Source organism: Theropithecus gelada, chromosome 19 (assembly GCF_003255815.1).
Source record: "Theropithecus gelada isolate Dixy chromosome 19, Tgel_1.0, whole genome shotgun sequence".
Classification (NCBI taxonomy): Eukaryota; Metazoa; Chordata; class Mammalia; order Primates; family Cercopithecidae; genus Theropithecus; species Theropithecus gelada.
The window spans coordinates 34,871,983-34,942,543 of NC_037687.1; the positions used below are offsets into that span (position 1 = coordinate 34,871,983).

At 49.4% G+C, this 70,561-nt stretch overlaps 4 protein-coding genes across 18 annotated transcripts in view; 1 reads left to right on the forward strand and 3 right to left on the reverse strand.

Moving 5' to 3' along the window:
• Nucleotides 1-903, reverse strand: part of ZNF606 (zinc finger protein 606) — a 68,220-nt gene extending 67,317 nt beyond the window's left edge. Inside the window, exon 1 of the mRNA XM_025366008.1 lies at nt 809-903. The gene's annotated coding sequence lies outside the window, so the exon portion shown is untranslated. The remainder of the gene's footprint in view (nt 1-808) is intronic.
• ZNF135 (zinc finger protein 135) overlaps nt 1-10,382 on the forward strand; it is a 10,644-nt gene extending 262 nt beyond the window's left edge. Inside the window, exons 2-5 of one of the 6 annotated variants that reach the window (XM_025366017.1) lie at nt 450-516; nt 1,960-2,086; nt 4,111-4,206; nt 7,716-10,382. In XM_025366017.1, coding sequence (XP_025221802.1) covers nt 484-516; nt 1,960-2,086; nt 4,111-4,206; nt 7,716-9,436 — 1,977 coding nt within the window. In that variant the 5' untranslated portion in view covers nt 450-483 and the 3' untranslated portion in view covers nt 9,437-10,382. Of the gene's footprint in view, nt 1-449; nt 517-1,959; nt 2,087-4,110; nt 4,207-7,679 lie in introns of all 6 variants that reach the window. The other 5 variants (XM_025366015.1, XM_025366013.1, XM_025366016.1 and 2 more) reach the window with 5 other exon arrangements.
• Nucleotides 10,383-21,887: 11,505 nt separating this feature from the next.
• On the reverse strand, nt 21,888-59,639 carry ZSCAN18 (zinc finger and SCAN domain containing 18). Of its 7 annotated transcripts, none has more exons than XM_025366022.1 (7): nt 59,568-59,639; nt 27,803-28,318; nt 26,951-27,100; nt 25,579-25,667; nt 25,165-25,267; nt 24,440-24,532; nt 21,888-23,649 (listed from the first exon to the last, which is right to left on the reverse strand). In XM_025366022.1, the coding sequence occupies exons 1-7, from the start codon at nt 59,614-59,616 to the stop codon at nt 22,733-22,735; spliced, it is 1,917 nt and encodes a 638-aa protein (XP_025221807.1). In that variant the 5' UTR covers nt 59,617-59,639; the 3' UTR covers nt 21,888-22,732. The 7 variants fall into 7 exon arrangements, with proteins under 7 accessions (XP_025221807.1, XP_025221808.1, XP_025221810.1 ...); XM_025366023.1 differs by lacking the exon at nt 59,568-59,639 and adding an exon at nt 37,430-37,612; XM_025366025.1 differs by lacking the exon at nt 59,568-59,639 and adding an exon at nt 37,371-37,541.
• A 10,104-nt stretch (nt 59,640-69,743) lies between these two features.
• The window catches only part of ZNF329 (zinc finger protein 329), a 30,301-nt gene continuing 29,483 nt past the window's right edge, over nt 69,744-70,561 (reverse strand). For all 4 annotated transcript variants that reach the window (XM_025367725.1, XM_025367722.1, XM_025367724.1 and 1 more), the window contains one exon: nt 69,744-70,561. This exon is cut by the window's right edge and continues 1,299 nt beyond it. In XM_025367725.1, the coding sequence (XP_025223510.1) occupies nt 70,227-70,561 (335 nt within the window). In that variant the 3' untranslated portion in view covers nt 69,744-70,226.

Sequence of the window (70,561 nt, forward strand, 5' to 3'; positions counted from 1 at the left end):
TGGTCTGAGAGGAGGGCGGGGCCCAACGCTCAGCCGTACTGGAGCTGCTCCGACAGCCCTGAGGGAACGCGCGCCTCGCCCCCGGCCCCACTTCTGCCCTACACCGGGCACTGGGCCGCCACCCTTGTTGATAGAAGAGGGAAAGTGAGGCACAATGCCCAGGGCCAGGGGACCGCAACCACCCGGTCCTTGTCACTGTAGCGTTAAGGCCCAGAGTCTGCGCAGCAGGCATGTGTCGGCACCCGCCAGGCCCTCAGCTTCCCTCAGACGGGCGGGAAAACCCTAGGCGCCCTTCCCCGCGCGGGGGCCGCCCCACACACAGCAGGCGCTTAAACGGGGACGCGGGGCCCTGGAGGGCTCTCCACGGAGCTAGGCTCTGGCGCAGTTCCGGGCTTGGGGACCTGAGCACCGCCTCGGCCTCCCAGCTGCTCACCTCCCCTTTCCCACAGAGCAGGGCCGGCCGTTCCTGCCAGAAGCCAGGGCATGACCCCTGGGCTGCGCGTCTCCACAGACCCGGTGAGAATCTCGGCCTCGCGCGTGCTCTCCACCTCGTGCCCGGCTTCCTTCTCGTGCGCGGCCTCCTCTTTGCACCCCGTCCCTACTCGCGCGTAGCCTCCTCCTTGCGCCGGGTCCCTACTTCGTGCCCGGCCTCTGCTCGTGCCCGGCCTCTGCCTGCACGCCCGGCCTCCTGAAGTCCGCGCCAGGCTCCCCAACCACAGCCTCTGCTCTGCCCACGCTGCGCTGGCGGTCAGCGGGCACGGGTCCCGGTCTGAGTGGGCTTTATGTTTGTGCGGCCGTCATTGCGTACCTGAGGCTGGGTGATGTCAGACAACTGTAGGTGCCCTGACTCTGCAGTCGGAAGTTGAAGGCCTTCGCGTGCTCTGCGCTCCAAGATGGCGCATCGAGTGCCGCTTCCTCAGACGGCTTGGAGGCCAAGGGGGCGGAACTCGCCTTTTTATGATGACATTAACCCCACCCATAAGCCCCCGAAAGACACCGGCCTCCTGTGGGAATGTCAGAAAACCCATACAAGGGGACTGGGGCGGTGGCTCGTAGCTGTATCTATAAGCCCAGCTACGGGGGAGGATTGCTTGAGCCCAGGAATTGGAGGCTGCAGTGAGCCATGATCGTGCCGCTGCACTCCAGCCTGGATGACAGCGAGACCCAGTCTCTAAAAAATTAAAAAACTCAGATTCAGGCCGGGCGCGGTGGCTCACGCCTGTAATCCCAGCACTTTGGGAGGCCAAGGCGGGCGCATCACGAAGTCAGGATATCAAGACCATCCTGGCTAACACGGTGAAACCCCGTCTCTACTAAAAATAGAAAAAATTAGCCGGGCGTGGTGGCGGGTGCCTGTAGTCCCAGCTACTCTGGAGGCTGAGGCAGGAGAATGGCGTGAACCCGGGAGGCGGAGCTTGCAGTGAGCCGAGATTGCGCCACTGCACTCCAGCCTGAGCAACAGAGCGAGACTCCGTCTCAGAAAAAAAATAAAAATAAAAAAACCCCTCAGATTCAGTCTTTAGACTTGCTGCTACTAGCTTTATAACCTTGTTTATCCCCTAGGCTGAAGTGCAGTGATGCAATCAAGGCTCACAATAGCTTCAAACTTGTGTGCTCAAGTGATACTCCCCACTCAGCCTGTTGAACAGCTGGGACCACGGGCATGTGACACCATGCCGGACTGGTCCACTCCTTTATTATTATTTACTCCTTTATTTATCCTCTGCACCATTTCTTATTTCAAGAGACAAATTATTGGAAATGGGAATGATGCCTTAGATTCTAAGATCCTCCACCTCATCAGCAGGGCACCCATCCAGGCCCCACAGAAAAACCTGACCCAAAACCCCAGACCAAAGAGAACTCCATCCGACCCAGCCTGGCTGGCATTCACCAGCTACCCCACCTACAGCCAGTGCCAGGGTTGGCTTGGCTGAGGACACATGTGTGATGTTTCAGGAGCAAGTGACCTTTGAGGACGTGGTGGTGGACTTCAGCCAGGAGGAGTGGGGGCAGCTGAAGCCTGCCCAGAGGACCCTGTACCGTGATGTGATGCTGGACACCTTCAGGCTTCTGGTCTCTGTGGGTAAGGCCATACCCATGCCCTATCTGATGGTCTGTCCCTGACATGAATTCTGATTCTACTAGGTTAAATATGGGTATAGGATGGAGCTTTAAAAGCAAATGCCTGGCCGGGCGCGGTGGCTCAAGCCTGTAATCCCAGCACTTTGGGAGGCCGAGATGGGCGGATCACGAGGTCAGGAGATCGAGACCATCCTGGCTGACACGGTGAAACCCCGTCTCTACTAAAAATACAAGAAAATTAGCCGGGCGAGGTGGCGGGCGCCTGTAGTCCCAGCTACTCGGGAGGCTGAGGCAGGAGAATGGCGTGAACCCGGGGGGGCGGAGCTTGCAGTGAGCCGAGATGGCGCCACTGCACTCCAGCCTGGGGCACAGAGCAAGACTCCGTCTCAAAAAAAAAAAAAAGCAAATGCCTGGGGCTGTATGTCTTGGGCTTTAGGAACCTGACTGTTTTAATGTAGGAAATATCAATTAGGACCAATATCAACAAGTCTCAGACTCAACCTGAAATCAACAGAAGCAGAGAAACATACTGGGTCTCAAGACTACAGAATCCCAGGGTAGAACAGGGTCTTCTGTAGAGCTGTCAGGAGCCCCTCCTTCTTTAACACCTCCCTCTGCACTTCTGTCTTAGTCTGTTAGGGCTGCTAGAATACCTTAGACTGGGTAATTTATAAACAATAGATATTTGTTCCTTATGGTTCCAGAGGCTGGGAAGCCTAAGATCAAAGTGTCAGCAAATTCAGTGTTTGGTAAGGGCCTGCTCCTCACTGATGGCACTTCCTTCCTGTATCCTGACATGCCATAAGGGGCAAGGGAGCTCTCTCAAGCTTTTTTTATAAGGGTCCTAATCCCATTCATGAGTGGAGCCCTCATGAATTAATCACTTCCCCAAGGCCCCACCTCAACACTATCACATTGGTTATTATGTTCCAACATTTGAACCTTTTTTATTTATTTATTTTTTATTTATTTTATTTTTTATTTTTGAGATGGAGTCTTGCTGTGTTGCCCAGGCTAGAGTGCAGTGGTGCGATCTCGGCTCACTGCAAGCTCCGCCTCCCAGGTTCACACCATTCTCCTGCCTCAGCCTCCCGAGTAGCTGGGACTACAGGCACCCGCCACCACGCCTGGCTAATTTTTTTTTTTTTTTGTATTTTTAGTAGAGATGGGGTTTCACCGTGTTAGCCGCGATGGTCTTGATGGTCCTGACCTCCTGATCTGCCTGCCTCAGCCTTCCAAAGTGCTGAGATTACAGGCGTGAGCCACCGTGCCCGGCCTGAACCTTTTTTATTTTTAAGAAACAAGGTCTTGTTCTCTTGCCCAGGGTGGAGTGCTGTGGCACAGTCATACTTACTGCACACTCAACCTCCTGGCTCACGTAAACCTCCCATATCAGTCTCCCAAGTAGCTGGGACTACAGGTGCATACCACCACACCCAGCTAATTTTTAAAATTTTGTAGAAACGGGGCCTTGCTGTGTTGCCCAGGCTGCCCTCAAGCTCCTAGGCTAAAGCTCCCACCTCAGCCTCCCAGAGTGCTGGAATTACAGGCATAAGCCACTATGCATAGCCTAAATTTTAGGGGGACACCGACATTCAGACCATAGCAATCTCTTTCTGGCTTCATTTCCAGAGAGGCTTCTCTGGAGGTGACAAGACAACTGCCAGGGTGCCTTTCTTGGGACCAAGACCAGCAGAAAAGACAGGGTCTGTGTCCCAGGGTTGTCCTGGTTTGGCTCCCAGGTCTTCTTCACAGTGATCATTGTTGCCAGCGGGCAGGGGAGGAACCAGAGTTCTGATTGTCCAGGCCTGGGTCACATGTCCACCCCAGAAGCAGGGGTAGGGTCGGGGACTGAGAGTAGGGGAATGAGTCCCTGGGGAACATCCAGGGCTGTGGGTATGACAGCTGAAGTCACTCAGGGCCCCCCAGCCATCTGGGACCTGGAAGACCAAAGGTGGAATGGGCTGAGGCTCAGGAAGGGTCCTGGGATACAAATGCTCACTCTGTGGGTCTCTCCCTGAGTAGGACATTGGTTACCAAAGCCGAATGTCATCTCCCTGCTGGAGCAAGAGGCAGAGCCACGGGCGGTGGACTCTGGAGTTCCCCCAGGCGTGTACCCAGGTGAGATGGGAGCCCTCTGGGGCTGAGAGAAGCCTGTCCATGCTTGCTTCCTGGTTTCTCGCTCTGCATCTGTTCTCTAATTCTTCACGGAAAATTTACTACTCAGCCTTAGTGAAGATTTAGCGAGCACCCATTTTGCTGTGAGTGATGACACCAAGTCCTCATCTCCACTGAATTTACATTCTTGGTGAGGGAGTCGGGGAGACAAACAATAAATCGGTAAAATAATAATAATAAAATGAGTTGGATGATTACAGATTGTGATGAATGCTGAGAAAATGAAAATGAGCAATAAGGTAGACTAGGATGGGGGTGAGGAGACTTTAGCAGAGAGATGAGGGATAGCCTCTCCAAGGGGGTGACATGTGACTTGAAGCCTGAGCCATGGGGCAGTCTGAGTGAATAGTAGTATTTCAGGCAGAGGAAACAGCAGGTACAAAGGCCCGAAGTCATGCATCAGTCAGCTCTTGCATAGGAAAAGCACTCCGACCTCAGTAGCTTAAACCAAATAATTGTTTATAACTCATGTGTCTGTGGGTCAGTGGATCCAGGCTGGGCCCTGCCATGTGCCTGTAGGGTGATTGGTAGGTAGCAGAAGTATCCCAGTCTAATGATAGTTAATTTCCCATTGGCATCAGATGGGAAGACTGGCCTGTCACCAGAGTCCAGGAAGGATGGCCAGTGTGGGAGAGGGTCACGGTAGGGTCCCTCCACATCAATAAGAGTCAGCCCTTACGCAATATATTAGCTTGCTATTGCTGCTCCTGCGACAAGTTACCATTGACCCTTAAACAACATGGGTTTGAACTGTGTGAGTCCATTTATACATGGATTTTCTTCTGCCTGAGCCACCCCTGAGACAGCAAGACCAACCCCTCCTCCTACTCCTCAGCCTACTCACTGTGAAGACAACGACAATGAAGATCTTTATGGTGGTCCACTTCCATTTAATGCATAGTAAATATATTTTCTCTTCCTTATGATTTTTTTAAATAGCATTTTCTTTAGCTTACTTTAAGAACACATTATATAACATATATACAAAATATGTGTTAACTAAGGGCTGGGAGCAGTGGCTCACACCTATAATCCCAGTACTTTGAGAGGCCGAGGCAGGCAGCATTTGAGGTTGGAAGTTCAAGACCAGCCTGGCCAACATGGTGAAACCCCATCTCTACAAAAAAAATACAACAACAACAAAAAAATTAGCTTGGCATGGTGGTGCACACCTGTAGTCCCAGCTACTCAGGAGGCTGAGGCAGGAGAACTGCTTGAACCCAGGAGGTGAAGGTTGCAGTGAGCCAAGATCACGCCACTGTTCTCCAGCTTGGGTGACAGAGCAAGACCACGTCTCAAAGAAAACAAAGTGTTAACTATTTATTTTATCAGTATGGTCAACAGTAAGCTATTAGTAGTTAAGTTTTTGGGGAGTCAAAAGCTATACGCAGATTTTCTATTGTACTGGGGTCAGTGCCCGTAGCCCCCTCATTGTTCAAGGGTCAACAATACTACAAACTTCGTAGCATAAAGCAAAGCAAATTATCTTAAAGTTCAGGAGATCAGAAGTCCAAAATGGGTCTCTCTGGGATATAATAAAGATGTCAGCAGGGCATCATTCTTTCTGGAAGCTCTAGGGAAGGGAAGAATCCATTTCTTTCTTTCTCTCCTTTTTGTTTTTTAAGAGATGGGATCTTGCTCTCTTGCCCAGGATGAAGTCCAGTGGTATGATCATGGCTTACAGCAACCTCGACCTTCTGGGCTCAGGTGATCCTCCTGCCTCAGCCTCCTCAGTAGCTGAAACTACAGGTGTGTGTCACCATGCCCAACTAATTTTTTTATTATTTTTTTGTAGAAACAAGGTCTCATCATTTTGCCCAGGCATGTCTTGAACTCCTGGGCTCAAGGAGTCCTCCCGCCTCAGTTGTCCAAAATGTTGAGATTACAGGCATGAAGCCTTGTGCCTGGCTAAGAATCCATTTATTTGCATTTTTCAGCTTCTAGAGGCACCCACATTCCTTGACTATGGCCTTGTCCATCTTCACAGTCAGCAAGCCCTGGTCAAGTCACACATCATATTCACTCTGACTCTGACCCTTCTGCCTCTTTTCCCCATTTAAGGACCCTTGTGATTACACGGGTCCACCTGGATAATCCAGTGTAATTTCTGTATCTTAATGTTAGTTGATTAGCAACCTTAATTCCTCCCTCCCATGTAATTGGAAACATACAGGTTCTAGGGTTAGGATGTGGGCATTTTGGGAAGCCACTATTCTGCCATTCACTCCTGGCTTAACTTTTTTTTTTTTTTTTTTTGAGGCGGAGTCTCGCTCTGTCACCCAGGCTAGAGTGCAGTGGCCGGATGTCGGCTCACTGCAAGCTCCGCCTCCCGGGTTTACGCCATTCTCCTGCCTCAGCCTCCCGAGTAGCTGGGACTACAGGAGCCCGCCACCTCGCCCGGCTAGTTTTTTGTATATTTTTTAGTAGAGACGGGGTTTCGCTGTGTTAGCCAGGATGGTCTCGATCTCCTGACCTCATGATCCGCCCGTCTCGGCCTCCCAAAGTGCTGGGATTACAGGCTTGAGCCACCGCGCCCGGCCAACTTTTTTTTTTTTTTTTTAACTGAACTTTTCACTGAAACATAACAATATGGGGAAGGTGCCCACATCACACCTCTCGGCCACTGTGGGGTCAGGGTAGGGGCAGCAGGCACCCAGGTCATTGCTGTGCAGACAGGGCTGGGTACCAGAGCAAAAAGAGAGTCCTGCCACGAAGGAGGAGGAGAGAGTGCATTTGTTCATTCATTAAGCATGTATATTGAGCTCTTGCTGTGGGCTATAGATACAGTGGTAAGCAAGGTGGACAGAAACCCCTACCCTCAAGGGGTTCCCAGTTAGTGAAATGGACGAAATCAAAGTACTCTAATACACCATGGGTCATTTATCTTCCTCTTAGTGATGCACGTTGCAGCTATTCCTGTTTGTGGGGAGCAGATAGGTTCCTTTACATCTAGAGTGAGGTGGTACAACGGCATATGCTGTCAGAAAGAAGCTGGGTGTCAGCCAACTTTCTCCATGCAGCACCGTTTTCTCTGTTGCCACCTGGCATCGTGGAGGCCACTATAGCTGGGGCCTGGGTGCCACACTTTTCCTTCCAAGTCCAGTCCCTCTGTAGTGCTCTCTCCTGGGCATCCCCTTTGCACCCACCTCTGTGCCCCCCTCACAGACTCCATTCATATTTCTTGTGCCAACTGTTTTTTTGCTCCCTCTCCTCTTCCTTTCCTTATTCTGTTCTTTCCACTTCCTTTCCTTATTCCTTATTTTCCTTTTCCTTATTCTGTGTTTCCCTCTCTTCTTTTCCTGATTTGCAAAACTATATTTTTAAATGGTCAAAGCCACTTGAACCTTGAACCTTTCAAAATCACTAGTTTTATCCTTCCTCTTCCCATCTCACCACAAACTTTTGCCCTGGAACAGAGATTAAGGGACATTTCCAGTTTTTGCTTCTTTCAGACTTGGAAACTAGACCCAAAGTCAAACTGTCAGTTCTAAAACAAGGCATCTCTGAAGAAATATCCAACAGTGTCATCTTGGTAGAAAGATTCCTGTGGGATAGTCCATGGTACTGCAGGGGTGAGGACACTGAGGGCCACTGGGAATGGAGTTGTGAAAGCCTGGAGAGCCTGGCAGTGCCGGCGGCCTTCACGCCTGTGAAGACGCCTGTTCAGGAGCAGTGGCAGAGGAATGGGTTTGGGGAAAATGTAAGTCTGAACCCTGATCTCCCACATCAACCAATGACTCCTGAAAAACAAGGCCCCCACATGTGGGGAACACGTGGAAAAAGGGAGAAGCCAGACCTAAATGTTTTACAGAAAACATGTGTAAAAGAGAAACCCTACAAATGTCAGGAATGCAGAAAGGCCTTTAGTCACAGCTCAGCACTTATCGAACACCACCGGACACACACAGGAGAGAGACCTTACGAATGTCACGAATGTGGAAAAGGCTTCCGGAACAGCTCGGCACTTACCAAACACCAGAGAATCCACACTGGGGAGAAACCCTATAAATGCACTCAGTGTGGGAGGACCTTCAACCAAATTGCCCCACTGATCCAGCACCAGAGAACTCACACAGGCGAGAAGCCCTATGAGTGCAGCGAATGTGGGAAATCCTTCAGTTTTAGGTCCTCCTTCAGCCAGCACGAGCGAACTCACACAGGCGAGAAGCCCTACGAGTGCAGCGAGTGCGGGAAAGCCTTCCGGCAAAGCATCCACCTCACCCAGCATCTGCGAATCCACACTGGGGAGAAACCCTATCAGTGTGGTGAGTGTGGCAAGGCCTTCAGCCACAGCTCGTCCTTGACCAAACACCAGCGAATCCACACAGGGGAGAAGCCCTACGAGTGCCATGAGTGTGGAAAAGCCTTCACCCAGATCACCCCACTGATTCAGCACCAGAGGACCCACACAGGAGAAAAGCCCTATGAGTGCAGTGAGTGTGGGAAAGCCTTCAGCCAGAGCACACTCCTGACCGAGCATCGGAGGATTCACACAGGAGAGAAGCCCTACGGATGCAACGAGTGTGGGAAAACCTTCAGCCACAGCTCCTCGCTCAGCCAGCATGAGCGGACGCACACAGGAGAGAAGCCCTATGAGTGCAGTCAGTGTGGGAAGGCCTTCCGGCAGAGCACACACCTCACTCAACACCAGCGAATCCACACGGGGGAGAAGCCCTATGAATGCAATGACTGTGGCAAGGCATTCAGCCACAGCTCATCCCTCACCAAACATCAGCGAATCCACACTGGGGAGAAGCCCTATGAATGCAACCAGTGTGGCAGAGCCTTCAGCCAGCTTGCTCCCCTCATTCAGCATCAGAGGATCCACACAGGAGAGAAACCCTATGAATGTAACCAGTGTGGCAGAGCCTTCAGCCAGAGCTCCCTTCTCATCGAACACCAGAGGATTCACACCAAGGAAAAGCCCTATGGGTGCAATGAGTGTGGGAAATCCTTCAGCCACAGCTCCTCGCTCAGCCAGCATGAAAGGACACACACTGGGGAAAAGCCCTATGAGTGTCACGATTGCGGAAAGTCCTTTAGGCAGAGCACCCACCTCACTCAGCACCGGAGGATCCACACAGGAGAGAAGCCGTATGCATGCAGGGACTGTGGAAAGGCCTTTATACACAGCTCCTCCCTTACCAAGCACCAGAGAACTCACACTGGATAAACCCATTCCACATGTGCTGGGGACATAAGAAGACCTTAAGCCATAGCTCATCCCTTTCCAGATTTGACCCAATCATACACATGAGAAATGTATATTCATACACAAGCCTTTTCACACAGCACTTCCCTCAGACACCCTCAGAGAGTTCACACTGATGGGAAATGACCATAGGACCACCAAGCTCTAGGTCGTCCATCCCTGCATCCAAATCGTAGGGAAATGTGGAGATAATCAGCACTCAGGACCTTCACCCTCGAATGCCCATTAGTGCTACGTTATAGAACCTACAAAAAAGAAATGGAACAAGTGTAGTGGATTCAGGGAAAGCTTTTGTCCAAGGATTCACCATATTCCAAACCAGAGATGTTCAGATTGGTGAGAAACCCAACAAATGCCTTTCATATGTACAAGAACCAAATGAAGTCAGAATTTGCCATTGTTGCACATCATGTTTTGTGGGGGGAAAGTGCTTATGAATGGTGCAGGTTGACTCTGATATTCCCAAATGACAATATGGCAGAGTGTTCCAGAAATGAGAGTGGCATCTTTATGGAATCACTATGGATACTGACTGTCTCAGTAAAAAGCTGTCTGGTTTGTGTGTATATTGTTTGATCAGGGTACATGCCAGCCAGTCACCGACTGGAATTCCATATGACAAAGTATCTGTACTATAGACAGGTTTTTAGTTATCCCTGCATTATTTTTGCAATTAATCTTTATATGCAATGAGATTGAAAAGCTTTGTATGGGAAAACTTAAAATGTAAAGTTGCTTCCATAGAGTCTCACTGATTCTGAGACGGCTTTTGCTACTCTGTTCTCCCTCTACATTTCTCTGCAGAACTCGCGTTAGAACACACAGGTATTTGTTTTACAAAAAGGAAGATTTTTCCTTTCTTAAACCATCATCTTATAAGCAATAGCAAATTCGTGTTAGAAACTTCTGTTTTGCGGCCGGGCGCGGTGGCTCAAGCCTGTAATCCCAGCACTTTGGGAGGCCGAGACGGGTGGATCATGAGTTCAGGAGATCGAGACCATCCTGGCTAACACGGTGAAACCCCGTCTCTACTAAAATACAAAAAAAATTAGCCGGGCGAGGTGGCGGGCGCCTGTACTCCCAGCTACTCGGGAGGCTGAGGCAGGAGAATGGCGTGAACCCGGGAGGCGGGGCTTGCAGTGAGCTGAGATCTGGCCACTGCACTCCAGCCTGGGCAACAGAGCCAGACTCCGTCTCAAAAAAAAAAAAAAAAAAAAAAAAGAAACTTCTGTTTTGCAAGATTCATCTTTTTTGGGAAATGTTCAAGTTAATCCTCTCAAACTGCTTTTTCATTGTTTTCATACAATTTAACATTTTGTTAAAGCCTAAGTCCACAAATAGCAGTCTTTCTGACAACTATAACCTTTAAATGGTGACTTGCTGCCCTCATTAGAAATTGCATTGGCTGGCCGGGCGCGGTGGCTCACGCCTGTAATCCCAGCACTTTGGGAGGCTGAGGCAGGACGATCACCTGAGGTCGGGAGTTCGAGACCAGCCTGACCAACATGGAGAAACCCCATCTCTACTAAAAATACAAAATTAGCCGGGCATGGTGGCATATGCCTGTAATCCCAGCTACTTGGAAGGCTGAGGCAGAAGAATCGCTTGAACCCGGGAGATGGAGGTTGCGTTGAGCTGAGATTGCACTCCAGTCTGGGCAACAAGGGTGAAACTCCATCTCAAAAAAAAAAAACAGAAAAGAAATTGCATTGGCTGCTTTTGGTTATCAGCTGTCAGTTGTGGTTACATCCATCAATTTGATTTTTCTAATCCCAATGCTGGGATATAAATTTCCAGTTACTTGAAATTTCTCTCTTGGGGAAACCATGTTGCAGACAGTCTTCCAATATTGCTTCACAGTATGATTGTGGAGTGCCTCTTGGGATAAATGCCTTTGTCATTTACAAGCCACTGGAGAGCTGGACGTGGCTGCACCTGCCTCTAGTCCCAGCTGCTTGGGAGGTTGAGGCAGGAGGATGACTGGAACCCAGGAGTTCTGGGCTGTAGTGTGCTCTGCTGATTGGGTGTCCACACTAAGTTCGGCGTCAATATGATGACCTCCAGGTTGCCTATGTAGGGGTGAACCAGAGCAGGTCAAAACTCCCATGCTGGTAGGGCTCACACTTGTAATCCTAGTACTTTGGGAGGCTAAGGCAGGCAGATCACCTGAGGTCAGGAGTTTGGGACCAGCCTGACCAACATGGTGAAACCCCATCTCTACTAAAAATACAAAATTAGCTGGGCACGGCAGTGCATGCTTGTAATTTCAGCTACTTGGGAGGCTGAAGCAGGAGAATCACTTGAACCTGGGAGGTGGAGGTTGCAGTGAGCCTAGATTGTGCCAATGTACTCCAGCCTAGGTGACAAGAGTGAAACTCAACCTCAAAAAAGAAAAAAAAACCTCCCATGCTGATCATTAGTGGGATCATGCCTGTGAATAGCCACTGTGCTCCAGCCTGGACAACACAGCGAGACACCATCTCTACAAAAAATTTAAAAGCTAACCAGGCGTGGTGGCACATGCCTGTAGTCCCAGCTACTCAGGAGGCTGAGGTGGGACAGATCGTTTGAGCCCATGAGGTTGAAGCTATAGCCTTGGTGACAGAGCAAAACCCTACCTCAAAAAAAAAAAAAAAAGACCGGGCACGGTGGCTCACGCCTGTAATCCCAGCACTTTGGGAGGCCAAGGCGGGAGGATCACGAGGTCAGGAGATCGAGACCATCCTGGCTAACACGGTGAAACCCTGTCTCTACTAAAAATACAAAAAAATTAGCTGGGCGCGGTGGCGGGTGCCTGTAGTCCCAGCTACTCCGGAGGCTGAGGCAGGAGAATGATGTGAACCCAGGAGGTGGGGCTTGCCGTGAGCCGAGATTGCACCACTGCACTGCACTCCAGCCTGGGTGACAGATCGAGACTCTGTCACAAAAAAAAAAAAAAAAAAAAAAAAAAGAAACACAACTGGAAAGCTGGGTGTGTTGGCTCACGCCTGTAATCGCAGTACTTTGGGAGGTCAAGGCAGATGGATCATTTGAGGTCAGCAATTTGAGACCAGCCTGGCCAACATGGTGAAATCCTGTCTCTACTAAAAATACAAAAAAAAAAAAAAATTAGCCGTGTGTGGTGGTGCGTGCCTTTACTGCCAGCTACTTGGGAGGCTGAGGCAGGAGAGTTGCTTGAACCCCAGAGGCAGAGGTTGCAGTAAAACAGGCTTGCGCCACTACACTCCAGCCTGGGTGACAGAGAGAGGCTCTGACTTAAAAAAGACACACACACACACACACACACACACACACAACCGGTAAATTACCTGCCTCTCAATGTGCACTGATGATTAAATGAGCTCCTGGAATCCCAAAGCATGTGGCAAAGTATAAAGTGTATGTAAAACATCCATTCATTTGCGTCACTTGTAAAACTGTCATGCCCATTCAATGCCCAAAAGAAGAGGCTGTTTCTGAAGACAGTCTCTTTGTTATAGTACACACATACTTTATATAGCAGCGCACAGACGTATATATTTAGATACTGTACACATTCATATAGAGAGGAGGTAGTCAAAGCTTTAGCTATCCTTAGGAGAAGCCAAGAGTGACACCATGAAACCACACGTCGCTGGCTCTAGCCCACATCCGAACTCAGTGATTTAGATTTCTGCTGGGAGACTTTCCTGCCTTCAAAGGCCACTCCATGCATTTCTTTTTCTTTCTTTTTTTTTTAAATCCTTAGGATCTTACTCTGTCACCCAGGCTGGAAGGCAGTGGTGTGATCATAGTTCACTGCAGCCTCAAACTCCTGGGCTTAAGCAATCCTGCCTTAGCCTCCTTAGTAGCTGAGACTACAGGCACTCACCACCATGCCCAGCTAATGTTTTATTTTTTGTAAAGACGGGCCCACTATGCTATCCAGGCTGGTCTTGAACTCCCAGACTCAAGCAGTCCTCCCACCTTGGCCTCCCAAAGCACTTGGATTATAGGCATGAGCCACCACTCCACCATGCTCCATGCATTTCTGCAACACACTCACCCCCAAAGTTATGTTTCTTTTAGGAGAGTGAGGGCTTTAAGGGAAGACCTCAGGGTTTACTGTCAAAGGAATTGATTAGTTTATTCTTCTCTTTGAGCCCAAAGTAAACAAGTGTAGACCACACAGAAAATGCCCCTTGCCCTATGCGGGTTGCAAGCTAGTGGGCAAGATAGGCAAAGCAGGTCATCAGAAGAAAAACAAGGTGAGTCATAGTGGAGAAAACACTATAAGACGGGCCAGACACGGTGGCTCATGCCGTAATTTCAACACTTTGGGAGGCTGAGGCGGGTGGATCACCTGAGGTCAGGAGTTCAAGACCAGCCTGGACAACATGGTGAAATCCCGTGTCTACTAAAAGATACAAAAATTAGCCAGGCATGGTGGCAGGCGCCTGTAATGCCAGCTACTTGGGAAGCTGAGGCAGGAGAATCACTTGAACTTGGGAGGCAGAGGTTGCAGTGAGCCGAGATCGCGCCACTGCACTCCAGCCTGGGTGACACAGCGAGACTCCGTCTCAAAAAAAAAAAAAAAAAAAAAAAAAAAGGGATAAGATGAATACTAGCCAGAGATGATAACAACTTGAGGATTATTGTGTTTGGTGAATGGGGTGAGAGACGTCACATTAAAACCATGGCATCAGGGCAAACCTCTATGAAAAGACAGGCATAGCCATAGCTGGAGAGACCTCTGCAGTCCCAGTGGCCTTGGTGAGGAGCTGGGGAGCTTAGATTTCCCATGTCCCAGAAGCCACCCTGTCACTGAGCGAATTTCCCTGGCAGTTGCCCCCATCGCATGTGACTGGTCCCTCAGGAGCCCATCTCTCAGGAGCTACCTGGTCAGCCGGAGGCTGGGCTTTGGAAAGCTGTTCATTTCATTGAGACATCTGGGAACCTTTCTACAAATTCAGGTTCTTTCGGGTTGAGGGAAGGCTGGCCTGCACTATGTTTTGAGGCTCTGGCTTTGTGGATTTGCCATGAAAGTAAGCTGAAACTCTAGTTCCCTCACTTTCAGGGATCCCTTCAAGACCAAGCACCTAATTTTATCTTTGTAATTTTGAATTATTCTTCTGAAGAGGGACCCTGCACATGTGTGAGCCTCAGGCCCAACAAATCTGGATTGACCCCTGGTTCCAGCAACCCTCGTCTTGGAGACTTCTGTATGGACACAGGGAAGACAGAACCCAGCACTGCCAAGGGTGGTGGATCTCCTGTTTTGATGTGAGTGAAAACCACCTGAAGGTGGAGGGTGTGAAACCTGGGAGCTTGCTTTGGTTGGTCCGAGGGGGGTTGGTAATCTGTACGCCAAGGCACTGGGTGATTCTGTGCCGTAATCACCCAAAGCCTGGAAGCCTCAAGTGAGAATTGTGCCCAAACTTCCTGAAGCGGTTCCTCTGCGAAGCCCATAGTTCCCAAGTGTGGCCCCATCCCAGGAGCCTCTTAGGTTGAAGGAACAGCTATTAATAAATCACTGACTTTTCACTGGGCTCAGGGTAGGCAGAATGGAGTATCTGCCTTTCTTTGCATCAAAAGCACATCACCCTGTCCTGTTCTGCATCTGCCTGAAGGAAGTCCACAGGGTATTCCCGAGGCCCATCAAACACCTCACTCATCTTTTCATGACACCCAAGAGACGTGCTTAGAATGTGCGCAGACTACATATATACCAAACACATTATACTCACATCTCATACCCTGAAAAATGACTGGGAGACATAAATACACTGAGATGTCAAAAGGAATAGTCTGTTGCCCAGGCTGGAGTGCAGTGGCATGATCTCGGCTCACTGCAATCTCTACCTCTGGGTTCAAGCGATTCTTGTGCCTCAGCCTCTTGAGTAGCTGGGACTATAGGCACGCACCACCATGCCTGGGTAATTTTTTTGTATACTAGAGTCAGGGTTTCACCATGTTGGCCAAGCTGGTCTTGAACTCCTGACCTCAGGTGATCCTCCCAGCTGGGCCTGTCAAAGTGCTGGGATTACAGGCGTGAGCTACAGCGCCCGGCTGAATCTGTGTGTTTTTAACTTTTACATAATTGGGATAATTCTTTTCAAAATGGTGAAAAATGAACTTTATTATAAAAGTCCATGGCCGGGCACACTGGCTCACACCTGTAATCCTAGCACTTTGGGAGGCCGAGGCAGGCAGATCACTTGAGGCCAGGGGTTTGAGACCAGTCTGGCTGACATAGTGAAACCCCATCTCTACTAAAAATACAAAAATTAGCTGGACACGGTGGCAGGCGCCTGTAATACCAGCTATTCAGGACACCACGGTGAAAGAATTGCTTGAACCTGGGAGGCAGAGGTTCCAGTAAGCTAAAATTGTGCCACTGCACTCCAGCCTGGGTGACAGAACGAGGCTCTGTCTAAAAGAAAAAAAAAAAAAAAGCCCTGTAAGTGCGTAACTTTCAAAGGAATTCCAAAAACTGAAATAAATGTCCTCATAATTTCATGACCCTAACACAACTGCTATTTGCATTTCTATACTTTCTTTGCTAGGATTTGACAGCTAATGCCCACTGTTTATACGGTTGCAACAGAATCAACAGTTGCATTCTACTTCTTGAACTACACTTAGAAATTACTCTTCTAGGGCCAGGTGCGGTGGCTCACACCTGTTATCCCAGCACTCTGGGAGGCTGAGGCGGGTGGATCATGAGGGCAGGAGTTTGAGACCAGACTAACCAATATGATGAAACCCCGTCTCTACTAAAAATACAAAAATTAGCTGGGTGTGGTGGTGCATGCCTGTAATCCCAGGTACTCAGGAGGCTGAGGCAGGAGAATTGCTTGGAGCTGGGAGACGGAGATTGCAGTGAACTGAGGTCACGCCATTGCACTCCAACCTGGGCAACAGAGAGAGAGTGAGACTCCGTCTCAAAAAAAAAAAAAAAAAAAAATTAATTAAAAATTCTTCCATTTTGCTAGTCTTAATGATCATTCATGCCTTTTTACTATTGCTTTGAATGGCTCTACCATTCATATTGAAGTCATAGTATCTAACTTCATGCAAATCAGCACCCTTGTGTATATATATTTTTTGGTCCTTTTTTTTTTTTTTCCTTTTTGTGGAGAATGGGGTCTCACTATGTTGCCCAGGCACATCTTGAACTCCTGGGCTCAAGGGATCCTCCCACCTGGGCCTCCCAAAGTGTTGGGATTATAGGTGTGAACCACTGTGCCTGGCCCCATATTGTTACTGAATACAGTTGGACTGTTAGCTTTCCAAAATGATTGCACTAGTTGGCGCTGATTCATAAAACTCTCCTCAAATCAAATAGTGATGGTAGACATGTATTCGCCTGCTTGGGCTGTGCTCACAAAATACCACAGGCTGGGAGGCTGAGTCAACCGGAATTTATTATTTTCTCCCTGTTCCGGAGGCTGGAAGTCAGAATGGGTTCCATGTGAAGCTTCTCTTCCAAGCTTGTAGATGGTTGCCATCCTGCTGTGTCTGCACCTGCACATGGCCTTTCTTCTGTGTGTGCACAGAGAGGGAGCAATCTCTGGTGTCTCTTGCTATCTCTCTTTTTTTTTTTTTCTTTGAGACAGAGTCTCACTCTGTCGCCCAGGCTGGAGTGCGGTGGTGTGATCTCAGTTCACTGCAACCTTCACCTCCCAGGTTCAAGTTAATTTCTTGCCTCAGCCTCCCAAGTAGCTGGAATTACAGATGCCTGCCACCACACTTGGCTAATTTTTTGTATTTTTATTTATTTTATTTTATTTTTTATTTTTTGAGACAGAGTCTCGCTTTGTTGCCCAGGCTGGAGCGCAGTGGTGCAATCTCGGCTCACTGCAAGCTCTGCCTCCTGGGTTCACACCATTCTCCTGGCTCAGCCTCCTGAGTAGCTGGGACTACAGGCCCAGCTAATTTTTTTTGTATATTTAGTAGAGACAGGGTTTCACCGTGTTAACTAGGATGGTCTCGATCTTCTGACCTTGTGATCCACCCGCCTTGGCCTCCCAAAGTGCTGAGATTACAGGCGTGAGCCACCGCACCCAGCCAATTTTTTGTATTTTTAGTAGAGACACGGTTTTGCCATATTGGCCAGAGTGGTCTCAAACTCCTGACCTCAGGTAATCCACCTGCCTGGATCTCCTAAAGTTCTGGTACAAGTGTGAGCCACTGTGCCTGGTCCTCCCTCTCTTTTTTTGAGAGTATCTTGCTCTGTCACCCAGGTTGGAGTGCATGGTGTATCATAGCTCACTGCAGCTTTGACTTCCAGGGCTCATGCCATCCTCCCACCTCAGCCCCCCACACAGCTGAGACTACAGGCACATACCACCACACCCAGCTAATTTTTGTTTTTGTTTTTGTTTTTTTTTTTGAGACGGAGTCTTGGTCTGTCGCCCAGGCTGGGGTGCAGTGGCACAATCGCGGCTTACTGCAACCTCCGCCTCCTGGGTTCACACCATTCTCCTGCCTCAGCCTCCCGAGTAGCTGGGACTATAGGCGCTCGCCACTACGCCTGGCTAATTTTTTGTATTCTTTAGTAGAGACGGGGTTTCACTGTGTTAGCCAGGATGGTCTCGATCTTCTGACCTCGTGATCCGCCCGCCTCGGCCTCCCAAAGTGCTGGGATTACAGGCGTGAGCCACCGCGCCCGGCCCCAGCTAATTTTTAAGTTTGTAGAGATGAGGTCTAGCTGTGTTGCCCAGGCTGGCTCCTGGGCTCAAGGGGTCCTCCCACCTCAGCCTCCTAAAGTGCTGGGGTTATAAGTGTGAGTCACCTCGCCCAGCCTCTTGCTTTTCTTATAAGGACACTAGTCCTGTTGGATGCAGGCCCCACTCGAACGACCTCATTTAGCCTATGTACCTCCCTAAAGGCCTTGTCCCCACATATCAGATTGTGGGCTAAGGCTTCGACATATGACATTTAGTGGGGGACACAATTCAGCTCGTACCAGAGGGTGTTTAAGCATTTTCCCATTGAAATGTATTCCCACCTTTCCAGGTTTCCATCTCTCATTTGCTTTTCCTACTTATTGAGAACACAGCTACCTTCCAATACCCTGTATAAACCCACCCTGAACTCTACCCCTCTTCACTGCCAGCCTGCCTGGGGCTTTCCCTTGCCCCCGAGAGTCTGTGTCCTTTTGCACACGTCCCATCCCTGCCAACTCCACTGGACAGACCTGAGCCACCCTCTCCTGCCTCACCCCACCTGTCTTTCTTGCTGGTCCATGTTGCTGCGCTTTTGTATGGGAGCTGAGACCCACTGCCCCAAATGCCTGAACCAGCCCAGTTGCCCCTGAGGTTAACAAGTGGAAATATCTAGCTTAATAAAACATACATTTGTGCTCCTTACATCCTGGGCAGGGTGGTAGTGGTAGGGGAACAGCAAACAAACCCCAAAATCTCAATCGATTCGCTTTTGGTAGTGGTTTGGGAAAAGAAATTCTGAAACTATATTAGAGTTATTTTAAGATTCATCGAATTAGTAAAATGCCGAATTTTGGGGTGTCAGGGTTCTCAATGTTAAAGAAAACACATACAAATATGGGCTGGAGGGAGTCACGGATTGAGTTGGAGGTCTTACTGGATACGTACGTGCATGTGCACAGACACACCTTTGTGTGGGACCTAGGTGCAGTCATATATTTCATAGCTCAGCAGGAGACACCTCAACTGGCTCCCTATCTTGGTCTCTAATGCCGTTACCCACTAAAAGGAACCAATTCTTCAAAGACATGGCCAATTTCAGGGCTGAGGAAGGGTAGAAAGGAGATGGGCTTAGAACATCTTACTACACCAAAAAGCAAATAAGCACTCAAAAAAAGGGGGGTGGGGAGGGGCATGTCACGAGGATACAGGAGTCAACTGAAGGGAGTCTCACTGGCCTCATCTAGGGCAACTTGAGCACCAAAATAAGATCAGCAGCTAGTTATAAACCACTGAATAAACAGAAATTCTCGAGTCCATTCCAATACTAAAGACAAATTCTTGGGGAGAAGAAGAGTGCTGGCTGGCAGTAGGATGCTGAGGGCCAGCTGGTCAGCATGGAGGGAGGGCTGGTGTTGGAAAATCACCACCCTGGTAATGATGGATTCAGGGAAGAATGAGAAATGAAAGCCAAATTTAGGGGGAAGTTTTGATGAGGAGCAGGATATTTGCATCATCTTTAATCTTTTTGTGACAACTGAAGATCATCAATATTTGCATGATCTTAAAAGTCTCTTCCCACCGATTCTTATTCGTTGAAAGGAGAAAAAGTTAACTATATTCTTTTTTTTGAGACAGGGTCTTGCTCTGTCACCCAGGCTGGAGTGCAGTGGCTCGATCTCAGTTCACTGCAACCTCGACCTCCTAGGTTCAAGCCATCCTCCCACCTCAGCCTCCCAAGCAGCTGGGACTGCAGGTGTGCACAACTACGCCCAGCTTCAGCCTTGCAGGTGCTGAGATTACAGGTGTAAGCCTCTGCATCTGGCCCCAGTTAGCTATACAGTGGGAAAACTGCACTCTAACCAGGTGAGCAAAGAGAACATCACTGACAGGAGGAATGTGGACACCGTGCACCCTGGATGGGGTGGTGGAAGGTGCACACAAGCAGGCCATAGGTAAGCAGGGTCGAATGTTAATAGGTGGGTCTGGGTGAGGGTGTGTGAATGATCTGTGCACTATTTTAATTATTGTGCCTTTTAAAAATATGTAATTATTTCCAAATAAAAAACTTAAAAAAAAAAAGGCATAGACATCTGGCTGTGCACTAAATGAGACAGGAGATGGGAAACTGAAGATGGAGGGTGAGGCCCTATAATAACAAATGACAATCACCCACAGCCTGAGAGCTCAGTGGGACACATCTCAGGGGATGCTCCCTGTGACAGTGCAAGAAGGTTAGCTCACAGGTTCAGCTGAGAAATGAGAGGCTACATTTTAGCCTTTTTCTTTTTTTTTTTTTTTTTTTTTTTTTTTTTGAGACGGAGTCTCGCTCTGTCGCCCAGGCTGGAGTACAGTGGCCGGATCTCAGCTCACTGCAAGCTCCGCCTCCCGGGTTTACGCCATTCTCCTGCCTCAGCCTCCCGAGTATCTGGGACTACAGGCGCCCGCCACCTCGCCCGGCTAGTTTTTTGTATTTTTTAGTAGAGACGGGGTTTCACCGTGTTTAGCCAGGATGGTCTCGATCTCCTGACCTCGTGATCCGCCCGTCTCGGCCTCCCAAAGTGCTGGGATTACAGGCTTGAGCCACCGCGCCCGGCCTTTTTTTTTTTTTTTAAATGAGATGGATTCTCGCTCTGTCCCCTAGGCAGGAGTGCAGTGGTGCGATCTTAGCTCACTGCAACCTCCGCCTCCCTGGTTCAAGTGATTCTCCTGCCTCAGCCTCCTGAGTAGCTGGGATTACAGGTGCCTGCCACCATGCCCAGCTCATTTTTTGTATTTTTAGTAGAGACGGAGTTTCACCATGTTGGCCAGGCTGCTTTTGAACTCCTGACCTCAGGTGATCCACCCGCCTCCGCCTCTCAAAGTGCTGGGATTAGAGGTGTTAGCCACCATGCCCGGCCCATTTTAGCCTTTTTCTTACCAGAGCCACACTCAGCTTGGAGTTTAGTTAGGATGGATAGGCTAAGAGGAAACTAAACTTAGTAACTGTTGCAGAGACAGGCACTCCAGGTGACAGTTCCCAGGCCCTTCCAAGTGACTGGGGCCATTTCTGTCTGGCCATTTCTCTGGAATCATTTCTCTCCAAGGTTATGTGAGTAGAAGTGATGTGTGTCATCTCCCAGGTGAACAGGTGTGGGCTTCCCCACATGCTCCAAGAGTACAGTGAAGAGTGGAGCTACAACAGGGATGGGGCCTGGATCCTTCAATCACTGTATGGAGCAGAGTGCAAACCAATACATAAGCAAAGCAACACCAACACAGGACAATCAACTGTGAGTAAATTTTTTTTTTTTTTTTTCTGAGAGTGTCTCACACTGTCACCTAGGCTAGAGTGCAGTGGCACGATCTCAGCTTACTGCAACCTCTGCCTCCCAGGTTCAAGCGATTCTCCTGCCTCAGCCTCCCGAGCAGCTGGGATTACAGGCATGCACCACCATGCCTGGCTAATTTTTTGTATTTTTCGTAGAGACGGGGTTTCACCATGTTGGCCAGGCTGGTCTCAAACTCCTGACCTCATGATCCACCTGCCTCGGCCTCCCAAAGTGCTGGGATTACAGGTGTGAGCCACCACGCTCAGCCCATGAATAAATATTATGTTAAGCCTCTGTGATTTGGGGGTCATTACAACAGACTGCCTGCTCAAACACAGTGACAGAAAAAGAGGCACCAGTTTCTGTATCTACAGGGAGCAGTTAAGTTTATGAGCAGGGAGCAATTAAGTTTATGTGCAGGCAGTGGGAATAATGCTGTAATCTGAGAATAAATGCAATCAGTCAAAAGATCATCTTATGTAACCCAAGGAGTTTAGTCTTCTTTGCTCAGACAGACAGATCTTTATTGGCGTTTTCAACTTATTTTGATCACAACTTCCCAGCAAGAAATACATCTCTTACATTGCAACCAGTTCTCACATTTAGATGTATGGGTGAAAAGTTTCACAAAACAGTATTTGCCTTTACTACATGATGCATTCTGGCCTACTTTATTCTGATTCATTGCTGTGTAATGCTGGTGGCCACTTGCTAATTGATTTCCCATTTTAACTAATGGGCTGGGACCCACGGTCTGAAAACCCTGCCTTATGCTGCAAGCATTTCTGTGATCTCTGCGAGCTACTCCATACAGGTAAAGACACGTGAGGTAAACTAGGAAACAACTTCTGCTTTTGCAGATTAGAAGTGAAGTTGACATCACGCAAGTACGAAAAGGCTAAACAATTGACAAAATTTCCACTTGAGCAACCCTGGGGAGCGCAAACAGGAGGAATCGGGGCAAGGGCGACTTGAAGAAAGCACTGGCAGATCACGCACTTTAAGGCAACTCTACACTGCACAATGTCAAATAACCTAGCGTGGGGCGGCACTAAATGGCTGCAGGAAAGCGGAGTCTTCTTCCACATCCGGCGGCTCCCCTCGGATGTGAGCGCTGGCCCAGGGTGTGTTTACAGAGGTGAGGGCTTCCCGTGGACCCTTCTCCTTCTCGTTGGGAGCGCTTAGCCTCAGGGGCGGATTCGGGGCACAGGCAGATGACGTCCAGACACCACAGGAAGCCGCCACCAGGGGCGTGGAAGGGCCCGATGCCTCTGGGATTCACGGCCGGCAGGGCGGCCCCTCCGGGACAGCACAGCGGCTCACCTCTGCGCCTCTGGGGGTGCGGGGAGAGCCTCGCCCTCCACGCTCTCCGGGGGCCCGCCCGCCCTAGCCCCTGCCTGGGCTTCGCGGGTGGGCGGTTGGGGGCCCCGGGCGATCCCCAGCGCGTAGCCTTTCTCCTTCTCGTGGGTCTTCTGGTGCTCGGCTAGGGCCAGGCTGAAGTGGAAGGTCTTCCAGCAGCCTTGACAGGCGTAGCGCTTCCGGCCGCCATGGCTGCTGTGGTGCTCCATGAGGTGCGAAAGCCACGCGAAGGCCTCCCCGCACTCGCCGCAGGCGTAGGGCTTCCCGCGGGACAAGCCCAGCTCGTCAGCCCCGGGGCCCTGCCCGGCCGCGAGCCCTGTGCTGTGGCCGGCGCCAGAGACACCCTCGAGGCTCTGCCCATCACCGGAGACACCCTCGAGGCTCTGCCCGTCGCCGGAGACGCCCTCGAGGCTCTGCCCGTCGCCGGAGGCGCCCTCGAGGCTCTGCCCGTCGCCGGAGACGCCCTCCAGGCTCTGCCCGTCGCCGGAGGCGCCCTCCAGGCTCTGCCCGTCGCCGGAGACGCCCTCGAGGCTCTGCTCATCGCCATCCTCAGGGTGCGGCCTCTTGGTTCCCAGCCTCGCCGCGCCCGTGTCCGTGTCCGGGGCAGGCTGCTTGATGACGCGCCGCCTCTGCGAGTCGGAGGCAGAGCCAGACTCCGCGTCCTGGGGGTCCTGGGGGTCCTGGGGGTCCTGGGGGTCCTGCGGGTCCTGCGGGTCCGGGGCCTTCCCAGGCTGCTCTTCCTCCCCCTCAGTGGTGCCCGACGGGGGATCGGCAAGGGCGTCCCCTGGGGGCGCCTCCGCAGGCAGCTCAGGCACCACCCGCGCGGGGGCGGCCTCCTCGCAGGCGCACCCAGCGGTCTCCTGCCGCCTCCCGCCTTCTGGAACAAGGTCAGAGCCCTAGCGTGAGCGCCCCGCCCAGGGCCAGGGAGCGGAGGACCCAGCCGAGCCTCAGTTGCCGGAACAGGACACAGGGCTCCGGGCTCTGGATCCCCGCGGGGCTCACGGCTGTTTGGAAGCAGCGCTGTCCCTCCCAGGCTGCCCTACAGCACGCGCCCCACGCCTGCTGCTGCAGATGTGGGACCTGGAGGCCTCCAACAATGGAGGCCACCGACAGGACAGGAAGGACAGCCCCACTGAGCCCGGGCTCTGGAAACCGCGGCTTTGGAGGTCTCCACCCCTCCACTAGCTTGGCCACGAGATGCACGATGCAAGCAGAGCCTGCTCAGAGCGCACCCTCCTGGAGGGAGGGGCCCAGCTGCCAGCGAAGAGAGCGGTGTCAATAGCTAAGGCCAAACCCCCAGCGACAAGCTCCCTGGCGACAGGCACCCTGGGCCCACCACCCCAAGTCCGCCTGTAGGTGTTCTCGTTGGTGTGCTGGCACAGAACCTCCAATGCGGCAGAACGGCCACCCCCTGGGACCCATACACAGATCCTGGCAACTAACACCACTGCGTTTCCACTGACCAAGTCTTGGAGTGATCTGTCATGCAGCAAGAGACCATGGATGTAACTGGATTCCTGCCTCACTACGACATGGTGGTGGGAAAATGGTGAAGCAGTCGATGCTGAGGTCTTTGCTGGGGCTGACGGCACTGGGAGGGGACCCCTCAGCCTCTGAAGAAAAAGCAAACCCCACCCGGTCCTAACACCAATTCAACCCAACCTCACCTGGGAGGCCGCTTCCTTGTGAATCTCTTTCCACCAGCCGGAGTTCCTCAGTGTCCAGCCTGGAGGCAGCGTCAGGCTGGGAAAGCTGATACCCTGAGTGGGAATAAAAACCAAAGAAATAAAAGAGGCATCAACACAGAGTAGCTGATGGGTGTCGTGTGTTGTGGACCAGCCAGGGCAGGCTGCAGCCCACCTCCTCTTCTCTGCACTGGGATCCCCACCAAGGCCACCTCCCTGTCAGGCCCCTGGACAGGGGAGCAAAGAAGAAGGAAATGCTGGAAGGGCGACAGGGCAGGCGGAGGCAGAACTCACGGAAAGCAAAGTTAAAGACATTAAGACAAAAAATGCTCAGGAGTCTGAGTGGGGGAACCTCCCTAAAAGGAGGGTTTCTGGGGCAAGAATGTCTACAAAAGAGGAGACCCTTGACCAGGCCATGCAGGTGAGGCCCTGTCTCTGGGCAAGGAGGGTGGCAATTTGGGGCCAGGAGGCCTTTCCAAATTCTGAGACTTCAGTCCTACAGGCAGGGCCTGGGCAGAACTCAGATGTTTAGATCAGAAAGGGTGGGAGCTTTGGCAAATAAATTCAAGCTCAAACACGTGCAAGTTCAAATCCATGTAAGACATTACAGTGTCCCAGCCAAAGCCCCTGGGGTCACAGTTTCCTGCACCAACCCCTGCGGGAGGGGTTGGGGAGTGAGGTATGAGCCCAAGGCAGGTGAGTCTCACCCCACAGGAGCAGCTTCCGGTAGCTCTTCAGGTTCTCCTCGGCAGGGTCCAGGTGGCCCCACTCCTCCACGTGCTGAGGCTCCTCTGGAAAGGACTTCAGCTTCTGAAATAGCCGTACAGCCGTAGCTGAGACCTTCCACCTGCCCTAGAGAAGGGAGGATCCGCCGCAGCCCCACAGCCACAGGAGCCGGCTAGGAGTCAGCCCCGGTCAGGGGCTCCAACCCAGGTGCACTGCAGGAGGCAGCCCCCTTCACACCACAAAGATTCCGCCCTCACGCTCCCACCAGGTTGGGTTCTGGGCCTCCGCGCTGTGGACATTTGGGGCCACAGCCCTCTGCTGAGCACTGGTGATGGGGAGGGGAATGCCTCTAAGCTGAGGCCAAGCCCCTCACCCTGGGACTCATGCCCACCCACCTGCTCGTTGTTGGCAGGGCTGGCCTCTTCGGTCCTTGCTTCTCTGACCCTCCTCTGTTCCAGAAACAGGGAGTCTGGAGAAAGCCAGGCTGGGGAGAGGGGGAGGCAGAGCTGAGGTAACGAGCTCCCTGTGGCTAGGTTCCCCCAAGGGTCAAGGAGTCCCCACTGCCTCCCACACAGGCCCCAGTGTGCTTATATGACAGCAGCACCCAAGGCTCAATGGACACTACATCTGTCCCTGATTTACAAAGCAGGGCGGTGGCCACAGGGCTTGGGTGGCCCCAGAGATGCCCATTCAAGTCCAGTAGATTCGTGGAATTTTTTTTTTTTTTTTTTGGTTTGTTTGTTTTTTAAAGACAGGGTCTTGCTCTGTCACCCAGGCTGGAGTGCAGTGGCACGATCTTGGCTCACTGCAACCTCCACCTCCTGGACTCAAGCGATCCTCGCACCTTAGCCTCCCAAGTAGGTGGGACTACAAGTGCACACCCAGCTAATTTTTGTATTTTTTGTAGAGATGGGGTCTCCCTATGTTGCCCAGGCTGGTCTTGAATGCCTGGGCTCAAGTGATCTGCCTGCCTTGCCCTCCCAAAGTGCTGCGATTACAGGCATGAGGCACCGTGCCTGGCCTTCGTGGAAATCCTAAAAAGCAACACCACGTAGTGCTGGGCTGTATCCAGGCCAGTGGGCGCCTCCCATGCTGGTAATGAACAGCCACAAAACTTCTGGAAAACCACATGGAAGTTTCTATTTTATGTGAAATGTCGAACTCACACACCATTTGCCCAGCGGTCCTGAGGAGCCCACCCACAGTGCCCAGAGCCTCACATATGGGGCACACAAGTCAGGAGGTGTCATGGCAGCTTCACTCCAAGGGGCAGAGAGTCCACCTCTAGGATGGAGATGGGCTAAGCACGTGATGCTGGGCAACTAAAGAACCGGACCCAACCACAGCCTGGAGGACCCACCCCATCTGAACAACAAGCACTCAGACACAGCACACCATACACAGGGAGCCCGACCCCAGGCCCTGAATGTGCATGTGTGATGTGCAGGGAGACATGAGGGACGTGCATCAGGACACTTGAGACCCTTTATTTTCAGAGGGTGCATGGTGGGGGGTTGGGAGATTCTTTTCTTTATGTATTGATGCTTTTTCACTATTTGTGGCAAGTATGGATTATCTGCATAATCTCTGAAGACTAATTTAATAAACAATATCTAACATTCAGAGGAACTACAGGAGGATGTCCCAATGATAGCGTGGACCATGGGGCCCCTGACTCCCTGGCTGCTCTCCTGCCCTCTCCCAACCACAGGCCTCTGCCCACCACCTAAGGCCCAGCAAAGGCTGCCAGGCTGGCTGGGCACTCACGTGTCTCAGAAGGTGCTGGGATCTCCCCAGCTCCGGGGGCCTGGCTGGGGCTCTCGAACTCGCCTGGTAGCAGCAGAGGGTCCATGTGCCTCTCGTACACTCCATCACTAAGAATTGAGGATGAGCCCGCAGGGGAGCCCAGCAGCATCCCTGTCAACAATGGAGGGACCTGTGACCCCAAGAGGTCAGGACACGCGCCAACAACAATCACACAGTTAAACCACAGGGACCTGCAGGTTCCAGGGCCCCATCACGACCCATCCTGCACCCTCATCCTTGGACCAGGAGACCTCCGGCCTGCAAAGCACCCAGAATATTTACTATGAAGAGGCTGGGCTGGGTGCGGTGGCTCACAACTGTAATCCCAGCACTTTGGGAGGCCGAGGTGGGCAGATCACAAGGTCAGGAGATCGATACCATCCTGGCCAACATGGTGAAACCCCATCTTTACTAAAAATACAAACATTAGCTGGGCATCGTGGTGGGCACCTGTAATCCCAGCTACTTGAGAGGCTGAGGCAGGAGAATTGCTTGAACCCAGGAGGTAGAGGTTGCAGTGAGCTGAGATTGCGCCACTGCACTCCAGCCTGGTGACAGAGCAAGACTCTGCCTCAAAAAAAAAAAAAGAAAAAGAGGCTGGTCCCTTTCCCTCATTCTTCTGGCTTCCTTACATCCAGAAGGCAGATGTGAAGGCAGGAGCCCAAGCAACTGTCCTGGCCCCTGAGAACCAAGGAGCTGCCTCACCAGCGTGGGAAACTTAATTATCTCAGGCAAGCCATAGCTGGCACTAGGGCCTTCCAGGACCCCCTCCCCATCTCCTCTGAGCCATGCTTCTCCTCTGGGGCAGCCCACCTGGCTCGTCCAGGACATCAGCGAGGCCCTCCACCAGGGAGGCTGCCTTCTTGCAGCTCTCAGGGTACTGTGCCACCACCCAGGGCCGGACCTTATCAGGCAGAATGCCCAGGAACTGCTCCAGCACCAGCAGCTCCAGCATCTGCTCCTTGGAGCGCGCCTCAGGCATCAGCCACTGGCGGCACAGCTCATGCAGGCGGGCCAGGGTCTGGTGGGGCCCGGCAGCCTCCTGGTAGACAAATTCTCGGAAACGCAGGCGGGAGAACTCCAGGTCAGCAGGGGTCCTCTCAGGGATGGTCTCGGGTTCTTCCTGCTGGGCTCCGGCTGCTGACCCTGGCGTGGGCAGATCCAGGGGGGTTGGGGAGCTCCTGGGGGAGGCAAACGCCTTCTCCAAAGGCAGCATCTTTCCAAAACGGTACTGGAAAATGCGACACTGTCTAACCGGGGACAAGGTGGCTCCAAAGCAGAGGTGCCAGGGATTGCCAGGGGGCTCAGATGGTGCCAGAACCCACAGACCTGCAGAGGACACGGACAAGACAATGGCCTTGCATAAGGCCAGGGCACAGCCACCCCAGCTGCCAGAGAACAAAGACACCATACCCAGAGTTCATGCAGATTTCCAAGAAACCTGCTTGTTAGGCATCAGAACCTCAGTGTTGTACTTGTGTAGATAAAAAGTAGCATCTAAGTGGAGGGTAAGTCATTCTGTGCATTACCAGAACTTTTTTTTTCTTTGAGACTGAGTCTCCCTCTGTCACCCAAGCTGGAGTGCAGTGGTACAATCTCGGCTCAATGCAACCTCCACCTCCTGGGTTCAAGCGATTCTCCTGCCTCAGTCTCCCCAGTAGCTGGAATTACAAGCATGCACTACCACATCCAGCTACTTTTTGTATTTTTAGTAGAGATGGGGTGTCACCATGTTGGCCAGGCTGGTCTCAAACTCCTGACCTCAAATGATCCACCCGCCTCAGCCTCCCAAAGTGCTGGAATTACAGGTGTGAGCCACTGCGCCCAGCATCATTACCACAATTTTTTAAAAATCAGTCATGAATAGGATGAAAATGAAAAATTACTTGACAATCTCTATGTAAACCTACATGTAAAAACCTTGAAATAGGCCGGGCGCAGTGGCTCATGCCCATAATCCCAGCACTCTGGAAGGCCGAGACAGGTGAACAACCTGAGGTCAGAAGTTCAAGACCAGCCTGACCAACATGGAAAAACCCCATCTGTACTAAAAATACAAAATTAGCTGGGCGTGGTGGCGCATGCCTCTAATCCCAGGTACTTGGGAGGCTGAGGCAGGAGAATTGCTTGAACCCGGGAGGCGGAGGCTGCAGTGAGCCGAGATCGTGCCATTCCACTCCAGCCTGGGCAACAAGAGCGAAGCTCCATCTCAAAAAAAAAAAAAAAAAAAACCCTTAAAATATTAGTAAACCCATCCTAACCATGCATGATTTATGCTTCATTCTAGATTTCTGTTTATACCAGAAATGCAAGGTCTGTTTACATTTAAAAGATATATTATGTGGGCCAGGTGCAGTGGCTCACACCTGTAATCCCAGCACTTTGGGAGGCCGAGGCAGGTGGATCACTTGAGGTCAGGAGTTTGAGACCAGCCTGACCAACCTGGCGAAACCCTATCTCTACTAAAAATACAAAAATGAGCTGGGCGTGGTGGTGGGCGCCTGTATTCCCAGCTACTTGGGAGGCTGAGGCAGGAGAACTGCTTGAACCCTGAGGCAGAGGTTGCATTGAGCAGAGATTGTGCCACTGCACTCCAGCCTGGGCGACCGTGAGACTCTGTCTCAAAAAAAAAAAAAAAAAAAAAAAAAAGATTAGGGGGATGTCAATTTCTAATAACATGAAGGAGCTGTGTCAAGACTGTTCCTGCAGTTAAAACCACCACAAATCTGAAATGAAATTATTTAGAAAAAAGTGTAGGGAGTGGGGGGCCCCCTCTGGAGGCCACTGAACCCCCGTTTCTGGAAATGGTGCAGAATGTAGGCCTCTACCAAAGCATCCACAGAACCAGGCAGGAGGGGCAGGAAGTACTCAGGAGCAGTGACAACGGGGGTGGGGGGTGGGGGAGACCACAATGACTGGGAGAGTTTAGGTCCTGCCAACTCGTGCCCCAACCTCAGCTGAATCCCCGCATACAGGGCGGCCCCATCATTCAAGTGGAGCCAGTATTCAGGATGAGCTCCCTTGATTTTAATTGTGCACCAACAATGAGCTCACTAAACAGAACCCAGCGGGTCAGAGCTGCCCAGGCCTCCCGTCGGCCTCAGGCTCTCATGTCACTGGCTACGGACACACAAGGGTGTGAACTGCAGCTGTCCAGCTTCTCCCAGGACCCGCCTGGGTCTGAAGGTCCACAGAGCCAGCTGGGAGGGGACTTCCCACAGCTGCAGGAAGCCCAGTTTTACAGGGAAAACCAGAGTAAACCGCACCAGGCCAGGTGCTGTGAGCCCTTCTCAGGTTGTCAGGTTCTGCTCCAACAGGATATGGGGCGCAAAGACCTCGCCACTGTAGGGTGGGACGGGGTGTGTGATTCCACAGAAATGAAACATCTAGAACAGGCAAATCTATAGAGACAAAATGTAGACCAGCTGTTGCCAGGGGCTGGGATTTGGGGAAATGAGGAGGGACTGCTAATGGGTACAGGATTTCTTCTTTGAGGGGTGAAAATGCTCAACGGTGAGTACTGTATATTTAAAACCAATGAACTGTCCACTTTAAATAGGTAAACTTCATGGTATATAAATTAATAAGCTGTTTAAAAAACTAAACAAAACAAAGAAACAGGGCTGGGCACAGTGGCTCATGCCTGTAATCCCAGCACTTTGGGAAGCTGAGGCAGGCAGATCACCTGAGGTCAGGAGTTCAAGACCAGCCTGGTCAACATGGTAAAACTCCCTCTCTACTAAAAATAAAAAAAAATTAGCCAGGTGTGGTGGTGGGCACCTGTAATTCCAGCTTCTCAGGAGGCCTGAGGCAGGAGGATCTCTTGAACCTGGGAGGTGGAGGCTATAGTGAGCTGAGATCGTGTCACTGCACTCCAGCCTGGGTGACAGAGCAAGACTCTGTCACAAAAAAAGAAAAAAGAAAAAACCAGAAGTTTGCAGAGAAACAACTGTCAACCTCTCTCTCTGTGGCTAGCAGAGTTTAAAGGGAACTGCAGAACTCTAAGTGCTGTTGGAAGACATTCTACACAAGCTTCCACTTAACTCAAGCAAAACAGACCCATGACATGCCATCACCACCACCACCACGATACCTCTGCCTTTTCACCACCACCACCACGATACCTCTGCCTTTTCTGTCGCCCAGGCTGGAGCGCAGTGGCGCGATCTCGGTTCACTGCAAGCTCCACCTCCTGGGTTCATGACATTCTCCTGCCTCAACCTCCCGAGTAGCTAGGACTACAGGCGCCCACCACCACGCCCGGCTAATTTTTGTTTGTTTGTTTGTATTTTTTAGTAGAGATGGGGTTTCACCGTGTTAGCCAGGATGGTCTCGATCTCCTGACCTCATGATCCACCCGTCTTGGCCTCCCAAAGTGCTGGGATTACAGACGTGAGCTACCATGCCCGGCCCCCCCCCTTTTTTTTTTTTAAACACAGGGTGGAGTGCAGTGGTATGATCATAGCTTACTGCAGCCTCAACCTCCTGAGCTCAAGCAGTCCCCCCACCGCAGCCTCCCGAGTAGCTGGGACTAAAGGTGCACATTACCCACACCTGGCTGATTTTTAATTTTTTTTTTTTTTTTGTAGAGACAGGGATCTCACTATGTTGCTCAGGCTGGTCTGTAACTTCCGGACTCAAGGGATATGCCTGCCTGGGCCTCCCAAAGTGCTGGGATTACAGACGTGAGCCACTGCGCCCAGCCCCACCCTTTTGTTACTTCATAGGTCTGAGCTCTCAACTGGCCCCTTTGGGAGACCTTTCCTCTGCACTCCCTGCACGCCCCCACCCGACACCTGCTCACTGCTCACTGCCTCCGCCTTTTACCTCCCTACTGACCGCCTCCCCGACTGGAATGCGTACCCAGGAGAGCAAGGGTTCTTCACAGGCAGGTCCCTGGGCCTGGGCAGAGCTGGCTCAGTGTGTGTGGACTGCACAAACAGTGCAGTTCTGCTGAGGGGTATGCTGCCAGTGCCTCATTTTCTTTTTGGCTGTTGTGGACCCTCATGTCCATCTCTGTGGGGTCCTTTCTGATCTATTTAAAGGACATATGGAGAAGCAGGATAGCTAGGGCACGGGGGACAACCTACTTACGGCAGCCCCCGCTGGGGTGCCCTCTCCTCACACACTCCACCCCCTGCCAGAGGACCCTCAGACCCGAGCACCTGCCTGCTCTGTGACTGAGCGCTTTCTCATGATTTAATCTCTGAAGGTGGGTAAACTGCCCACTTTCCCGTGACTTTTTCTTTACAGCTCTATGAACTAGTTAACGAGTTCCCTGTCTGGCTCCATCTTGCCACTGTCCCCATCTGTGGCTTGTCTTTTCACTCCATGCTGTCTTTTGGTCACAGGTAATGCTCTAATGTTTCTTACTATCTAACGAGCTCTCTTTCATTTTTGGAGACAGAGTCTCGCCCTGTTGCCCAGGCTGGAGCGCTGCAGCACAGTCAGCTCATCGCAACCTCTACCTCCTGGGTTCAAGCAATTCTCCTCCCTCAGCCTCCTGAGTCACGGGGGTTAGAGGCACTCGCCACCACGCCCAGCTACTTTTTGTATTTTTAGTACAGATGGGGTTTCACCATGTTGGCCAGGTTGGTCTCTAACTGCTGACCTCAAGTGATCCACCCGCCTCGGCCTCCCAAAGTGCCAGGTTTACAGGCATGAGCCACTGCACCCAGCCTTCAACCATTTTTTAAATTGGACTTCTGAGTTCAGAAACCCACTTAAAAACCGTTTCTTTCCCTTGGGATTAGAAATACATCCTCTCTTGGCCGGGCGCGGTGGCTCAAGCCTGTAATCCCAGCACTCTGGGAGGCCGAGACGGGCGGATCACGAGGTCAGGAGATGGAGACCATCCTGGCTAACACGGTGAAACCCCGTCTCTACTAAAAAATACAAAAAAAAAAACTACCCGGGCGAGGCGGCGGGCGCCTGTAGTCCCAGCTACTAAGGAGGCTGAGGCAGGCGAATGGCGTAAACCCGGGGGGCGGAGCTTGCAGTGAGCTGAGATCCGGCCACTGCACTCCAGCCTGGGCGACAGAGCGAGACTCCGTCTCAAAAAAAAAAAAAAAAAAGAAAAAGAAATACATCCTCTCTTTTGGGAGGCTGAGGCAGGCAGATCACGAGGTCAGGAGATCGAGACCATCCTGGCTAACACAGTGAAATCCTATCTCTATTACAAATAAAAAAGAAAAAAAAATTAGCCAGGCATGGTGGCAGGTGCCTATAGTCCCAGCTACTTGGGAGGCTGAGGCAGGAGAATGGCGTGAACCCGGGAGGTGGAGCTTGCAGTGAGCCGAGACTGCGCCACTGCACTCCAGCCTGGGCGACAGAGCGAGACATCATCCCAAAGAAAAAAAAAAGAAAAATACATCCTCTTATTCATCTTCCAAGAACAGAGAGTAGCAGATATAAAGGGCCAGACAGTCTCAGTTTCAACTACTCAACTCTCCCTTGTGGCAAGTAAGCAGCCAGAGCCTTGTGTGTACCCACAGGTTTGGCATGTTCTTACACACCCTCATTTACAAAAACAGGTGGCCAGAGGTGGTGGCTCACACCTGTAATTCCAGTACTTTGGGAGGCCAAGGGGGGTGGATAGCTTGAGCCCAGGAGCTCGAGAACAGCCTGGGCAACATGCCAACACCTAGTTTCTACAACAAACAGAAAAATTAGCTGGGCACGGTGGTGCATGCCTGTGGTCCCGGCTACTCTGGAGACTGAGGTTGGAGGATTACCTCAACTCAGGAGGTGAAGGCTGCAGTGAGCTGTGATCACAACACTGCACTGCAGCCTGGGTGACAGAGTGAGACCCTGTCGCAAAAAAAAAACAAAAACAAAAACAAAACTAGCCAGGCGTGATGGCTCACACCTGTGGTCCCAGCTGTGTGGGAGGCTAAAGTGGGAGGACCCCTTAATCCCAGGAGTTGGAGGCTGCAGTAAGCCATAGTTTGTGCCACTGTACTCCAGTGTGAGCAACACAGCAAGACCCTGTCTCTAATAAATACAAAGAAAACAGGTCACTGCTGGCCTGCAGGTGGGTATGCTAACCCCTGTTCTGGAGCCCCTCCTGATGGGAAGCGTGATGCCAGCTCTACCCCCCGGCAGTGGAGGCACAGAGCTCTACTTGGTGTATGGACAGAGGTGTGGTCCTGCGGGCATGTGATTTTGGCTTTCTTAGGACGCCAGAGGCACATTCACCTTGCAGAGAACCTGTCTCCACAAAACAAATTGTGAGCTCCATAATGTGTGTGCACAGAACCTTCCCTCATCAGGACCTCACAATCCCAGAGGGGTAGGAACCAGCAGCAGCCCCAAGGTGCAGGTGGGGAAACAGAGGCATGAGGCAGGCAAGCACTAAGGCTGGGACCCCACCTGCAAAGTGATGCTGCCACTCGTCATTCCCCCTCCAGGCCCATAAGCCCACCCTTTAAGAGGCTTCCTGCCAGCCCTCCCCTCTAGCCCTCATGGCCTCCACAGTGGGCAGGTCCCAGCCAGCTCCCCCCAGTCCCTCTCCTCCCGCTCCAGCTTCCCAGCTCTGAGCATGGTGGAGGCATCAGGGTCTAGGTAGAATGAGCAAGGGTCCTTGGCCATTGGCAGGGGTGGGATGAGGTGGGGAGGATGGGACACCCTCCGGCTGGGTCACTGGCCAAGACAGCGGGGGACACACATCAGCCGCTGGGGACAGGCACGGGAGCTCCTCTCCTCTGTGCCCTTCCCCCGTGAGCCTCTCTGGGAAGCCACCTCTGCCTCCCCTCCCTCCATTCACCTGCAAAGCAGAGGCTTCCATGGAACCAGGGGTCTCCTAAAATGCCCAACTGCAAGGAAGCTGCTGCGTCCTGTGAAAACAGCCTCTCCATGTTCATCTCCCTTCCTACTGGGACCCTGATGCTCACAGCCAGGAGGATGAGGCCATCTGAGGAGCCTCCAGAAATCTCTGGCCTTGTGTCTTCTTGCCTCCTTCAGCCCCATCCCTGGTCACACTGTCAGAAGGACTCTCCTCTTAGAGATCTCACCGGGGCAGGTGCGGCAGCGAACATCTATAATCCCACAGCCTGGGGAGTCTTAGGCAGGAGGATTGCTTGAGCCCAGGAGTTGGAGGCTGCAGTGATATATGATTGGCCAGTGCACTCCAGCCTGGGCGACAGAATGAGCCCGTGTCTCAAAAACAAACAAAAAAGAGACACCACTGGGACCCTTTCCTGCCACAGCCTGCTGGAATGAGGCCACACCTTTCTGGGGTCTGGCTTGGTCACTGGACAAACCTCCATCCCCCAAATCTTGGGACCGTCCAGGATTTGCCTCAGATAGGATTTTCCTGGAGCCCAGTCCCCCAGCCTCAGCAAATGAAGCAGTCTGCACAAATTTTTTTTTTTTTTTGTCTCGCTCTGTCACCCTGGCTGGAGTGCAGTGGTTCGATCTCGGCTCACTGCAAGCTCTGCCTCTGGGTTCACGCCATTCTCCTGCCTCAGCCTCCTGAGTAGGTGGGACCACAGGCGCCCACCACACGGCCGGCTAATTTTTTTGTATTTTTAGTAGAGACGGGGTTTCACTGTGTTAGACAGGATAGCCTCTATCTCCTGACCTCGTGATCCGCCCGCCTCAGCCTCCCAAAGTGCTGGGATTACAGGCGCAAGCCACCGCGCCCGGCCAGTCTGCACAAGTCTTGAGCCAGTCCTGTAGGCTTTCCCGCACCCGGAGGCCTGGAATACAGAAGCTGAGGCAGAGGGAGCCATGGTGGGTAAGGGGTGGCTGAGCTGAGGGGCCCCAAGCCTGGTGGGTCTCCAGAGTCCTGTGGCAAATCCCCTTCATCCCAGGCTGAGCAGAGCTCAAGCCTGGTCTGGCCCTCCGTTGGCCCAGCCCTGGCCACCTGAGGAATATTTGTCACAGCTCTCCATCCCACCTCACTCATCGGCAGGGTCTAGCAAACCACCCCACAGCCACAGGCCTGAGGATCAGCCAGGGAAGCTCAATGCATGGGGCATGGTTCTCAATGGGTCGCCGGACACTCCCAGGGTCTGCCCTGGCTTCATCCACAGATCACTTACTCATTATAAAAGGGGGTAAAGGTGCTTTCAAAAGAATGAAAAAACATGGAGTGAGGGTCGTCGTTCACATCTCAGCTGCCTTTTGTGGTCCCTGATCCACTCACCAGGACACACAGAACCAGAGGGAGGTCCTGCGCAACTGGCCTAGGATCCCCAAAAGCCCAAGGCCAGAAATACCCAGGAAGTCACAGATTCAAGCATCATGCAGAGAAAACAGCAACTCGATTAGACGCGTGGCCCTGCTGTGACTCCAGGGCAGGAAACAATCTGCAGGACACGATGGGATGGAAGAGGTGACATGGAACCGAGGAGGTGACATGGAACCAAGTGACTGTGCCACTCAGCCTCCCCCAGGAATCAGCAAGGACACAGGTGCATATATGCGAAAGTGGAAGGAGGGCAGACAAAAATGAGGGAAGCGGGGAGGGAAGGAAGCAGGGAGAGAGGAGAAAGGAGAGGAAGGAACAGGAGCAGGGAAAGCCGGACAGTATGGAAGGGGGTGGGGGGACTGGGAAAAGGAAGGAGGAACCGGGGAGGGTGAGAGAAAGGAGATGGGGAAGGAGTGATGGGAGGGTGAGTCAGGCCCCCACCCCAATCCCCCGCGTCAGGCCTGAAGCCAGTAACCCCACTCTTGCCTCTTCCACGAGAGGGGTCTCCGAGGTGGGCGCAGACACCTAACTCAAACAGAACCCACCCCCAGGTCACTGAGGAGAGGCAAGATATCCCAAGGGTGGGGGCGACAGAGACAATGCCCATCCTAGGCTCCCCTTTGGTCCCCGCGCCCTCCACCCCTTCCCTGCTCCAGCCCCTGGGGACACAGCCTGCCCAGCTTCCCCCAACCAGGGACACCCTCACACCCTCAGCCCCCACTTCCTCCCCTCCTCTTCCCTTCAGGAGCCTCCCCCTCCCTCCTCTTCCCCACTCAGAAGCCTCCCAGTCCCCCTTTTCTCCCCCCTCAAGAGCCTTCCCCTCCCCGCTTTCTTCCCCCTCAACAGCTTCCCCCTCCCCTCTTTCTCCCCCATCAGGAGCCTCCCCTTCCCCCATCTCTCCCCCATCAGGAGCCGCCCCTTCCTAGTCTCCCACCCACAGGGTCCCCTAAGCCCCTCCCCTCCCAGAGCCTACACTGGGTGGGGGTTGCACTAGCTCCCTACCTGCCTGCAGGGCCCCTCACCGATCCCGATCTCAGCCCCACCCCCGAGGGGACCCGGTCCCTGCCGCGCACTCCACGCGAGGGCTGCCAGACCCTCGGCCTGCTGGACGCACAGCGGGGGCTCGCACCCCAACCCCGGGAACACCCTGGCCCCTTCCTCCAACGCTGCCCCCAGAGCCGTCCTCACCGTCTGCCCCGACGGGGTCGTTCCCTGACCCCCGCGCTGCGGCCCCGGGACCGACCCACCTGCTGCGCAGCTACCCCAGGCCGGTCCCAGCCGCCCGGAGCCCCAGTGCGCGATGGCGGCCGGCAAACTGCGCCTGCGCACTGGGCCTCACCGCGGACTACGATTCCCACAATGCCGCGAGACAATGAGGCGAAGGGGGGCGAGCAAGGGAGCCGTGACAGGGCTCGCGGCCAATCAGACGCGAGCGTGGTCTCCCGGCGTCCCGCCCACTCCGGCGCCTGCGTCATTTTGGGCACCATGGCAACGAGGTAAACAAGGGGGTAAATAATAGGCCCCTGACAACCAGAGACCCGAGAAACAAAGACGGTGAGAAACAGAGAAACAGAGACAAAAAGACGCGCAGACCGAGAGGGAGAGAAGCATGAAGACCCACAGACGCTCGGGGGCAGACCAAGACGCTCTGGGGTCCCAGAAGCAGAGATGTACAGAGACGGACACGGAAAGGGACAGACCAGCTCAGGCTCAGGAAAAGAGAGACCCAGAGAAGAGGAGCACTCGAGGCTTAGACAGATCTGGACAGAGATACAGAGACAGGGACTGGCAGACCCAGTACTGCGGAGACAAGAGGTGGAGACCCAGAGACACTGATGCGCTAAAATGGGTTCTGCAGTTTCAGGGAGTGGATAGAACTCAAAGATTACCCACCCCAGGATTTCAGGAGCTGCTGAAATGAGGGAAACGTGAGCGGCAGCCGGGGAGAGGGCTTTGGCAAAGTCCTATATAAATGTAGCCAACCTGGAAGGCAGGACAGGGCCAGGAGCTGCTTCCTATTTCAGTTTTCCAGATAGAGGCGCTTATGAAGATGCCATTTTGGTCGTTTTTGTATGAACTGATTTTTAAAATGTGTATCTGAACAGTTTATATATTTTATTTTAAATTTACATGCACCGTACATTTTGGTATTCAGTTCTATGAATTTTAACTCATATCCACCAACAAACTCGGGACAAAGAATAGCTCCACTGCCCCAAAATCCTCCTGCTGCCTCCTGGTAGTCACTCTCTCCCCACCCACACCCCCAGGAAATAGCCAATCTAAGTAGTCCACTGCTACATTTTTGCCTTCACAGTGTCATATAAGTGGGATCACACAGTATGTGGGCTCTTCAGATTAGCTTTTTCACTGAACGTAATTTCTCTGAGATGCACTGAAGCAGTATGTATCAACAGTTCATTCCATTTTATTGATAAGTAGTATTCTATGGTATACGGCAGTTTAAACATTCTCCCACTGAAAGATATTAGGATCGTTTTCAGTATTTTGCTATTAAAAATAATGCTGTTATGAACATTCGTGTACAGATTTTTCTGTGAACGTAGGTTTTCACTTTTCTGAGATAAAAGCCCAAGAGTGCAATTGCTAGGTCACAAAGTGAACACGTGCTTATGAGCGTTGTAAGAAGCTGCCATACTCTCGTCCAGAGTAGCTGGACCATTTTACACTCCCACCCCCAATGAATGTGCGAATCCACTTCACATTTTTATCAGCATTTGTGTTTTGCTATTTTTTATTTTGGCCATTCTGATAGGTGTGTACTGATGGATCATTGTGGTTTCAATTTGCATTTCCTTTAATTGCTAACAAGGTTGAGCACGCTCTCATGATTTTTTTGGCATTTGTATACCCTCTTCATTAAAGTATCTGTTCATATCTTTTGCCTGTTTTCTAATTTAAAAAAAAAAAATTGTTCAGTTTTGAAAGCTTTTGTTTTTGAGACAAGGTCTCACTCTGTCACTGAGGCTAGAGTGCAGTGGTGCCATCATGAATCACTGCAGCCTTGACGTTCCAGGCTCAAGTGATCCTCACCTCAGCCTGCTAAGTAGCTGGAACTACAGGTGTGCGCTACCATGCTCAGGTAATTTTTTTTTTTTTAAGAGATGGGGTCTCACTATATTGCTAAGGCTGGTCTCAGACTCCTGGGCTCAAACAAGCCTCCCACCCTGGCCTTCCAAAGTGCTGGGATTACAGGCATGAGCCCCCATGGCCCATCTTCCCAGTTTATTTTAATGGATATAACTCAAGAACTGCCAAATGGAAGAGATGCATAGGTAAGGTCTGGGCGGGGGCACTGAAGGTGCAGTGCGTCCATGCGCCCTCTGGGTGAGCCAGCCTCCCAGCACTCGGATGTGTTCACCAACCCAGCTCTCTCCATCGTGGGGCAGAGGGTCCACACCCTTAAGGTGACTATCCCCATCCTGAAGATACCTATGGGTCCCACTGGAGTCACCTCATTAGCATAAACTCAGGTGTGGTTGAAAGGGGCTCCTTATGAATTACAAACCCTATTCCTATTACTCACAAAATTCCAAGGCTTTCGGCTCTGTGCCAGGAACCAGGGATACAGATCAAATGTAAGGGCCAGGTGCAGTGGCTCACGCCTGTAATCCCAGCACTCTGGGAGGCCGGCGGGCAGATCACGAGGTCAGGAGTTCAAGACCAGCCTGGCCAACATGGTTAAACCCTGTCTCTACTAAAAATACAAAAATTAGTCAGGCATGGTTGCGGGAGCCTGTAATTCCAGCTACTCAGGAGGCTGAGGCAGGAGAATCGCTGGAACCTGGAAGGCAGAGGTTGCAGTGAGCTGAGATCACGCCACTGCACTCCAGCCTGGGCAAAAGAGCAAAACTCCATCTAAAAAAGAAAAAAGATCAAATGTAGGTTTTATTACACCACAGATGGCCAACTGCTCTTGCACCATCTGGAAAAGGCTATCTTTCCTGCATTGAATAACTTTTGCTCCTTAAAAAATCAGTCAGGAATATCTTTGTTGGTCTATTTCTGGGTTCTCGATTCTGTTCCACTGATCTATGTGTCAGCCAACACCACACTGGGTTACCATGGCTACAGAGTAACAACATCAGGTGCAGTTATTCCTCCCAATTTTTTTGTGTTTCAAAATTATTTTAGCTATTCTGAGTCTTGTGCTTTCCCATAAACACTTCTTTTTTCTTTTTCTTTTTTTTTTTTTTTTTCTTTGAGACAGAGTCTTGCTCTGTTGCCAAGGTTGGAGTGCAGTGATGCAATTTCAGCTCATTGCAAACTCTGCCTCCTGAATTCAAGCAATTCTCCTGTCTCAGACTCCTGAGTAGCTGGGATTACAGGCATGGGCTGCCACACCCAGCTAATTTTTGCATTTTTAGTAGAGACAGGGTTTCACCATGTCGGCCAGGCTGGTCTGAAACTCCTGACCTCAGGTGATTCGCCCACCTCGGCCTCCCAAAGTGCTAGGATTACAGGTGTGAGCCACCGCGCCCGGCCTTTTTTTTTTCTCTCTTGTTTTTTGAGAGGGAGTCTCACTCCTAACCAGGCTGCATGGCCCTGCACCAATGTGTTCATGTCATTTCACATACTTTTTTTCTTTAATTAGGGTTGAGTTTCCTATATAGGCCTTCCGAGCAGCCAGAGATCACACACTTAAATGAGCACCTATTAGCTACCAGGCATATTATATTTTGTTTTATAAATAAAAGGCTCAAAATGCACACATGCATACACATAGTGACCAAAAGGTATTTCAGTTTAAAAGCTACAGTAGAAGCTCCATAAGGATGGTGACTTTTCCCTGTTTAGGCAGCTTATTTAACAGGCATGGTGGCAGGCGCCTGTAATTCCAGCTACTTGGGAGGCTGAGGCAGGAGAATCGCTGGAAACTGGAAGGCGGAGCTTGCAGTGAGCTCAGATCCGGCCACTGCACTGCAGCCTGGGCAAAAGAGCAAAACTCCATCTAAAAAAGAAAAAAAGAGCGGTGGCTCAAGCCTGAAATCCCAGCACTTTGGGAGGCCGAGACGGGTGGATCACGAGGTCAGGAGATCGAGACTATCCTGGCTAACACAGTGAAACCCCGTCTCTACTAAAAAATACAAAAAAATTAGCCAGGCATGGTGGCGGGAGCCTGTAGTCCCAGCTACTCGGGAGGCTGAGGCAGGAGAATGGCGTAAACCCGGGAGGCGGAGCTTGCAGTGAGCTGAGATCCGGCCACTGCACTCCAGCCTGGGGGACAGAGCGAGACTCCGTCTCAAAAAAAACAAAACAACATATACTCTTCTGTGCTGCTTGGCTTCCCTCCACATTATGAACTTTAAAAATCTTGCAATAAAATAACAATCATGGCTGACACAGGCTGTAAGAAAGAAGGGGGATAACAATGATTATTCAGCAAGGTAGGAGGGACTACAATGGCACACAGACTCGCCATTTTGTACTGTATTGGGTATGTCAATGTTAATTGTCATCTCAGCAACAGATTTTTTCCTTGAGAGTTCTATTTCTCCTCAAATGGACTAATCTCACTAATCATTCAATTCTTCCTTCTGATATTACTCTTATTTCATTGATTCCAAGACAACAGATGGTAACATGTACATTTTATGTGCCAATAAAAGGCTGCCTGAGGCACGGTGCCTCACACCTGTAATCCCAGCACTTTGGGAGACCGAGGTGGCCTGAGGTCAGGAGTTCAAGACCAGCCTGGCAAAACCCCGTCTCTACTAAAATACCTTCATTAGCTGGGTGTGGTGGCGTGCACCTCTAATCTCAGCTACTTGAGAGGCTGAGGCAGCAGAATTGCTTGAACCTGGCAGGCGGAGGCTACAGTGAGCCAAGATTGCACCACCGTACTCCAGCCTGGATGACACAGTGAGACTCTTAAAAAAAAAAAAAAAGGCTGCCAATTAAACCACGTCACTGATTAACCTGATTTGATTTCAGATGTTAAAATATGGCAAGATATGTATCACAGAATAGAGGAAATACAGTAAGTCTTTAGGGTTCTGTGTCAGGACTAACTTCCAGGTATAGGCCTTACCTTATTTTCTTGCACTTTGCTTAATTATCCTATGCAGATGCTGCATTTTTTACAAGTTGAAGGTTTGTGGCAACCTGTGTCAATTAAGTCTATTGTCACCATTTATCAAATAGCATATGCTCTCTTTGTGTCTCTGTGTCACATTTTGGTAATTCTCAAAATACTTCAAACTATTGCATTATTATTATCTGTTATGGTGATCTGTGGTAATTTTTGTTGTAACTATTGTAATTGTCCTGGAGTGAAAGGAACCACACGTATATAAGACAATGAACTTAGCAGATAATTGTGTGTCCTGACTCCTCTACCAACGTGCTATTGCTCACTCATACACACTCTCTGTCTCTTTCTCTTTCCTCAGGCCTCCCTATTCCTTGAGACTAAACAATATTGAAATTAGGCCAGTTAATAACCCTACAATGGCCACTAAGTGTTCAAGTGAAAGGAAGAGCCAAACCTCTAACTTCAAATCAAAAGCTAGAAATGATTAAACTTAGTGAGGAAGGTGTGTCAAATGAAAGACAGGCCCAAACTTAGCCCTCTTGTGCCAAACAGCCAAATCATGATGGCAAGAGAAAAACTTGAGGGAAATGAAAAGTGTGACTCCAGTGAATATATGAATGACAAGAAACTGAAACAGCCTTGTTGCCAATAGGGAGAAAGCTTTAATAGTCTGGATAGGAGATCAAACTACTCAAAGAGAGCTAACATTCTCTTAAGCCAAAGCCTAATCCAGAGCAAGGTCCTGACTCTCTTCATTTCTGTGAAGGCTGAGAGAGGCGAGGAAGATGCAGAAGAAAAGTCTGGGCCAGCCAGGCGCGGTGGCTCATACCTGTAATCCCAACACTTTGGGAGGCAGGCGGGTGGATCACCTGAGGTCAGGAGTTCGAGACCAGCTTAGCCAACATGGTGAAACCCTGCCTATACTAAAAATACAAAAATTAGCTGGGCATGGTGGCGGATGCCTGTAGTCCCAGCTACTCAGGAGACTGAGGCAGGAGAATTGCTTCAACCTGGGAGGCGAGATGAAGGTTGCTGTGAGCTGAGATTGTGCCACTGCACTCAAGCATGGGCGACAGAGCGAGACTCTCTCAAAAAAAAAAAAAAAAAGTCTGGGCCGGGTGTGGTGGCTCACGCCTGTAATACCAGCACTTTGGGAGACAGAGGTCAGGAGTTCGAGAACAGCTTGGTCAACATGGCGAAACCCCATCTCTACTAAAAATACAAAAAAATTAGCCAGGCGTGGTGACGAGTGCCTGTAATCCCAGCTACTCAGGAGGCTGAGGCATGAAAATCGCTTGAACCCAGGTGGCAGAGGTTGCAGTGAGCTGAGATCACACCACTGCACTCTAGCCGGGGCAACAGAGTGAGACTCCTTATCAAAAAAAAAAGTATGTATTTTGTAAGGCTATAGCTGCCACAGATAGTAGTGATTCCTTGGACGGATCCAGGGAAAGTAAATTAAAAACCTTCTGGAAATGATTCACTATGCTAGATGCCATTAAGAACATTCTAGGCCAGGCACAATGGCTCACACCTGTAATACCAGCACTTTGTGAGGATGAGGCAAGAGGATCACTTCAGCCCAGGAGTTTAAGACCAACTTGAGCAACATGGTGAGACGCTGACTCTACAAAACATAAAAAAAATTAGCCAGGCGAGGTGGTGCATGCTGGTAGCTCCAGCTATGTAGGAGGTTGAGGTGAGAGGACATCTTGGGCCTAGAGGTCGAGGCTGCAGCAAGCCATGGTTGCAGCACTGCACTCCAACCTGGGCGACAGAAAGAGATCATGTCTCCCTCTGTCGCCCAGGCTGGAGTGCAGTGGCTTGATCTCTGCTCACTGCAACCTCTGCCTCCCGGGTTCAGGCAATTCTCCTGCCTCAGCCTCCTGAGTAGCTGGGATTACAGGTGTGCGCCATCATGCCCAGCTGATTTTTTTTGTATTTTTAGTAGAGATGGAGTTTCAGCATGTTGGTCAGGCTGGTCTTGAACTCCTGACCTCGTGATCTGCCCACCTTGGCCTCCCAAGGTGCTGGGATTACAGTCATGAGCCACCGTGCCTGGCCAAGACATCTGTTCTTAAATAATAAGACTGAAAAGTCAAAATTAGTGGATCACGAGGTCAGGAGATCGCGACCATCCTGGCTAACACGGTGAAACCCCGTCTCTACTAAAAACACAAAAAAATTAGCCGGGTGTGGTGGCGGGCGCCTGTAGTTGCAACTACTCAGGAGGCTGAGGCAGGAGAATGGCGTGAACCTGGGAGGCGGAGCTTGCAGTGAGCCAAGATTGTGCCACTGCACTCCAGCTAGGGTGACAGAGTGAGATTCCGTCCCCCTACAAAAAAAGAAAGGAATCTTTATTCTGAGGAAGTCTCAACAGTGGGTTTAAAATATTCAGTACAGGCCGGGCACAGTGGCTCATACCTGTAATCCCATCACTTTGGGAGGTCAAGGTGGGCAGATCACTTCAGGTCAGGAGTTCAAGACCAGCCTGACCAACATGGTAAAACTCTGTCTCTACTTAAAAAAATACAAAAAAATTAGTGTGATGGTGGGTACCTGTAATCCCAGCTACTTGCTCAGGAGTCTGAGGCAGGAGAATCACTTGAACCCAAGAGGCAGAGGCTGCAGGGAGCTGAGATCGCACCATTGCACTGCAGTCTGGGTGACAAGGGTGAAACTCCATCTCAAAAATAAATAAAATAAAATATTGAGTGCACCATGCTGTAAACACGTGCTGTCATCCAGGCTTTGTTCTTCCATTTATACAGGGAAAAACAGATTCGTTATTTTCAAACAACATAAACTCTTCAACATGAAGTCTCTGACAACGCGTAAGTAAAGAGAATCAGATCAGTCACTGCCACACATGCTCACTGAATCCCCATAGGTGTCAGTCCAGTGTGTCAACTCTGGTGTCCAGCAAGAGCACAGATACTTGGGAACTTTCCCACACTAGACACACTGGTACAAGGTTGCCTGAGCACATACCTTCCTGTACTCGGTCAGACAGGAGCTGTCCCTGAAGGCTTTGCCACACTGATTACACTTGTAGGGCTTCTCACCAGTATGAGTTCTCCGGTGCCAGATGAGGCCCACGATGTTCCTGAAAAGTCTGACACTGGTTACAGCCACAGACCTTCTCACCAGTATGAATCCTCTTGTGCCTTATGAGGTACATAATCCTGATGAAAGTTTTTTCACATTAACTCACCAGATTTCTTTCCAGAATGATTTTTTTGATGCAAAAGAGGTGACTGCTGTGGTTGGAGAATTTTCCACACTCCATACACATAGAGGGTTTCTTTCCAATGTGAATTCTCCCATGTTTAATAAGTTATGTGTGATCAGTGAAGGCCTTTGTCCACCCAGTGCATACACAGGGATCTCCTCACGTGTGAATTCTCAGATGGACAATAAGGTGGGAGACAACAGAAAAGGATTTTTCACATTCATTACATTCGAATAGTTTTTCCCCAGTATGACTTCTGAGATGCAAAACAAGGGAAGAGTGGCAGCTGAAGGCCTTCCCACAGCTGGGATTCCTTTCACAGGGCTTCTCTCCTATGTGGGTCTTCTCATGCTTGGTAAAGGTGGACCAGCATTGAAGGCTTTCCCACTGATTGCATTTATAGGATTTCTCTCCTGTGTGGATTTTTTGATGTACACTCAGGTTGTAATTCTTAGAGAGGGATTTTCTGCAGTCATTACAGGTATAAGGGCTCTCTTCAGTATGAGTCCTCTGGTGACTGATGAAATCAGATTTCTAACGGATAGTCCACATTCACTGCAGTCATCGTATTCATTTTCAGAGATACTTCCATTGTGTTCATAAGGACATGTGTCCTTATCAAACACCACCTCATGTCCTTCTCCTTTGTGTTGTTCCTTTCTCTGGCAATTACATGTTGTTCACTAAGGTGCGCAGAAAGGCTGAAGGAGTTACCTCCTTCGTTACATTTTGAAGGCTCATCTCCTTGTTAGATCTTCATCCAGGTGCCTAGGTTGTCCACCCTGGCTGATGGCTGCTCTACAGTCATCATTTTCCTCAAGAATTTGACCTTTAGAGCCTTTCTGACAATTATGTATGTAACTAATATGTTTAACCTTTGAATCATGTTCACAGAAACCTGTTGTTCAAGGACCTCTTTGACAAGCAGCTAGGACTGAGCAGATGACCACAATGGTCACGGTGACCACAGCCCCTCATAGATGCTCTGGGTCCTTGTGTGTGGATGCCGTTTGCCTCAAATGCACCTCTGGATTTCTATGGAGCATTTCTACCTGGTCCTCACATTCCCAGACTTCTCCTAATGCAGATAAACACGAATCATCCCCGAAGAACCTTTTCATGTTCACAAAATGGGATGGTTCTTTCCCAACAATATCCCGAGTTAATGCTTCCATTTGACTTTTGTTTCCCAGGCTGAAGAGGAAAAGGGGAAAATTTGTGAATCCTTAGAGAAGAAGCTGCTAGAGTTAGAATGGTAGTGTGTAGGCCGGGCACGGTGGCTCAAGCCTGTAATCCCAGCACTTTGGGAGGCCGAGACGGGTGGATCACGAGGTCAGGAGATCGAGACCATCCTGGCTAACACGGTGAAACCCTGTCTCTACTAAAAAAACACACACACACACAAAAACTAGCCGGGCGAGGTGGCGGGCGCCTGTAGTCCCAGCTACTCGGGAGGCTGAGGCAGGAGAATGGCGTAAACCCGGGAGGCAGAGCTTGCAGTGAGCTGAGATCTGGCCACTGCACTCCGGCCTGGGAGACAGAGTGAGACTCTGTCTCAAAAAAAAAAAAAAAAAAAAAAAAAAAAAAAAAGAATGGTAGTGTGTAAATATCAACATCAGCTAGGCCAGTATCTACTATATCTGATGCTCTGCCCATTCTGTGACACAGCAATTCCACTTGCAAGTATACAACAAAGAGAAATGTGTATGTATGCTCATAGAAACCCTCTTCATAATAGCCTGAGACTAGACACTATCCAAATGTCACCAACTGGGGAATGGTAAAATACCACACATTTGCAAAAGTGAATAAACTAAGAGTACACAAAAATATGTGCACATTTCTTAGGCATATGAAAGAGGAAGTATATTTACTGAAAGTGCACAGTATATTTACTTTGTGAAAACTTTTAGTTTTACGTTTATGTATTTTTTTAGCATGTATATCGTATTTCCACAGAAAGCTTTTACAAAATCATATGTGCACACACACATCCTACCAAAATAAATTAACCAGGAATATACAGATTTTCAGTTATACACTTGCATGGTAGGAAGAGAGTATGAAGATGGATGAAGGATAGCGAATAAATATCACTTTAGATATTATGATTTTTAAAAAGGGACAGGATCTAGCTATGTTGCCCAGCCTGAACTCAATCTCCTAGGCTCCTCCCACCTCAGCCTCCTAAGTAGCTGAGACCACAGGTGCATGTTAGCACTCCCAGCTAATTTTTTTTTTTTTGAGACGGAGTCTCGCTCTGTCATCCAGGCTGTAGTGCAGTGGTGCAGTCTCGGCTCACTGCAAGCTCCACCTCCCGGGTTCATGCCATTCTCCTGCCTCAGCCTCCCGAGTAGCTGGGACTACAGGCACCTGCCACCACGCCCGGCTAATTTTTTTCTATTTTTAGTAGAGACAGGGTTTCACCATGCTAGCCAGGATGGTCTCAATCTCCTGACCTCGTGATCCGCCCGCCTTGGCCTCTCAAAGTGCTGGGACTACAGGCATGAGCCACCGCGCCCGGCCACTCCCAGCTAATTTTTTAAAAATTATTTTTTGTAGAGATAAGTCTCACTATTTTGCCCAGGTTGGTCTCAAACTCCTGGTCTCAAGTGATCCTCTGGCTTCAGCCTTCCAGAGTTCTGCGAGTATAGGCGTGAGCCACCATGCCCATCCTCTAGCTGTATTTCTGAAGTCCCTTCACTGAAGAGAACTTGATCTCCAACTGTCCCCAAGATGCTTCTTCAGTGTCTCCTGATGCTTTGCTTTTCTGTCTATCCAAACACAAATCATCTTCCACTCTCCTCTCCACTCCCATTACCATTCTCACTTCACCTGTCCCATCCACTTGCCTCCTCTGAATACAGATATGCATACTGGACTGTCTAGGCCTCCCAACCCTTAGAACTCTGCCCGTCATTACACCCTGAAGAGACCAAAGGCTGTGGCATGGCCCATGCTGCTTCTCCCTGAGTCTTCCCAATCCCAGTACACAGCCACCCCATTTTCTCAGTGGAAGGGACCAGAAACCTGCTCCACTGGGATGGACATCCTCCATTCTCCCTCTTCTCAAAAGTCACACCTATGCTGTCAGCTCTGACTTTCTTTTTTTTTTTTTTTTTTTTTTTTTGAGACGGAGTCTCGCTCTGTAGCCCGGGCTGGAGTGCAGTGGCCGGATCTCAGCTCACTGCAAGCTCCGCCTCCCGGGTTTACGCCATTCTCCTGCCTCAGCCTCCCGAGTAGCTGGGACTACAGGCGCCCGCCACCTCGCCCGGCTAGTTTTTTGTATTTTTTAGTAGAGATGGGGTTTCACGGTGTTCGCCAGGATGGTCTCGATCTCCTGACCTCGTGATCCGCCCATCTCGGCCTCCCAAAGTGCTGGGATTACAGGCTTGAGCCACCGCGCCCGGCCAGCTCTGACTTTCAAATACGCCCAGTATCCTACCAATTTACACTTCCTCTACCACTGTGGTCCAAGCTGTAACCACCTTTTTATTATAAACTGAAGCATAATTTAAACAGAATAAATTCAAAGTGGATGACTCACTGAGTCTTTAGATGCATTTTCATGAGTTTTCATATGTGTACGCAGCTGGGCAACCAGGACAATCCATGATATAAAACATTCCCATTTTTAGGCCAGGTGCGGTGGCTCACACCTGCAATCCCAGCACTTTGGGAGGCCAAGGCGGGTGGATCACAAGGTTAGGAGATTGAGACCATCCTCGTCCACACTGTGAAACCCTGTCTCTACTAAAAATACAAAATATTAGCTGGGCGTGGTGGCAAGCACCTGTAGTCCCGGTTACTCGGGAGGCTGAGGCAGGAGAGTGGTGTGAACCTGGAAGGTGGAGCTTGCAGTGAGCCAAGATCGCGCCACTGCACTCCAGCCTGGGGGACAGAGCGAGACTCCGTCCCCCCAAAAAAAAAAAAAAAAAAAAAAAATTCCCATATTCTGGAGGTAATCACTGCTCTAACCTCCATTACTACCATTACTACAGACTGCTTTGATTGGCCCTGAACTCCACGTGAGCAGGATTGCACCATCCACATGCTCTTGTCTTGGACTTGTGGCATTCAATAGTAGCTCTCAGGGTTGTTTGCATGGTTAAAACTGAACCTCCCGAAAAAAAAAATTTTTTTTAAGACAGGGTCGCATTCTGCTACCCCAGCAGGGGTGCAGTGGTGTGATCACAGCTCACAGTGGCCTCCAACTCCTGGGCTCAATCAATCCTCCTGCCTCAGTCTCCAGAGTAGCTGGGACTACAGGTATGCGCCACCATGTGCAGCTACTTATAAAGTTTTGTTTTTTTAAATAGAGACATGGTCTCACTATGTTGTCCAGGCTGGTCCTGAACTCCTGGCCTCAAGCAATCCTCCCACCTTGGCCTCCCGAAGTCCTGGGATTACTGGCATGAGCCACCATGACCAGCATGTACCAAACAATTAAAAAATAATTAATACCAATTCCTCTCAGACTCTTCCAAAACATGAAGAGGGAACACTTCCTAATTCATCCTATGAGGCTAGCATGACCTTGATACCAAAGCCAGGCAAGCACACTACAAGAAACCTAGAAACCATATCCCTTAAATGTTCATGGAAAATCTTCATCAAAATACTAGGAAACCGAATTCATCAGTGTATTGCAAGGATTACACCCCATGACCAAGTAGGACTTATTCATGGAATGCAAGGATATTTCAACACATGAAAATTAATTAATGTAAGGATAAAGACAACAACACGACCATCTCAAATGATGCATTAAAAGCATTGCACAAAATTCAGCACCCGACCCCTGCCTTTCTTTACTTTTTATTTCATTTTTTTGAGACCAGTCTTACTCTGTGACCCAGGCTGGAGTGCAGTGGTGCAATCATGGCTCCCTGAAGCCTTGACTGCCCTGGGGTCAGGTGATCCTCCCACCTCAGTCTCCCCATAGCTGGGACTACACGCACAAGTCATGACTCCTGGTAACTTTTTATTTTTTGCACATATAGGGTTTTGCCATCTTGCTTAGTCTGGTCTCAAATTCCTGTGCTTAAGCGATATGCCCATCTCGGCCTCCCAAAATGCCCAGATTACAGGTGTGAGCCATTGCGCCCAGCCCTAACACCCTGGCATGATTTAAAAAAACACTCAATAAACTAGGTGTGGAAGGAAACTACCTCAAAATAATAAAGGACACATATGAAAAATTCACATCTTACATTATGCTCAATGGTGAAGGACATTAATAAAACTTGGCTGGGTGCAGTGACTCATGCCTGTAACCCTAGTGCTTCGAGAGGCTGAGGTAAGAGGAATGCTTGAGCCCAGGAGTTTGAGACTAATGTGGGCAACAGAGTGAGACACTGTCTCTACAAAAAGTAAAAAAATTAGCTGGGCATGGTGGCATGCATCTGTAGTGGCAGCTGTTCAGAAGGCCAAGGTAGGAGGATCACTTGAGCCTGAGTTCGAGGCTATAGTGAGCAATGATGGCACCCGTGCACTCCAGTCTGGACACAGTGACACCCTGTCTAAAACACAAAATAAATAAAACTTTCTTCTAAGATTGGAAACAAGAGAATTATGGCGGCCTTCACCACTTCTATTCAACGTAATATGTATTGGAAGTTCTGGCCAGAACAATGAGGCAAGAAAAACAAATAAAAGACCTCTACAAAAGGAAAAGAGGAAGTAAAATTATCTCAATTCACAGATAACGTGATTTTACATAGAGAAAACACTGACGATTACAACACGCACAAACCTGTTGAAACTAACAAATTCAGCAATGTTGCAGAATAGAAAACCAACACAGAGGCCAGGCATGGTGGCTCAAGCCTGTAATCCCAGCACTTTGGGAGGCCGAGACGGGCGGATCACGAGGTCAGGAGATCAAGACCATCCTGGTTAACATGGTGAAACCCCGTCTCTACTAAAAAATACAAAAAACTAGCCTGGCGAGGTGGCGGGCGCCTGTAGTCCCAACTACTCGGGAGGCTGAGGTAGGAGAATGGCGTAAACCCGGGAGGGGAGCTTGCAGTGAGCTGAGATCCAGCCACTGCACTCCAGCCTGGGCGACAGAGCAAGACTCTGTCTCAAAAAAAAAAAAAAAAAGAAAAAGAAAACCAACACAGAAAAATCTGTTGCATTTCTATACACTAACAACGAACAATCCAAAAAGAAAATTAAGAAAAAATTGCAATTATAATAGTATCTTAAGAGACAAAAAACGTATACACTGGAAACTACAAAACACTGCTCAATGAAGTTAAAGATGATACAAATAAATGAAAAGACGTCACACGTTCATAGAAGACTTACAAAGGCTCACACAAACACCTGTCCACTAAAGTTATGGTCACTTTATTCACAATGGCCAGTAACTAGAAACTATCCTGACGTCTTCCAATGAATGAATGGTCAAACAAACCTTGGTACACTCATACCATGTGCAATGATTTGAATGCATGCCCTCCAAAGTTGGGAAAAATATATACATATGTGTGTATGTATATATAAATATAGATAGATACATAGATGTTTTGTTGTTACTGTTAGAGACTAAGTCTCCCTATGTTGCCCAGTCTGGTTTCAACTCCTGGGCTTAAGTGATGCTCCTACCTCGACCTCCCAAAGTGCTGGGATTGTGGGCATGAGCCACCACACCTGGCTCCATGTGTTGGAAAATTAAATTCCCAATGCAACAGTGTTGGGAGGTGTAGCCTTCTGGGAAGTGTTTAGGTCATGAGGGGTGTCAGAGGTCTGCTCTCATGAATGGATTAATGCAATTACAAAAAGGGCTTGCAGGAGGAGTTTGCTGTCTTTCTTCCTTCTGCCATGTGAGGACACAGCAAGCAGACCTTCACCAGACCAAATACCTGTGCCTTGATCTTGCACTTTCAGCCTCCAGAACTACAAAAAACAAATTTCTGTTCTTTGTAAATTACTCAGTCTCAGGTATTGTTATAGCAGTAAAAAATAAACTAAGATACCATAGAATACTTGTCAGTAAAAAGGAACTACTGATACAGTAACTTGGATGGACCTCAAGGAAATTCTACTGAGTAAAAAGAAGCCGATCTCAAAAATAAATATACTTCATGATTCCACTTTCCTAACATTTACCAAATAACGTAATTACAGAGATGGAGCATAGACTAATAGTCGACAGGGCCAGGCGCTTATGCCTGTAATCCCAGCACTTTGGGAGGCCAAGGTGGGTAGATCATTTGAAGACAGGAGTTCGAGACCAGCCTGGCCAACAGGTGAAACCCTGTCTCTAGTAAAAATACAAAAAAATTAGCTGGCTGTGGTGGCACATGCCTGTAATCCCAGCTATTCGGGAGGCTGAGGCAGGAGAATCGCTTGAGGCCAGGAAGTGGAGGTTGCAGTGAGCCAAGATCACACCACTGCACTCCAGCCTGGGCGACAGAGCGAGATTCTGTCTCAAAAACAAAAACAAAAAAACAAAAACAAAAAAGAAGCTGACAGAGCTTAGGGGCTGGGGATGGGAGTGTGAGGATGGCTACCCAAGATGAGCACAAGGGGGTCCTGTAGTGAGCTACTGTCAAGAATCTTGATTATGGTGGTTACACAAAGCTTCACAGCATAAAATTTCACACAACGACAACATACACAAACGAGTACATATATAATTAGTGAAATCTGATAACCTCTGTAGGTTGTTCCAATGTCAATTTCCTGGTTTTGATACAACAAATCACTGCATCCCGTATGCAAAACGTCAACACTGGGAAAGGCTAGTTGAAAGGTGTACAGTACCTCTCTCTCTGTTTCTTTGTACCCTCCTGTGAATCCTAATTATTTCAAAATAAAAAGTAAAAAACCACAACAGTGCAAAAACCTTGTCAATAGAGGAAAATGGGGAGACAAGTCTCAATCATCTTAGGAAATTTATTTGCTAAAGTTAAGGACGTGCCCAGTAGACAGGTCTATGGCTTTCTCTAAAAGTGATTTTGAGGGCTCCAAATTATTTAATTAATTTATCTATTTATTTTTTGACATGGAGTCCCGCTCTGTTGCCAGGCTGGAGGGCAGTGGTGCAATCTCGGCTTACTGCAATCTTCGTCTCCCGGGTTCAAGCAATTCTCCTGCCTCAGCCTCCAGAGTAGCTGGGATTACAGGCACCCACCACCACGCCCGGCTAATTTTTGTATTTTTAGTAGACAGGGTTTCACCATGTTGACCAGGATGGTCTCCATCTCCTGACCTCGTGATCTGCCCACCTTGGCCTCCTGAAGTGCTGGGGTTATAGGCATGAGGTGCTGTGCCCGGTCAAGGTCTCCAAATTTAAAGGGGGGCTGGGTTATCCAAGGCAGGTGGATAACTTGACGTCAGGAATTTGAGATCAGCCTGGCCAACATGGTGAAACTCCGTCTCCACTAAGAATACAAAAAAATTAGCTGGGCATGGTGGCACATGCCTGTAATCCCAGTTACTGGGGAGGCTGAGGTAGAAATGCTTGAACCCAGGAGAGGGAGGTTGCAGTGAGCAGAGATCGAGCCACTGCACTCCAGCCTGGGTGACAGAGTGAGACTCCTTCTCAAAAAAAAAAAAAAAAAAAAAGTTTAGGCCAGGCACAGTAGCTCACACCTGTAATCCCAGCACTTGAGGAGGCCGAGGGGGGCAGATCACCTGAGGTCTGGAGTTTGAGACCAGCCTGGCCAACATGGTGAAATCCCGTCTCTACTAAAAACACAAAAATTAGCCAGGCATGGTGGTGGGCACCTGTAATTCCAGCTACTTGGGAGGCTGAGGCAGGGGAATCACTTGAACCCAGGAGGCAGAGGTGTTGCAGTGAGCCGAGATCGTACCACTGCACTCCAGCCTGGGTGATGATGTGAGGCTCCGTCTCAAAAAAAAAAAAAAAAAAAGAATTAAAGGGGACCAGCCTGGATATTGAGAAACACAATTTTCACGTAAAGAAAAGGGTCAGGGGCTGGGTATGGTGGCTCACGCGTGTAATCCCAGCACTTTGGGAGGCCGAGGCAGGTGGATCACGAGTTTAGATCGAGACCATCCTTACTAACACGGTGAAACCCCGTCTCTACTAAAAATACAAAGAATTAGCCGGGCGTGGTGGCGGGCACCTGTAGTCCTAGCTATTCGGGAGGCTGAGGCAGGAGAATGGTGTGAACCCGGGAGGTGGAGCTTGCATGAGCAGAAGTCATGCCACCGCACTCCAGCCTGGGTGACACTCTGTCTCAAAAAAAAAAAAAAAAAGGGCAGGGGAAAAATGTGGGGAATGTACATTACAGTAACATAGACAAAATGGGGTAGGGGAACAATCAGATACGTATTTCTGTCTGGCAGGCCAGGGTGACTGCACTTGTAAAGATAAGCTATCAATGTGCATTGCCATGGTTAAGTTTTAACAACAGCTCACCTGGAATTTCCTTGTGGGCAAAATATGGGGGAGGCGTGTAGCATTTCATCTTGTAGCCATCTTATTTAGGAACAGGGGAGGCAGGTTTGTTTGACCCAGTTCCCAACTTGACTTTTCTCTTTGGCTAAATGAGTTTGGAGTCCCAACATTTAATTTCTTTTCACAACTGTGGCAAGACTTGGCTCAAAAATAATACCATAATGGCTGGGTGCAGTGGCTCATGACTATAATCCCAGGATTTTGGGAGACTGAGGTGGGCGGATCACTCGAGGTCAGGAGTTCGAGACCAGCCTAGGGAACACAGTGAAACCCTGTCTCTACTAAAAATACAAAATTAGCCAGGCATGGTGGCATGCACTTGTAATCCCAGCTACTCGGGAGGCTAAGGCAGAAGAATCACTTGAATCCGGGAGACAGAGTTTGCATTGAGCTAAGATCGTGCCATTGCACTCCAGCCTGGGCAACAGGCTGAGACTCTGTCTCAAAAAAAAGATGATAATAATAATGCTATAATATAATTAGGAATTGGGAAATTTTGAAAAGGATGGGTTATCACATGATAACAGGAAATTATTGCTCATTGTCTTAGATGTGATATGGTATTATGGTTATGCAAAAGAATGTCTTTATTATTAGAATATATGACCCAACATATTTATGAGTAAAGTGTCATACTTGTAATAAATATATATACATGTAGACATACACATACATAAACATATGCACACACAAAAATACATATATGCACAGATATATATACAAATATATATACTCATATATACACACAATATACACATATATAGCATACAAAAATACATATATACACATATATGCCCCCACACAAATATATACATACACAAATATGTATACACATATGCACAAATACACATTATTAATACATAATATATAATTGTGTTATATATTACAGGCATATAAAACAAATATGGCAAAATATTAATTGGTGAATCTTGGAGTGGGTGATGGGCATTCACTATACTCCTTTTTTTCAACTTTTCTGTTAGAGTATTTTAGAAACTTGTCAAAATATAAAGTAGGCAAGGGAAATATAAATGCCTCCTGGAGAGATATTCCAGGATCATCATTCATTAACACCTTGGTGAGGTGAACTTATAACAGGTTTCTCAAAAGGCATTCAAGAGATGGTTAAGTGTTCAAGGGGGGAAAATATGATGCTAGCCAGAAGCTGTTAAAAAACAACTATGGAGTTACCACCTGGGAAAATGCTAGCTTGTAAGGCCCTTTCCAGGCAATAGGTTTTGTTGCAGGATAGTAAAGGAAGGCCAGAAGTGTCAGCCTCTAAGAACTGGAGTCAGGGCAAGGCAGAGCTGTCCAAAGCACTCACAGGTTCCTGTGGCAAACCCTGGAATCAACTGGCCCTCTAGCTGCTCCCAGTGGTTGGCAGCTGATACAAATTCAATCTCGTTTAATCTCTTTGCGAGCTAAGTATGTTTCTGAGAAGACAAGTTAAGTGAAAATACGGCAAATATAATTCTATTCTGGATCCAGCAGGGAGCTTACTATTTAAATAAAACTTCAAATTCCGTTTAAATATTTTATGTTAAAGATATCACTGCAAAATTAATGCATGTTCATTGCAGAAAATCTGGAAAACATAAATAAGTACAATGATAATAATCTATAATCCCACGGTTGAGCCTTGGGTGCATTTACTTCCTCTTTTCTTCACAGAGAATCATTTTGAAACAGGTGGAGTCAACCTGTGTATATAACTTGGATCCTTTTTTGTTTTTCCTAGTTAACATTATATTACAGGTAGTTCCCACAACGTTAACATGTCTTTATTAGTGTAAGACATACCACAGCCTCTCTGAACAATTCAGAAGAACTAGGTTGAAATAAAAAATCCTAAATGCTAAGAGATGTGGTGGATCAACACTGGCATCCTTTTTACAATGACATAAATCAAAATTCAAAAGTAGTATCAGAGGATCTCACATTTAGTAAGCATGGTTTCATCAAACTTTTGTTCCAGTTAGATATGTATGCAGGTCATCATGTACATGTGTTTCTCTCAAGGCTTGTGTGAAAATTTTGAAAACCTCCAGGCTAGAGAAACCCTTACAAGGATACACATTCAACATGTCCCCTAAAGCACTGGTGGAAACGCTGAAAACCTGGAAATTTCCAAGATGTTCATCAACAGGAAAGGCAAAAAAAAAAAACAAAAAAAAAAAACTGTGGCATTTTCACAAGGTAGGATACTATAGAGCAATGAAAGCCGGTGTGCTGAAAGCTTCACCTAGTACAAGGTTGGGGAGAGAAGCAGGTTGCAAAGTTTCATAGCACGGAAAGCATGCCAATTTCAAACACATGCACGCAAGCACACACAAACACCCCATACTCCATATTGCCTGAGGCACTGGTATTACAAAGGAAAATGCTCTAAAAAAACAAAAAAACGGCCTGGGCACACTAGATAGATGTGCAGTGGATGCATCACACACCTCCTCTGTGATCTTAAGTCTGTGGGAAAAGGGCCAGCTTCCTGTAGTCACAGGGATGGCCCTTTTTCTTTCATTTTGCAAATGTTTACTGAACACGTCCTGTATGCCAGGCCCTGTTCTAGGCACCAATAATTCAGCAGTGGATCAGACAGATGAAGACCTCAACCTCAGAGTAGGCATTCTAGTATGGGAATAGGCAAAGAACTGCACAATCTTGTCACTATCAAATGCTCACTCTCTGCAAACTGAGGAAGCACACAGACCAGCAATCCACTTTCTGAGTTAGAGCTCCTTTCCCAGACCGTCCCAATCTCTATCCACTGCCTACAACCCAAAAACCAAGCAACCTCAGAGAATGAACTGCCCAAGGAAGAAGCTAGGGCACGGAATTTCACTCTGATGCAAGCTCTATCATCACCTACAACCCAGCAGCACAGTTCTTAGCCCGGCTGCCCCAGTCCTAGGGCATGTGAGGATTCTGCCTGTTACTGAGTCAGGAGAGTGTTTAGAGGACAGATATGACCTGACAGGCTTCCACTGAATCGTGAGGAGGCCAGAGGCAGGGGAGCAAGAAGATACCTGTACCAGGGAGATGAGGTGTGGTGATGTGGCTGAATTCTGGAATTATGTTATGTTATTTATTTATTTTATTTTGAGACAGAGTCTCGCTTTGTCAGTGCTGGAGTACAGTGGCACGATCTTGGCTCACTGCAACCTCCACCTCCCAGGTTCAAGCGATCCTCCTGCCTCAGCCTCCCGAGCAGCTGGGATTATAAGTGCGTGCTTTAGGAGACATGTTGAATGTGTATCCTTGTACGGGTTTCTCTAGCCTGGAGGTTTTCAAAATTTTCACACAAGCGTTGAGAGAAACACATGTACATGATGACCTGCATACATACCTAACTGGAACAAAAGTTTGATGAAACTATGCTTACTAAATGTGAGATCCTCTGATACTACTTTTGAATTTTTATTTATGTCATTGTAAAATGCCCAGCTAACTGAATTCTGGAATTATCTTAAAGGTTAAGGCATGGCATTTTGGACAGAGACGATGTGGGGATTGGGGAAAAGAGAAATACCCAGGTGGACGAAGAGGATTGTGGCTGGAAGGAGTTACTCCTTACGGAGACTAGAAAGACTGAGTTTGAGGGAGAGCAGATGCTCAGCTGAGGATACCAAAGTCTGAGAGGCCTGTCCCTGGGGGTCAGCATTCGGGCATCAGAGGTTTGTGGAGAGGCCAGCCCAGTATACAACCGCAGGGAAGCGAGGAAGGGCAAGTCAGTGGAGTCAGAACCCAGCAGGGAAGGGAGGAAGCCTGGCAGGGAATGTTCACAGTGGGTAGAAAGGGGAAGGAAGCATCCGCACCAACCCTAAAGGGGCAGAGGAGCAAGCCATCTCTTGGGGGAAGGAAAAGGAGGAAGAACAGGGTTGTCAGGGACAGTAGGATGAAAAATGGGGAAAACGTCCTAGGGAGTAAGACACGGGAAGCAGAATAGGTTGTTCAAGTCCAAATCTTGTGAGGAGAGGAGAGGGAGAAGGGAAGGGCCTGTGCAGGAAGAGACGAGGGGTCCACACCCTGGGAAGGTTAGAAAAGGCCATCTGTGCCTGCAGGGGAAAAAAAAAAGAATACTGGGGAGTCTGGGGTTAAGGGAAGGGAGAAAAAAAAAGGGATCCGCTCCAGTGGGAGGGCAGAGGAAGATGAATGAGTCCCCGCCCCAAACGGAGAGAATAGGCGGTCTGCGCCCACCAGGAGAGGGAATTAGAGGGTCCGCGCTCCACGCGGAGGAGGAGATTCGGGGTTTGCATCCCACTGGGGAGAAGGGGATAGGGGGCCCACGCCCCATGAAGAGGAGGGAGTAGGGGGCTCGCGCCCTGCGGGGAGAGGCGTTAAGGGGTTCGCGCCCGGCGAGGAGATGCGCGTAGAACGCCCGAGCCCCAAGGGGAGGAGACACGCGGGAGGGTCCGCGCCTGACGGAGACAGTTCCTCACGCCCGCCACGCCCGGAACCACAAGCCGGCGCCCCTAACAAGTCCCTGCCCAGAGCAGGGCTGCCGCGTACCCTCCCAGACAGAAAGAGCAGCCACGCAGCCACCGCCCAGCCCCAGCCGCTCTGGAGTCCTTGACGCCACCCTCACTAGGACTCGGCTCCGCGACCGGTGGGCGGGAATGGAGGAAACTGAGACCTGAGAGGCCGCGAGAGGACAGAACTCACTTCCCGCGGCCGCAGCGTCCACCTCGGCGCGCTCTCGGGCTCTGCGCATGAGCGCGCAGAGTTCCCGGATGCGACATTTCCGGCGACACCGGACGCTGGGGGCGAAGCCTAGTGTGTCGGGGGCAGGGCCGTGTCCGCAGCTGCCTGGCAGCCAGAACCTGGGAGCGCGCGCACTGTTACCTTTCAGGGTCCTTTGCCCTTCGCCTCTGCTGGTAGGTGAGGTTTAACAGACGAAAAAACGCCCGGAGCGCCCGTGGGCTGTCCTTGAGCCGCCGCGGACGAGCACCTTGTCTCTCAGATTGACCAGCCCTACATCCCCTTGCGAGCCTGCACCACCCTGGTCGCGCGTGGTCGCAGCAGAATCTCGTTCACACGGGTCCCATTCGGAGGCTGCTGTGTCTCCTTCCTCTCACGGCGTAGGGGACTGGGGCCTGGAGTCACTTCTCTACTGGGGTGTGGAACGACCCAATGGACATTGACACCTTCATGCGGTCGTTTAACGCTCCGTGCACAATAACCATTTTACTCGGTTGTGTGATGCTGCATCGAAAATAACCCATTTACACGTTGTATAAGACTCCACGACACAATAGCCCCTCTACGCGGTTATGTAAGACTCCATGGCACAATAACCTCTTCATGCGGTTGTGTAACTCTCCATGGCACAATAACCCATTGCCATGCATAACGTTCCGTGCCAGAACAACCACTTTACGCCATTGCGTAACACTCTATGGCACAATATCCACTTTACAAGGCTGTGTAATAATCCATGGCACAATAACCCTTTCATGTGGTTGTGTAATCTTCCATGGTGCAATAACCACTTCACTTGGTTGTGTAATCCTCCAGGGCACAATAATCATTTTATGTGATCGTATAAAATGTTCCACTGTGAATACACCATTTGCTCATTTTCCTTCCTGTCAATGGATATTTGGGCTGTTTCCAGTTGGGAGTTACTACAAAGGAAACTGCTATGAACATTGTGTGTGTATCTTTTGATAAGCAGGTTTGTATTTCTGTTGGGTGAATGCCTAGGACTGCAGCTGTCTCTTCATGGGTGCACATGTTCAGGTTAGGAGATAACACTAGTTTACAGTGCCCCCTACAGTGGTGTATAAGATTCCCAGTTGCTGCACATTCTTGTCAACACTTGGTACTGTTATTTTCATTTTAGCCATTAGTGTGGTTTCTCTGATGAGTGGTAAAGTTGGGCACATTTGCATGCACTTATTGGCCATTTGGACTTTTCCTTGTTTATGAGGGGGCTGGTTCAAGTCATTTGCCAACTTTTCTATTAAGTTTCATTCTTATTGAGATGCTGAGTTCTTTATATATTTGGAGGCCAGTCCTTTGTTGGCTCTACAACGGTCTTCTCCCACTCTGTCACTTGCCCTTCTTTCACTTGCATAATATTGCTTTCTGATGAACACAAGGTTTTGTTTTGTTTTGTTTTTTGTGTGTGTGTGTGTTTTTTTTTTTTTTTCTTGAGACAGAGTCTTGCTCTGTTTGCCCAGGCTGGAGTGCAGTGGTACGATCTTGGCTCACTGCAACCTCTGCCTCCCAGGTTCAAGCAATTCTCCTGCCTCAGCCTCCCAAGCAATTGGGATTATAGGTGCATGACATCATGCCCAGTTAATTTTTATATTTTTAGTAGAAATGGGTTTTGCCATGTTGGCCAGGCTGGTCTCAAACTCCTGACCTCACATGATCCATCCACCTCGGCCTCCCAAAGTGCTGGGATTACAGTTGTGAGCCACTGTGCCCAGCCCCTTTCCAGTTTTAAAGCCAGGAACAGGGAGTAGAGTCCTCACACTTCAGCTCTCTACTTGCTCCTTCCTCAGCATCTGACTCCAGCCTGTAATCTCTGCTTTTAAGGGCATGTGTGCTAGATTGGGACCATCCACATAAATCCAGGATACCTTCTTCTCTATCCTGTGTCCCACTCATTTCAGCCACACTTGCAATGGCCCAGGCTACCCCAGAATCCATCTGGAACTCACCTAGTCCACATCTCATATCCTCTTTGGTCAGGAGTTTCTATCCTCTGTGATTGAATTACAGTAGCCTCTCCTGATTGGCAGTTTCACTTCTCCACCTTTGTTACCCGAGGTCAACTGTGGTCTGAAAATTTTAAATGGAAAATCCAGAAATAAACAATTCATAAGTTTCACATTGCACACTGTTCTGAGTAACATGATGAAATTCCAGGCTGTACCACACCATCCCGCCCAGGATGGGAACCAGGCATTTGTCCAGTGTGTCCACACTGTTTACCCGCCATCAGTCACTTTTAAGAGCCACCTTGGTTATTAGATCAACCATCATGGTATCACAGTACTTGTGTTCAAGTAACCCTTACTTTAAAAATTATTTTATAAATTAAACCTCATCATAGGTAAGTATAAGAAAAAACAGTGGCTGGGCGCGGTGGCTCAAGCCTGTAATCCCAGCACTTTGGGAGGCCGAGACGGGCGGATCACGAGGTCAGGAGATCGAGACCATCCTGGCTAACACAGTGAAACCCCGGCTCTACTAAAAAATACAAAAAAACTAGCCGGGCGAGGTGGCGGGCGCCTGTAGTCCCAGCTACTGGGGAGGCTGAGGCAGGAGAATGGCGTAAACCCGGGAGGCGGAGCTTGCAGTGAGCTGAGATCTGGCCACTGCACTCCAGCCTGGGCGACAGAGCGAGACTCCGTCTCAAAAAAAAAAAAAAAAACAACAGTATACAGTTAGCCCTCCATATGCATGGGTTTCACATTTGTATATTCAACCAACTTTGGATTGAAAGTATTTGAAAAAACACTGCATCTGTACTGAGCGTGTGCAGACTTTTTCCCTCATCATCACCTCCTAAACAATACAGTATAAAAATTACAAAGTATTTACATTGTATTAGGGAACACAAGTAATCTAGACTTTTTTTTTTTTTTTTTTTTGGAGATGGAGTCTTACTCTGTCTCCCAGAATGGAGAGCAGTGGCGTGATCTTGGCTCACTGCAACCTCCACCTCCCGTGTTCAAGTGATTCTCCTCCCTCAGCCTCTCTAGTAGCTGGGATTACAGGTGCACGCTACCACACCCAGCTAATTTTTGTATTTTTAGTAGAGACGGGGTTTTGCCATGTTGGCCAGGCTAGTCTCGAACTCCTGACCTCAGGTGATCTGCCTGCCTTGGCCTCCCAAAGTGTTGGGATTACAGGCATGAGCCACTGTGCCTGGCCTAGACATTACTTAAAGTACACTGGAAGATGTATGTAGGTTATATGCAAATACACACCATCTTATATCAGGGACTTGAGCATCATCTGATTTGGTGTCTGAGGGCAGTTTTGGAATCAATCCCCCACAAATATGGAGGGACAACTGTATATACGGTTTGGTGTCATACGAGGTTTTAGGCATCCACCATGGTACTGGAATGTATGCCCCTTGGATTTGGTGGGGAGGACTACTATATGTTCATTACAGCAGTGATTCCTGCTAATTTAAGAAATTTTTGTTTTTTATTATTTCATTTCATTTTGTAGAGTTAGGGTCTCTGTCTGTTGCCCAGGCTGGTCCCGAACTCCTGGACTCAAGTGATCCTCCCACCTCAGCCTTCTGAAGTGCTGGGCCACAGTGTGAGCCACAGTGCCCAGTCTAGGAATTTTTTTTCAATAAAGATCAAGAGGAATACAATTCACACAAAACCATGAGGCTCATACCAATATCATAGTTGACACCACTTCTTCAGGATGCTTACTCTCTGACCACAACTGGTCAGGGGATGAGTCCATCCCAGAATCTGAAAGGTGGAACCAAGAGGTGGAGATGCTGCTGACACTAACACTGCAATCCCTGCATATTTTACTTGAGAGCTGCAGACACCAAAGTGAAGTGCCCACCCCGGGTGTTCCTGACAGTCCACTAGGAACTTGTGTCTTATGATACACACATTTCTACAGACACACAAATCTGTAACTTATAACTATACATATGCTGGGAATGTGAGACTTCCCCCCCCAGTAATGGGGTTCATTCTTTTGAAAGTATGAACAAGGCCGGGCGCGGTGGCTCACGCCTGTAATCCCAGCACTTTGGGAGGCCGAGGCGGGCGGATCACAAGGTCAGGAGATCGAGACCATGGTGAAACCCCGTCTCTACTAAAAATAGAAAAAATTAGCCGGGCGCAGCGGCGGGCACCTGTAGCCCCAGCTACTCGGGAGGCTGAGGCAAGAGAATGGCGTGAACCCGGGAGGCGGAGCTTGCAGTGAGCCGAGATTGTGCCACTGCACTCCAGCCTGGGCGACAGAGCAAGACTCCGTCTCAAAAAAAAAGAAAAAAAGAAAAAAAAAAAAAAAAAGAAAGTATGAACAAGAAACATACACACTTTAGCCTTGGCACAGCTCACACCTGGGCTGGATAACTCTGCTGTGGGGGCCATTGGAGCCTTGCAGCCTCCACCTGCCAGACACCACCCTTCATTATGACCACTCAGATGTCTCCATATGTCCCCTGGGGGCAAAATTGCCCCTGGATGAGAACCACTGCTCACAGTGAATAGATCCATATGTTCAAGTCTGCCCACACCATGGAATATTACACAGCACAGAGAAGGATCCACAGCTGCCTGCAGCAACATGGATGAGTCTAACCTACACAATGTTGTGCAACAGGCAGGCATCTAATTCCATTCATACAAACACATGGTGAGGCAGGCTTTATTCCATAAGCTACTACAGAGGGGCTTGGGAGGCCAGACTCAACTCCGGCTTGGACAAGAACAAGTGAAGGCTTAAAGCCGAGAAGCAGCAGGGTGTCTGGAGGATGAAAAATTATCAAGTGCAAACCCTCAGAGATAAGGGGTGAATTCTTGCCAGACCAACTCAAGAGAAGTTTTCCTGAAGGCAGGCCAAGGGAAGAAGACATTGAAGGTGGGGGACAAGGAATTTGATCAGATATCAAGAGGAAGGGGAAGATTTTTTGCTAACATGACTTAGTAGGATTATGTATTAGTCCATTCTCACACTGCTATAAAGGACTACCTGAGACTGGGTAATTCATGAAGAAAAGAGGTTTCATTGACTCACAGTTCCACAGGCTGTACAGGAAGCATGGCAGGAAGGCCTCAAGAAACTTACAATAATGACAGAGGGTGGGGAAGGAAGCACGCCTTACTGCGGCAGAGCGAGTGGAGTGGGGAGTGCTACACACTTTTAAACAACCAGGTTTCATGAAGACTCACTCACTATCATGAGAACAGCAAAAGGGGAAATCCGCCCCCATGATCCAATCACCTCCCACCAGGTCTGTCCCCCAACACTGGAAATTACAATTCGACATGAGATTTTGGCAGAAACACAGAGCTAACCCATATCATTCTATCCCTGTCCCACCCCCAAATCTCATATTCTTCTCTTACTGCAAAATGCAATCATGCCTTCCCAAGAGTCCCCCAAAGTTTTAACTCATGCCAGCATTAACTCAAAAGTGCAAGTCCAAAGATTCATCTGAGACAAGGCAAGTCCCTTTCACCTATGAGCCTGTAAAATTAAAAGCAACTGAGTTACTTCTGAGGTACAATGGAGAGTACAGGCATTGGGTAAATTCCCCTATTCCAAAAGGGAGAAATTGGTCAAAACAAAGGGGCTACAGGTCCTATGCAAGTCTGAATACCAGCAGGGCAGTCATTAAATCTTAAAGCTCCAAAATAATCTTCTTTGACTCCATGTCTCACATCCAGGTCACACTGATGCAAGGGGTGGGCTCCCAAGGCCTTGGGCACTCCACTCCTGTGGCAATGCAGGGTACAGCCCCTGTGGCTGGTTTCACAGGCTGGCATTGAGTGCCTGTGGCTTTTCCAGGCACACGGTGCAAACTAACGGCGGACCTACCATTCTGGAGTCTGGAGGATGATGACCCTCTTCTCACAGCTCCACTAGGTAGTGCCCCAGTGGGGACTCTGTGTGGGGGTTCCAACCCCACATTTCCCCATCACACTGCCTTAAGTAGAGGTTCTCCACGAGGGCTCTACCCATGCAGCAGGCTTTTGCCTGGATGTCCAGGTGTTTCCATACATCCTCTGAAATCTAGGCAGAGGCTCCCAAACTTCAACTCTTGCCTTCTGTGCACCCACAGATCCAACACCACGTGGAAGCTGCCAAGGCTTGGGACTTGCACCCTCTGAAGCCATGAACCAAGCTGTACATTGGCCCCTTTTAGCCACAGTTAGAACTGAAGCAGCTGAGATGCAGGGTGCCAAGTCTTGAGGATGCACAGAACAGTGGGGCCCTGGACCCTGGTCCACAAAACCATTTTTCTCTCCTAGGTCTCTAGGCTTGTGATGGGAGGGGCTGCTGTGAAAGTCTCTGAAATGCCCTGCAGGCATTTTCCTCATTGTCTTGGCTATTAACATTCAGCTCTTCTTTACTTATGTACATTTCTGCAGCCTTTGATTCCTGCCGGAAAATGGGCAGCAAATTTTCAAACGTTCATGCTCTGCTTCCAGTTAATATAAGTTATAGTTTTAGGTCATTTCTTTGATTATGCAATTGAGCGCAGACTTTTAGAAGCAGCCAGGTGACCTCTCCAACACTGTGCTGCTTAGAAATTTATTCTGCCAGACACTAAATAATCTCTCAAGCTCAAGTTCTGTCTCTTACAGATCTCTAGAGCAGGAGCACAATGCTGCCAGTCTTTTTGCTAAAGCACAGTGAGAGTGACCTTTACTCCAGTTACCAGTAAGTTCCTCATCTCCATCCGAGACTACTGCAGCCCAGACTTCCCTGTCCACATTATTAGCATTTTGGTCACAACCATTTAAGTCTCTAGGAGGTTCCACACTTTCCCTCAACTTCCTGTCTTCTTCTGATTCCTTCAAACTGTTCCAACCTCTGCCCATTACCCAACTCCAAAGTAGCTTCAGGTATCTTTATAGCAGTGCCCCACTCCCATTACCAACTTTCTGTATTAGTCCATTCTCACACTGCTGTAAGGAACTACCTAAGACTGGGTAATTTATGAAGAAAATAGGTTTTATTGACTCACAATTCCACAGGCTGTACATGAAGCATGGCTGGGAGGCCTCAGGAAACTTACAACCATGGCAGAAGGTGAAGAAGTAAGCATGTCTTACCATGGCAGAGCAGGAAAGAGGGTGAATGAAGAAGGAAGTGCTACACACGTTTAAACAAGCAGGTCTCATGGGAACTCACTATCATGAGAACAGCAAGGAGGAAATCTGCCCCCATGATCCATTCATCTCCTACTAGGTCCCTCCCCTAACAGTGGGAATTACAATTCGACATGAGATTTGGGTGAGGACACAGAGCCAAACCATATCAGATTCTGTTTTGAGACAGGGTCTTACTCCATTATCCAGTCCACAGTACCGCGGTGTGATCACAGCTCACTGTAGCCTCCAACTCCCAGGCTTAAGAGATTCTTCTGCCTTCTTCCTGACTCTCCCTCCTGAGAAGCTGTAACTTAAGGCACATGCCATCACACCTGGCTAATTTTTACATTATTATTTGCAGAGATGGGGGTCTTGCCATGTTGCCCAGGCTGGTCTTGAACTCCTAGGCTCAAGCAATCCTCCTGCGTCAGCCTCCCGAAGTGGTGAAATTACAAGTGTGAGCCACTGTGCCCATTCAAACATCTTCCCTGGATCCTACAAGGAAAGGGAGAAGCCCAAGGTCAGAGGGCTCAGGGGATCCTGATTTAAGTTGGGTCAAGGAGAGTCTGCAGTGCACTTTTCTGTATGTGGGCTATACTCAAATGCAACTCTCTGGAGAACACAAGTCAGCCTGGTCCCCTTTCATCCATCAGCACACCCTGGGACACAGCACCACCCCATTCTGACTCCAGAGGGTTCAACCAGGGTCCCTGCTGGTCCTCCGTGCTCACGCACGTCTCACCATGAGATCACCATATCCGAATGTGTGTGGGGGCCTTTATTTCTCCAAATGCTCTTTCAGGGCCACTCTTCCCTTCTCCACTCTATGCCTCCATTACCTGCCTACTCATTCCTCTCTCAGGACTGGCTGCCCACCCTCCCCATGACACAGCTAACAGAGGCCTACCAAGGTTGGCTGCCTCATAGGAGAGAGCAAGTGCCATGGAGGCCACAGCTGATATCGGACAAAAGAGAAGACACACATGGAAGGAGGCATGGGTGCTTGAAGCACTGACTGGCCTGAAGGTCCAGACCTCAGAATACCAGCACCATGGAGACACCACGTCACACACACATGAACCTTGATCCAGCTAATACAATGGGCCTGGCAGACACCAGTCCTGGACTGACTCATCACTAATCTTCACTATCATCACACCTGTCCCTTCCCCCAGGAGAGGAAATTGTCTAGAGGCAAAATCCCAAGGGGATCCCCTCATGGGGCTTCAAGGCTGTCAGCCACACTGACTGGCTTTTACTCGGCCAGCACTGCACTGCCTCAGAAGGGCCACTCCAAAGTCATCCCAAATTTTCCTACAGGCTTCCTGTTCTCCATTCTCTGAGACTCACTCTCTCTTCTACACTGACACCCCCTTATAACCCAAGTCCCAAAGAAGGAAGTTATTCTCATGCCCTGGGCTTTGGGATGCCGATTCCAGAGACACTACTGCCCAATGCCCCTCCATCCACACTTACAGCTTCCCTGTTGCCCTGATCCAGTCCTTACTACTAAAGGTCCAGAGAAACCCCAAATTAACCTCCTTTTGGCTTCACTTTTTTTTTTTTTTTTTTGAGACGGAGTCTTGCTCTGTTGCCCAGGCTGGAGTGCAGTGGCGCAATCTCGGCTCACTGCAAGCTCCGCCTCCCGGGTTCACGCCATTCTCCTGCCTCAGCCTCCCGAGTAGCTGGGACTACAGGCGCCCGCCGCTGCGCCCGGCTAATTTTTTCTATTTTTAGTAGAGACGGGGTTTCACCATGGTCTCGATCTCCTGACCTTGTGATCCACCCGCCTCGGCCTCCCAAAGTGCTGGGATTACAGGCGTGAGCCACCGCGCCCGGCCCTTGGCTTCACTTTTTAATTTATTACCAAATTATTATGCCAACAAGTATCCGTAACAGAGAAAAACATGACACAAAATTCCAGTCCCCAAAGAAAACCACATTTTATTTCTCATCATCCACTTTCAACCCACATCCATATGTGCACATATCTTTACATGGCTGTAATAATAGTAACTCTTTTATGTTATGCCCCTTTTTGCCATATTATAAACATTTTCAACATGGCAATAAAACCTTTATAATGGTTTACAGTGGCTGAATCAGAAGCATCCTAAATGAACAACCATGGAGGTAGTGGTGGGGTGATAACAAAAACATGACAAGTCAGTATTTTTGCTTCAACAACTAAAGCAACAAACCACATCTGTTGGAAGCAGTGCTTTCCATCTTAGCAAAAGCTTGTTTCAGTCTTTTTTTTTCTCTCTTGAGATGGAGTCTCGCTCTGTCACCCAGGCTGGAGTGTAGTGGTGCGCTTAGCTCACTGCAACCCCCGCCTCCCAGGTTCAAGCAATTCTCCTGCCTCAGCTTCCCAAGTAGCTGGGATTACAGGCACACACCACTATGCCCAGCTAATTTTCTATATTTTTGGTAGAGATGGGTTTCACTATGCTGGCCAGGCTGGTCTTCAACTCCTAACCTCGTGATCCAGCCGCCTCCGCCTCCCAAAGTGCTGGGATCACAGGCATGAGCCACCACACCCGGCCTGCTTGTTTCAGTCTTAAGAGGAACGACTTCATTGTTCATTCACAGGTAATTTATTCACCTAGTTTACCCTCCTGCAACAAGTCCTCAGCATTATTGCAGAAGTATAATGCAGACATACATTTAAACAGGAAAATCTCACACATTCTGTGGCAGTGTACGGTACAGCACTGTGTGGACTCTCTCATTGTACACCTTTGTTGATACAGAAAACAGAGTAAGAGCCCCTGCCAAAGCCTCTCTTTCTGATTGCACTTAAAAAGGTTGATTCAGGCCGGGCACCATGTCTCACGCCTGTAATTCCAGTGCTTTGGGAGGCTGAGGTGGGCGGATCATGAGGTCAGGAGTTCAAGACCAGCCTGGCCAACATAGTGAAACCCTGTCTCTACTAAATATACAAAAAATTAGCCAGGCATAGTGGCAGGCACCTGTAATCCTAGCCACTTGGGAGGCTGAGGCAGAAGAACTGCTTGAACCTGGGAGGCAGAGGTTGCTGTGAGTGGAGATCGTGCCACTGCACTTCATCCTGGGTGACACAGCTAGACTCCGTCTGGAAAAAAAAAAAAAAAGTTGATTCAGTGTTTGCTTATGTACAAGGTGGAAACTCCCTACTACAGGGCTCTTCATTCCAATCATGTTCTGAATGCACTCACAGGCTCTCTCTGTAGGAAGTGTCACCCCCATGTTTGCACGTTTCATTCCAGTGTGTGTGCTGTCATGTCTGGTACAGACTGAATCATCCCCAAAGACTTTTCTGCATTTACTACCATCCTAAGTTGTCTCCTGAGTTCCCCAATGAGCAGACTTAACAGTGTGGCTCAGCAATGTCTCACATTCATCAATTCACTGGTTAGCTTAAAGGATTCTTTTCTACTGACCAGAGAGGAGTCAGATGTAAGACACGCCTCCTAAACACAGGCATGAGAGCTAACTGGAAGACTCATGTGGCCCCAAACTATTATGTTTCCATGGGTTGCTCTCCCAGGTGTGCTCTCTGATGTCGAACAAGGGATGAGCTCTTTCGGAACGTTTTTCCACACTGAGGACACTGGCTGGGACCCTCCCTGCTATGGAGTCTCTGATGTACTGCCAGGTGGGAGTTCTGCTTGAAGGACTTCCCACATTCTGGACACTGATACGGGGTTTCCTTAGTGTGAATTCTCTGGTGCTTGGTCAGACAGGAGCTGTCCCTGAAGGCTTTGCCACACTGATTACACTCATAGGGCTTCTCACCAGTATGAGTCCTCTGGTGCCTAATGAGGCCAGCGATATTCCTGAAAAGTTTCTGACACT

Coding starts and splice junctions, on each gene's coding strand:
- ZSCAN18 (XM_025366020.1), bottom strand. CDS start 28,400: ATGGTGTCTTTGTTCTCTGGCAGCTGGGGTGGCTGTGCCCTGGCCTTA. Junction 25,268..25,578: donor GCCCTGCCAACAACGAGCAG/GTGGGTGGGCAT, acceptor CGGCTATTTCAG/AAGCTGAAGTCCTTTCCAGA. Junction 23,650..24,439: donor ACAAGGAAGCGGCCTCCCAG/GTGAGGTTGGGT, acceptor ACCTTGTTCCAG/AAGGCGGGAGGCGGCAGGAG.